This window comes from Cupressus sempervirens, chromosome 7, assembly GCF_028749045.1.
Source record: "Cupressus sempervirens isolate cs-2001-9-10 chromosome 7, ASM2874904v1, whole genome shotgun sequence".
Taxonomy (NCBI): Eukaryota; Viridiplantae; Streptophyta; class Pinopsida; order Cupressales; family Cupressaceae; genus Cupressus; species Cupressus sempervirens.
Window position 1 is genome coordinate 275,823,222 of NC_143124.1, and position 72,089 is coordinate 275,895,310.

At 32.6% G+C, this 72,089-nt stretch overlaps 1 protein-coding gene and 1 pseudogene across 1 annotated transcript; one reads left to right on the top strand and one right to left on the bottom strand.

Annotated features, from left to right (window-relative positions):
* Positions 1-27,965: 27,965 nt before the first annotated feature.
* Positions 27,966-28,901, bottom strand: LOC149546488 (L-type lectin-domain containing receptor kinase IX.2-like). Its single transcript, XM_089793980.1, has one exon. It carries the CDS (start codon positions 28,899-28,901, stop codon positions 27,966-27,968), a length of 936 nt encoding a protein of 311 aa, XP_089650106.1.
* Positions 28,902-45,842: 16,941 nt separating this feature from the next.
* The window catches only part of LOC149546489 (L-type lectin-domain containing receptor kinase IX.1-like), a 72,753-nt pseudogene continuing 46,506 nt past the window's right edge, over positions 45,843-72,089 (top strand).

A 72,089-nucleotide genomic window follows, 5' to 3' on the forward strand; every position in this document is an offset into this window, starting at 1 on the left:
GGGAAAACCACCATGCATTATCTTGCTTCTAAAATTTATAGGATCATCAAGTCCATTCTCCTTCATTTTGACATTGAAGGATGCCTCTAAGACAACCTTCATGTCTCCCTTTCTATTTGTCATGGTTGTATCGAGGCAAGAGTGATTTTCCTTTTAAAGCTTCAACACTTTTTACTTTGCTCATAGGAAACTTGATGATTGGAAGTATCAAACTATTGGGTTAAAAAATAATTTATTTAGTGCATAACCTAAGTTTCATGTTTTTTAGTTTCCCATTTGATGGTTTAATTATTTAATAGCTGTCGAGTGAAGCCTTCCTACATGTTGCTATCAAATCTATTAATGCCCCATCGTGTGACCCAAAAGAAGTTAACCTAAAGTTTTACTAAATTTGTCAAACATTTCTTTTTAAAGATAAAGATAACGTACAACAACAATAATAGAATAGTGGAAGCAATTAACATACATTCATATATCAACAAGACATAAACAGGTTACAACTCTTAAGGGTCCCATGATGTTGAATCACATTTAAGTTTAATCAATAATAAATCTAATATATAATAAATTCACATAAAATTATAATATACCAGTATGAATCCATTTAAATAATATATAGTCATCTTGAATGCCACTTTGCAATAATTGTAATGCACCATCATCCATTGTATAGGTCACAGGGTATGAAAAGCTGGAATACCATACATCATGAAATAGATAACATCATCTCGTAAGATTTATGAAATCAAATACAATACACTAGGTATAACCATCCATCATAGAAATACATGAATATATAGAAAGGAACATCTAAACAAACACATCCAATAGTGGCATCCGATAGTTAGATCTCAATGGTATAAGAAAAAGAACTACTACTTGACCTCGTGAACCCAAAAATGTCCACTCCCACCATGCTGAGGAGATAGTCTCAAGTCCCAAACAAGATAAAAAACTCAACAATAAAATCTAACATCTAAGTCAATGAAAAACTTAAAGCAATCTAACTCAAAGGTACCAAGTGATGCAGAGCCACACCTTGGAAAACTCAGGAGGAATCAGACACTCAACTGAGTTGCATCAAGGGGCATCTACAACCTTCAGGATCACACACTAAAATCCAACATCACAATGTATTAATTGAGTTTCTTCATACACATTAAAAATTCATATACTCTCTAAATCCATTCTATATACTTTTCCATCCACTTAATCCATTAAAAATTTTTTTTAAAACAAATTGCCCAGAAAATACATTCTTGCTGCCTCCTGGATAGACCTGCACTTAGACATGAATAAATTTCGAACCAAACAATATTTACTCAATCCAACCATTGAGATTTGGAATAACTAGGTTTCAAAAAACATATAAAAATTTGAGAGAAATCTAACGGTTCAAACTTGAGATATTAACCACGCATCAGAGTACATTTTTCTGCAAAATATTGCTTCTTGCTGTCTCTAGATAGACCTGCACTCAAACATGAATAACTTTTGAACCAGATCAAAAATCTTCAATCTTTATAGTGAAGATGGGTGTAATTAGGCCTATAAAAACATATCCAAAGCTCATCAAAATCTAACAGTGCATTTGGGAGATATTACAAACGCACTGAGACTGATTTCTGCAAACATACCGAATTCAACCCAAAAAATAAAAACTTGTCTTCTTCCTCTCTCTTGCTCTCTAAAAAATGACTCCCTAAATAAGGAATATGAAACATCCCTATCCAAGAATAAGAGACTGTTTCAAAAATTATGAATATTCCTGCTGCCAACTATCTATCCTTTTTTAGGATATGATTAGATTCTTAAATCATTGCACACTACTAACTCCACTAAAACAAACACACATGGTCCTAAGTGGCTATATTTGGAGAGTTTATCATTTCACTCCTCCATTTATGCCACCACATCATAGGACATTATTTTAAAACATAAAAATCTAAACTCACACACACAAACATTTTAAAATTTAGATTTTAAAATCAAAACTTTCTGATATTTGCTTTGTACCCTGCATTTTAGTCATATTGCAAGTTGTCTTCCTGTCGCCACCAAACTTCCTATCGCAGACGTGCTCCTGCACCATACTCCCAAATTTCAAAAGTTTCCAAGTCCCTTGGAAACACCTACAAAACAAAGCATTAGAAAAACATATGTATCCCTTCATCTTGACTTTTGGTTTGTACTTTTCCTCCATTAGAAAATTTGGCCTTTCTTGAACTTGTATCATTTGAATTTTCTCTTTCTCTTTCATCTTTACCTTTGGTTTGTTTTCCATTGGTAAGATAAAAATTATTTTCTGCTCACTATGCATCCACTTCATCATATTCTGAATTTGTATGGCTGCTACATACACTTGTAACTTCATCACATTCTGAATTTTTATTATTGCTACATACACTTGAATTTTTATTCTGAAATTTATGTCCCAAAAATAATTTGTTGCCCTGTCATAAATATATCCAGCCTCATCTTCTTCGTCCATAACATCATCTGATACCTCTTCTTTGGAAACTTCTTCATGCTGAGTCTCCATACTACCACCATTCCTTTGCCATTCTCCCATGATGGCTGTAAACTGTTCCCATAAATTAGATTCTTCTTCAGAACTTGCTGCTACACAATCTTTATCTCCATCCTCATGCCATTGCTCTTGACATTTCACTACACCATGCATTTTGAAGGCTTCATTATTTTCCTCCAAACTCTCTTTCATAGGAGTACCTTTCAGCATTGTACTCATCTCTATTTTCAAAGGACACATTACTATTCCAACCATAACTTTATCACACTCAAATCCCATAGGACTTTCCTCTTTATTCTTCTCATCAACATTTACTTGCTGCACTACTTCTTGCTGCAATTTATCTTCTTTTTGCTCTTCATGTTCTTTCCCTTCCAAAGGACAACTCACATCTATCATTGTTGAGATTTCTGTACCAACTTCACATACATCTGCACTCTTTATGGCTGCCTTCTCTGTAGTTTCATTTGCCTCTACCAAAACTTCTTTCACTTCCTCTTTCACTTCATCATGCATTGGAAATGCTATCCTATCAATAAGACCTATACTTCTTGATTCTTTCCATGTTTCATTATCCTTCAATGGAAGCAAAACCATCTTCTTCCCATTCTTGTTGATGGTATATGCGTTCTCTTTACAATCATATATGGTTGACCTGTCATATTGCCATGCTCTTCCCAAAATCAAGTGACAATATTTTAAAGGCATAATATCACATTCAATGGTATCAAAATATGGTCCAATGTTAAAAGAAACATATGACTTTTCGAAGACATCAATCCACTATTCATCTCCTAACCCATAAGCTCTGTAAGGTAAATCATGAGGTACTCTTGGAAGATTCAGTTCCTCAACCATTTCTACTGAGATTATATTTTCAAAGGAACCACTGTCAACTATAACTTTGCATACCTTATTCTTGCACTTGCACTTTGTTCAGAATATAGAATGTCTTTGGCTATAGCTTTGTCTTTTTGCTTCTTCTTCTTCCATTATGATGCTAGGCTCTGATACCAGAAATGATGCAGAGCCACACCTTGGAAAACTCAGGAGGAATCAGACACTCAACTGAGTTGCATCAAGGGGCATCTACAACCTTCAAGATCATACACTAAAATCAAACATCACAATGTATTAATTGAGTTTCTTCATACACATGAAAAATGCATATACTCTCTATATCCATTCTATATACTTTTCCATCCACTTAATCCATTAAACAAAAGTTTTAAAACAAATTGCCCAGAAAATACATTCTTGCTGCCTCCTAGATAGACCTGCACTCAGACATGAATAACTTTTGAACAAAAAAAGATTTACTCAATCTAACTGTTGAGATTTGGCATTACTAGATTTTAAACAACATATAAAAATTTGAGAGAAATCTAATGGTTCAAACTTGAGATATTGACCATGCATCAGAGTACATTGTTTTGCAAAATATTGCTTCTTGTTGTCTCTAGATAGACTTGTACTCAGACATGAATAACTTTTGAACCAGATCAAAACTCTTTGATCGCTCTAGTGAAGATGGGCGTAATTAGGCTTATAACAACATATCCAAAGCTCATCAAAATCCAACAGTGCATTTGGGAGATATTACAAACGCACTGAGACTGATTTATGCAAACATACAGAATTCAACCCAAAAATAAAAACTTGTCTTCTTCCTCTCTCTTCCTCTCTAAAAAATGACTCCCTAAATAAGGAATATGAAACGTCCCTATCCAAGAATAGGAGACTATTTCAAAAATTATGAATATTCCTGCTGCGAACTATCTGTCCTTTTTTAGGATATGATTAGATTCTTAAATCATTGCACACTACTAACTCCACTAAAACAAACACCCATGGTCCTAAGTGGCTATATTTGGAGAGTTTATCATTTCACTCCTCCATTTATGCCACCACATCATAGGACATTATTTTAAAACATAAAACTCTAAACTCACACACACAAACATTTCAAAATTTAGATTTTAAAATCAAAACTTTCTGATATTTGCTTTGTACCCTGCATTTTAGTCATATTGCAAGTTGTCTTCCTGTCGCCACCAAACTTCCTATCGCAGACATGCTCCTGCACCACCAAGATACAAATGACATCTAAACCCAAAGGAAACACAAAAATGTAGGAGATCTACTATGCAAGTGGGCAAGTGTCATTGCACAAACCAACTCTAGGGTTACTTGGCTAGTCTTTTAATCCTCAAGCCCCCTAGTGACTCTATGTGGCACTAGTATCCTTTTGTACTAACAAGGCACACTAACGAGTCATCTCTAAGGTTACCTAGCTAGTCTTTTAATCCTTCAGCCCCTTAGTGACTTTTTGTGGTACCAATATCTTATTAATTCATTTTAAATCCATCCAATGAAATTTTATCACTTATTAAATAACCTACAATGGGTTACCGATCAGCCTCTTTAGGGCCTCAGCCTCCATTGCAAGCCACTTCCCAACATGACATATAGATATCCTACCCTAAGCCCAGTAAAATCAAAAGATCACAAAAGACCACATACCATACATCAGTTCTTAAACAAACAATTGACAAGTACCAAAAATCATTGATCATAATCACGGATTTCACCAAAATGATCATCCTAAGAGGACTAATCCCAAAATCAAGCATACATAAACCAATCCTCATAATAACATGACATCACCATGAACAAATCATACAAACACCTTAGTCCTATACAAACAACTAGAGAGCAATCCAAAAATAACTGATCGAAGACTCAAAGGTTATATCATATAGGTCACACCATCCACCTTAGTTTCACACAAGAACATTGGAAAGTAATAAAAATCACTAGATCAAAACAACTCATAGAGCATACAAGACACATTACCATGGTTGAGTATTAAAGATCGTGATTAAAACATCATCATGACATCATAGAACAAAACTCCCAAGCTTCTGTAAACATCTCGATTGGCCAAATCTAAGTAGTTCACATAAAGTCCATCCCAAAATAAAACACCAAATTAAAATTTCCAAAACACATCACAAAAAAAATACCACAAAACCTCAATTAGACACACACCAAACAATACAAGGTTCTATTGAATGATTTATATTGGATTGTTTTCAAAAAATATGTTTGTTTATATAAAGCTTATAAAAGTTTAGATAGATTTAGTTTGTTAATTATCTAATAAGTTTAGAATTAAATATTTTATATGTTGAAAAAAATAATATTTAAAATAAAGATAAGACATTTTCAAAGTTCATAACATTGAGTTTTTATGAATTTTCTCTATGTAAATCAGCTAGTATTTTAAATGTTATAATCTCATATGGAATGGTAAAGATCTGCAACTTATATCAATGGAAAGATAATTTAATTTCACATATTTTTTGTTATTTTCAGTCCTAAGGAAAAGTTCATTTGAACGGTGTAAAATATGAATATTTCTAGCAGCACTATTCAGATTTGAAGGTTACTAATTTAGAAAAAAGAACATAACTTTTGTTTGAACTATTGAATCTTCATGAAAATCAAGAAAAGTATTCATAATAGAATTATTTATAATCACAAAAAATGTATTTTCCTAAGTATGTATTTTAAAAAAATCTATAAGTAATTGTTTATGTGTCTCTAATTGAAAAATCAAGCTCAAATAGACCTTGTTAAAGCATGATAGTCAATCTTTGACTATGTCTATACAAAACAATCATATCTAATTTTTATATATGTTAAATAAAATATAAATGGGTCTCTAAAAGTATCTTTATATTTTGGATAAAATATATTAAATTAAATTTATAGCAAAATCACATGTTTCAAACCCTCAAACTGACACACAATTAACCGCAAACAAATTTACTCATAATCAGTAAAACATAGAGATGACAATATTTTCAATATAAATTGCAAAGATATTTTAAAACCCCTACCTTCAAACACCAAGTTGATTTGTTAAGAATAAGAAGAAAACCCAATTGTAGACTTTACTCCCAAGCTTTGAAAAAAATCCTTTTCCTAAAAATCTGAATGCATAACCTATAACTTGTCTCCTAAAATCTCTATTCTGAATTATCATATTGTTCTCCAAAAAATCTTCTCTACCCCACCCCACTAAAAGAAAAAAAAAAAAAACTAGAATGACCTCTTAATAAATAATAAATAAAACTAATAAAAGTAAGGTTTCTAAAATAAGTAAACTTACACAAGAAGCTAACTCAACTAAAATAAAATAATATATTTTTTTTTTTTCTTATATTTAATTTTTTTAAAAAAATCACTTTTTTTAATAATAAAAGAAATACATAATTTCTACTTTTTCCCTTTCTTTTAATACTAAATAAATACATATTCTTTATTAAATTAATTTTTTTGCACTTTTTAATTAACGTATTATATTTTAATTTTGTGCATAAGCTTTATGCAATTTAATTAAAATAAACTTTATTAAATTATATTTTCTCTCTCTTATTAAATCATGAAAACACTTTTAATATAATATTTATTTATTTGACTAACAATATTATTTAGAGAGGCAAGAGCCTAAAACACAATGGTAAATTGTGAGCCTCTTATCGAAGAGGTCTTGGGTTCAAATCCACTCACATTTAATAAATAATAATAATTAATCTTGGCTTCAGCTTCTTATTGAAAAAAAAGAAAAGAAAAAAAAAAGAGTTTATTAATTAAAATAAAAATCCTATATAAATTATTATTAAATTAAATACATATAAATACTAAAATTAGAACTATAACTTTATCTTTAAAATGAATTCTTTTATTTAAATAAATTCACAAGATTTTTTTTAATAATATATTTATTAACATAATTAATAATATTATTTAGAGTTTATTATTAAAATAAAAGTCCTATATAATTATCGTTAAATTAAATACATATAAATATGTCAAAAATAGAACTTTAATAAAATATTTAAATTTAATTCTTTTATTTAATTAATTTATCAATTAATTAAATATGATTAAATATCAAATTTTTAAATAAAATTTCCATCAAATTAAATCATTAATTTATCTTTTAATTTGATTTAATTATAACAAAAAATCACAATAGACCCAAAAACCAAATAATGACAACTTCACTGAAGACAAAAGATAAAATCAAATTCCAAGGTTAAAATCATGAATTCATGTCACTTGACGAATTCAAAAAGGTTAAACTAACTTAGATACTTGTCCTATTGTCTAGAACAATTGGCTTAGGGTTAGTTATCTCCCCACTTATACCATTGAGATATTGTAATAGGGTACGCTCATCCTAGCAATTCAAAAAAGTCAATACCTAGTACCTATAATTTGCATAAAATCCATGCATGTACAAACACAATATTCTAAACTAAATAGGCAATGTTAGAAAGTGATTCATCATGTAGATACTCACTAGCAAGTGACTACGACTCCCTTCATCAATCACATTAGAAATGTCATATATAAAGAAAAAAAACACACACACACACACTACACATGCAAGTATGGGGTAAGTATCCATAGAAACTGCATAAAAATCATTCGTCTAACTAACATCATTCAATAACTAAAATAACTAGCATTAAGTAACTCAACATACATATATCAATTGAATATGAAAGACAACTAATCTAATCCAATAACCAAGCACTGATAATCATAAAACATAATCAGAAAACTAACCTAAAAGAATCTGTCATTAAAATAAAAAAGTCAAGTATGGGTAGGCATTATAAGATCTTGGACAAAGAACTCCCCTTCAACCCAAAGGAGTTATGCAAAAATATTTTGATGACTGACTGCTAGAATCTTTGCACATTATTACAAACCTATAGATGTAATAAGAAGAGAAAATTAGAGTAACACTTCTTAAAGACTCATTTGCAGGAAAATAATATTTATCAAAGTTAGCTCAAATAAACCAAGTGTCAATCACAATCTACTTTTGATATCAATCATAGAGATGCTAATGAATTATTATGCGTACAAAACTATTAAATCTTTGTCAAAAAGTTAAAAAAAAAAAGCAATATAAAGGTTAGCACACCCAAAAAATCAACCATCGATGTAATAATTATGTATTAAACCTAAAGTCAAAACAATTACATGATTCAAGACTATTTTAAACCTAAAATCATACAACATAGTAAACCAAATAATTATTACACTCTAAAACATAGGTAAATATTACCAAGTGACAAATTATCTTAGAAAAAATATCTTGGGTGTATTGAAAGGGCCTTGAAACACAAACTAACAAATTCTGAATATCAATGCTTGCAACAATTGTTCCATTTTATAAGTAATAAGCATCGAAGTTGAGGAAAGATCAACCCCATAGCTCCCAAGAACCATCTGCATGCAAACACCTACCACAGAAAGAGAAGCAAAAAGCTATGAAGGCAGGAATTGCCAGGTCCATAGATGAGACATTTTTGATGAGCAAAGAAAAAGATTTCTATTATAAAAAAAGAATGAATAAAATTACTAAGAGATCAATCATTATAAAAGGAGATTGAAACCCAAAAAGGCTAACCTAAAGCCTAAAAATGCTAGGTTGCACATTATAATTAATATAAAATATTAATTAAATGCACCTAAGAGATAGCTTAAGAAAACTAGAGTAATAGGAAACTTATTTAATTAAATCAAAGTGATTTAATTAATAAGTGAAAAAAAAAATTACTCTAAAACCCCCCCAAGCAAAGCTCAAGAGGTAAGCTAACCTAGCACAACTATGAAAGTAGAAAAAATGGGTCCCAACAATAATGCCTGATCAGGTACCCAATCACAAAAAAATCTCTATTAAATGGAGAAATAGGGAAAACCACATACGAAAAACCCTACTCCAAAAAGAGATAGCAAAGAATGTTCTAGAAGATAGGAACAAAGAGTGATCATGAAGAGAACCATTGAAGCATGAAGAAGCTGCAAATTTTGTCAAAAAATAATTGTTGATTTGTAGAACCTCCATGGAAATAGAAGGCATGAACTGAGAGTGTCTATATGGTAGATGATCCATCTCACCGGAATGCATAGGTAGCTAGCCACTGCAATCACCTAGTATATAGGATCAAATACGAAATACATAGATCACACTATCAAACCATTAAACCAAGGAAGCATTAGAAACAATAGAATAACCCCCCTAATGTAGATAGGGTGAGGTGACAGGCAACTAAAAAGGTGGGCCAAAATCCTTTGTAGAAAGAACCAAGAACAGTGAGAGAGAAGTAGAGGTAAAAACACCTATAAAGGCATGTATCAGCAACACATCATGGGGAAAAAAAGGAAGAGGGCACAAAAGTGGCATACAACTATCCTCCCCCTGGCACTTTATAAAATAGTGGAAGTACAACTATCTCAAAACAACGTTCATGGACCCGAAATGCAAAAAAGACACTTTATCTCAGTGTGTTTGCATCAATGATATCAACAATGATCAGAAAAGGAAAAAATCTAATACAATAGATAGTACAGCCCAAAACGAATCATTAAAAGCAACAAAATCGATCCCCAAACTTGAAACAGCCAGGATATCCACTAGAATGCAAAAAATTAGAAGATTGAATAGAATGTGCCTAGAGAAGAATCTAGAGCAATAATTAACATCACTGGAAAGAACACAGAAATAGCTTTCCAAGGATATAAAGAAGTCCCAAATTGGAGATCGGATGCTCAAGATACGCCTCTTGGAGTGCAAAAAAGAACAGTTGGATTTGACTATCAAAATAGGCAACTAAATTGCATCAAAACCCAAAAACACCTAACCAATGTCTTTTTTTTGGAACCAACTTTTCGGCACATTTTTTGGATTGAAAAAATACATCCGTATGCTCAAGTTATGGCCAAAAAACCACAGACAGGTTTTTAAGACAAACCAAATCATAGAAAAGATGGTTTGAAGGTTGTCAAATTTTGGCTCTAAAAATGTTGATGTCAGCACCTGCATTTGTTAGACCTACTGTGTCAGTACTTTTCTGATGTCACTACTATGTCAGTACTTTTAATGATGCAGGTATCCTTTTTAAGAAGATTTAAAAAGGTTTTTTTTGAAAAACAAAAAACAAAAGAAAGCAAGTTTTTTTGAATATTTACTTTTTTTGAAAAAAAAAATGCATTTCTTCTTTTTTAGAAAGGATTTCTTCCTTTTTTTTTAATAAAAAAAAATCACTGCCTTGTGAAGTGTGCCCAAATTTTAGAGTAATTTTTTTGCCTCAAATTTCAACTATGTTCAAATTGGACAAATTTTATATGGCAATAGGGGTTTTTGGGTGCTATGAATCCAATGGTGAGATCCATTTGGGCTCAAAAAGTACTAAAAAAATGATCCCCCATAAATCCAATACAAAATAACTCTGAAAACTAAAACCCTCTGAAAAAAAGGCACAGTTCTAAAAGCCAAGAAAAATCTCTTAAAAATTGAACAGGGGCATGATGATCTGGAGCTTTGATAATTCATTTTGGGTTGTACTATCTATTGTATCAATTTTTTTCCTTTTCTAATCATTGGTGATATCATTTGTAAGCATCTTTATGCAAACACACTGAGATAAAGTGCCACTCTTGCATTTCGGGTCCATGAATGTGGTTTTGAGATAGTTGTACTTGCACTATTTTATAAAGTACCATGGGTGGGGGATAGTTGTATGCTGCTTTTGTGCCCTCTTCCTTATCTTTTAGCCTTTTTGGATTTTGATCTCCTTTTATAAGGATTGATTTTATAAAGTGTCATGGTGGGGGGATAGCTCTGATACCATGTTGAAGTTGATGAAAGATCAACCCCACAACTCCCAAGAATAATCTACATGCAAACACCTATCACAGAAAGAGAAGCAAAAAGCTATGGAGGCAGGAATTGCCAGGTCCATAGACGAGACATTCTTGACGAGAAAAAAAAATGATTGCTATTATAAAAAAAGAATGAATTAAATTACAAAGAGATCAATCCTTATAAAAGGAGATTGAAACCCAAAAAGGGTAACCTAAAGCCTAGAAAAGCTAGGTTGCACATTATAATTAAGATAAAATATTAATTATATGCACCTAAGAGATAGCTTAAGAAAACTAGAGTAATAGGAAACTTATTTAATTAAATCAAAGTAATTTAATTAATAAGTGAAAACAAATAATGACTCTAACATTAAGTATATTGAATGGACAATTGATACTTAACACTATAAAATAGACAACTACCAAAATATGGACAGTTAAAATTTTGATTTGAACTTCATTTATATGAATGTCAAATAACTTTTAGCATATATGTTTTCTAAAATTTGTGGTTATTTGAAATATTTGACACTATATTTATAAATAGAAGTTCAACACATAACAACATTTATGCATAGCTTATAGAAAATTTAAAATAACAAAAAATAGATTATTTTTTATTTTATTTATTATTTTAGAGATTTACTAGTCTTATATTATTTATTTTAATTATTTATTTTTATTCAATAAAATAGAAAAATTATGTTGATTATTGTCATTAATAATTTTAATTAAAAAAAAAGTTTTATTACCAAAAATAAAAATAAAAATTTATTTTAAATAAATAAAAAGTCATTTTACTTACTATAGATCTATTTTATTTAGTATTCTAGAGATTTATATATCTTATTATTATTATTATTATTTAAAATATTTTATTTAATAGAAAATATACTTTATTTTGATCATTTTATGTATTTACAAATAGAGAAAAAAATGTATATTGAGAAAATATTTATTGAATTTTTAATATAAAAAATCTTAGATTTAAATTTGTTTAAATAATTTAAATAGATGATAGTTATTTTTCACTGAAAATAGAATCTTGACAAACTATTTATTTAATTATTCATTAAAAAATTAATATATAATTTAGTATATAAAGTTTTTAAAATATTATTAAATATTTTTTTTATAAATAGTAATCTATAATTTAGTATATAAAGTTTTTCAAATATTATTATATTTTTTTAGATGAGATCACATTTAATTTTTCTCTATTTTATTCATTCAAGGATATATTTTTAATTAGAGTGATTTTTTTTTTGCAATTCTAATATGTACAATTATAATATTTTATTTGGTTAATACATATCTTTTATAACCAAACAACACAAAATTGTAAGTTTTATACCCTTTTTTTTTGTATTGAAAAAGTTTAAACAACATTCAATCAAACTTGTCACTTTGAAAATATCCAACCCTCAAAACTATTACAAAATTGGAAGGAGTAACCCAACAAAAAGACTTTACATAGAGTTTCTAATATGAACATCCAAGACCATATAAGATATATCACTATTTCTTATAAGATGATACATGCACTATAAAACTATAAATTCTAAAAAACATGATCTAGTTGATCAGTCTCGTAAATATGTGTTGAAGTAGTTCCAACACATGTAACTGTCTCCTTATTAGCACATAGATGACACTTTTCCATAAGTATGCTCGGATCTTCAATCTTTGCTTGTGTAAGGAAACTCTAATATCTTTCAGTGTAATGAGCAACTTTAACTTCATATTTGTAAATCAATAGCATCACGTCATGCATTAGCTTCATGAATCTAGGCTTTGTAATCTCCGAGCAAAAAAAACTTGTGACATGATGTAAAAATGTGTGAGTTTAAGATTAAACTCAGTAGGGGATCTTCTCATGTTTTGAAATATCTCTTGGTTCCTTTCCTTCCAAAGAAACCATATTACTTCACTAGTAATAGCAAACCAAAATCTGTTAAGAGATAAGTCAAAAGATCTCACATAACCAACCAATATTTCACACCAAATAAAACCATTTTTTTTTCCAATCAATAGGGTACCCAAAGAAAATGGCCCAAACATTAGAAGCAAAAATACATTAAAAAAAGATATGCTCAAAGCTCTAAGGTCTATTACACAAATTGCAAGTCACAGGCTCAACTTTAATGGATGATAAAACTGACCCTACAACAAGCTTTTTAAGGAACAGGAACCATCTAAAATGAATAACCTTAGGCTCACAAGGACCCTTCCAAAAGTAATCAAAGAAAAAATGCCAGTTTGATGAAGGATAGTCAAGACCTCAACAATTAACTATACACTGTAATATAGATTGATCATTTTTAAACACATTCTAAATCTGCTTAATAGAGGTGTTACCAATACTGGTACCATCATACCATTTTATATTTGTAATAAAAGAATTTTTGTCCATAAAATTTCCACCTTTCTCCTTGCATAAAGCTTTATTCATAAGAGTATATCTCTCCCTTTGAGAATTGGGAATGTCAAACTTCTTGGAAATCTCATCCCATGACCCAATCCTATTGTTAACTATTAAGTCACTGATAAGAGAAATACCTTTCTCATTCCATTTTTTATTTGAACAACTCTTAGTAAGAGCAAGAGGCTTATCATTCAAAATACAATCCCCACCAAATTGATCTATCAGCAACAATGTAATTAGGAGGGCCCCTGTGGAATCCCTACAAGATATAAACTCCCTTACTTGTGACAATGCAGACCATAGAGAGGAAAATACTTTAGAAAAAAATATTTTCATCTTAAAATGTCCCATAATAATATCCCAAAAAGGAATGTTGTTCCAATGCTTACCTTTTTTAATAACTGACCTTTCAACATTATTTCTCACAAGCACTTTCCAAGGTTCATTTCCCCAAAATGCTTTGAAGATCCACTTGGTTGGAAGAGCAATGCCTTGAGTTCTAATATCATTTATCTCCAAACTCCCCAATTGTTTAGGTAGACAACACCATTCCCACTTAACATAGTGTCTCTCCTTGGACCCCAACTCATTCAACCATAAGAAATCTCTAAGATTTTTTTCAAGCATCCCAAACTAAGTCTTAGTAAACAACCAAGCCGAAGCAAAATTATATATGATGGGAAGAGAGGACCTTCTATACAACTTGAAATCTCCCAGCCAATAAAAGGAAGTGACTCTACCATCTAATATGCTTGCCATTAATCTTATTAAACATCCACTCCCACATGAATGAAAATGAAGGATCTAGGGAGAAAGGAATGCCCAGATACCTAGTAATAGTTTTAGGTCCAGTCCAATTCCAACCCATCTTTGTCAACCAATTAGGAGAAGGCTCCTTCCAGCCCATAAAAAAATACTTATGGGGAGCCACTTTTGCTCCAAAAATAGGGCATAAAAAGATAAGTCTATGAAGAGCCATAGAAAAATTATCTTTAGATATATCCAAAAAAAAAGATTGTGTCATCTGCAAATTGAGCATTGATCAATTCATCTTCATTAGGGAGGGTGATGACCTTAACAAGATGCCCTAAAGAAGCATCCCTAAGAATAAAAAATAGAGCATCAATAACAATCACAAGTAAGGAGGGTGCAATAGGGCGGCCTTGCTTGATAGACCTCTACAGAATAATAGGTTTTAAAAGTTCCCCATTTATCTGAATAACCATGGAAGCATCTTTAAAAAAAATTCCAATCCATTTGCAAAAATAACAGGGAAAGCTAAAAGCCTTCAACATTCCAAGAACAAAAGGCCACTCCACCCTATCATATGCCTTCTCAAAATAAAGGAGTATCATAGCCACATCTTGCCTACTAGCCTTAGCCCAATTCATAGCTTCCCAACTAGTGATAAGATTCTTCAAAATATCTACCTTTTATAAAACCTACTTGAGTGATTGAAACAATATTCTTAGTAATGTCTGCAATCCTCCTAGCCAACAACTTAGCAATAATTTTATAAGACAGATTAAGCTGGGTGATGGGTCTCCAATTCTTGACTAAAGATACCCTACTTTAGGAAGGAGTTTAATGATTCCTTTGATCACATTGCTACCCAAAGAACCATTATTAAAGACATCATTATAGAATAATAAAAGCTCTTCCCCAATCCAATCTATATTATCCTTATAAAATTCAATAGGAAAGCCATCCATTCCTGGAGATTTGTCATTGGCCATAGCCTTGATAGCTTCTTGGATCTCTTCTAGAGAAATGTTTTCGCTCAACTTATCACTTTCCCTGTCAGAAACCTTCTTCAGGATCATCTTTAGACAATCACTCAATTGTACATGTTGTTCTTGATCAAATTCCAAAGAGAACAATTCAGAATAAAAAATGAAAAAAGCCTCCTTAATAGTCTTTGGATCATTAGTTTTACCACCCCCAATTTGAATATTCTCAATCTTTTCTGCCTTGTGTTTAGCCTTAATAATGTTAAGAAAAAATTTAGACCCTATATCACCATCTCTAAGACAATTCATTCTTGCCCGAATCCTTTGCCCTTGGATCTTGTATGTATGAAGGAAGCCTTATTTATGCTTGATGGAGACCAAATTATTTAACATCACTAGGTCATCAGGATAGTTTTGAAGAGAAAATTCAGCTTTATTGAGCTTGAATTGAAGATAATTCTCTTCATTTTTTAATCTTTGGCTACATTTTTCCCAATAATTTGATAGATTTTTTTCCAAGACTCCACTAAATGGCACCACTATTTAATAGGTCTTATAGACTGATTACATAGCTTGGATAAAAAGGTCAACTTTCTACTAGCTTCTTTATTATATGATTCCTCTAGCAAAGAGGTATTTAACTTAAAACTTCTACTTTTGTTACTTTCTTCATTAACACTATGAACCTTATTAATTAGAATCTTTGCATAAATAGGAGAATGATCTGACATTGCAGCAAGAGACACAATAATAGGAGAATGACCCTCTTTAGATTAGAATGAGAAAAAAGAAGAGTCACAATAAATTCTATCCAATGTATAATAAACTCTATTCTGCTTCCCTTGATTATTACACTAAGTGAACCATATGTCATTAAAGTTCTCCCTATTATTCTCCAAAGGATCAATCAAATTAAAACATCTTTTGAGTTTACACCAAAATAATTGCTCATTACTTTTCAAATGATGCTTTAGACCTCCTTGTTTATCACAAGTGGCTTCTATCATGTTAAAATCTCCTACAAATATCCAATATGCTTTCGGCAAGTTAGAAGAACACCATTCCCACAACACAATTCTATCCATATCATCATTTGGGGCATAAATGTTACAAATCCCAATAATATCCTCCCAGTTTTAAGAGTCACCCAAAGTGCCCTTTGACATCTTGAGCAACCATATTGTAATATGGAGTCAGCCCATTTGGGTCCAACTAACATGACCAATCCACCTTTGCCTTTCTCATGCTCAGAATGAAAACCTAAAGCTTGATCCCATAAAAATTTGTTAATACAATATTCTTGAAAGCCAACAACTTTAATTTCTTGCAAACATACAATATCTTTATCTTTCAACTTATTACACCATTTCCTAACAATATATTTCCTATCGGTCATTTCCAGACCTCTAACATTACAAGTATGAGTGTTTAAAATCACGAAGGGGGTTGTAAAGAAGGAGTCTTAAGAACCTTATTCAATCTATTGAAACAATTCGGGATGGCATTCTTTCCACTAGAACTACCCGAGATTGACCTCTTCTCATATGTTTTCCTTTTCTTTTTAACAACCTCTGTAAATTGCCCCCCAATCTCTACATCAAGAGCTTTTAGGATCGTAAGTGAGGGACGGCATATCTCTTTAAGTATACCACCCCTATTATTAATAGCCTTTGCCCTCTCTTTAATGGATTTGATAACAAGCTACTAAGCATTCAATTTGGTAGGGTTCTCATCAATATTAACCTCAACCAACTCTGATGTTAAAATAGCTCGGGTCATGGGATGAACTTCACCAAGAATCTGACCAACCTAACCAGTCAAAATCACCTCAAAATCTTTATCAGATAAAGGATTTTCTAAAGACACAAACCCACCACATTCCAAAGAATTAGCTCCAGAAGGGCTTTTGATTAGCATGGGCTGGTTAGACATACTACGATCGAATTTTCCATTCGGAGTACATGGTAGACCATCCTTATCTGAAACCTCTACCACATTAACCTTATCCAGGATTTCTTCCTTGGAATTATCAACAATCACCTTGGCTCTCTCAAAATGCAAATTGTGGGTTGGACAATTCTTCTTAATTTGGCCATTAAGTTTACAATGAAAACATGCATGCAAATTACCCAATAGAGAATTTTCCCAAGAGAAAAATTCTTCCTCTAAATTTAGTGATATAATATCAGGAAAGATCACATCTAGATCCAAAGGCACAAGAACACACACATTTAAATGTTGAAGAGTGACCCTAGACTCTTCTATTTGCAAGACCGACCCAAGGGGTTTCAAAATATAAGAGATAAAAGGCCAAAATTTGGCATGAAGATTCTTAATTTCCACCCAATTTGGTGTGGATTTTTTAATAATTTCATTAAAGTTACCATTAGAAGAAGAAGGATAAGCTCTGAATAAAGAATGACCTACATTCCAAAAACCCTTCTTTAATATTCTTTCTTGGATATTATGAGTTCTTTAGAAAATAATGAAAAGCCCTTTTTGAATCATTTTGCAAAAATTAACATGTAGGCCATTTTTTTTCCCCCACACAACATTTAACCAATCATCAAGAAATTTATGTGAAAGCAAAATTAGCATCTTAACAAACAAATAATATGGCAATGTTTCTTAACCTACTTTACTCTGCTCTAATAGCTTTAACCATATCTTCATTGGGAGACAAGGTTAGGGTTTTCAAACCGTCAGAAGTGTTCCTACCATCTCCATGTTCATGTTTTTGTGCAACTCCTCCATCTTTTTCTATATCCCATCTATCTCCATGGGTTGTGGACCTCCCACTTCCATTCGAACACTTAGTAACTGGAGCACTTTTAAACCTACTCTCAAAGCAAGTTGTTTCAGGGAAAAATGGCACTTAAGTCTCTGTAAGGACTGCCTTATATGAAGCCTTCTCACACTTGTTCTTAGAACCACCATTATCCATGATAGCTTTATAATCACCCTCCTTTCCATCATTACCAAAGATCTCTAATTTATCATTACTTGAACCATTATCAACCCTCTACTTCTCATCATTTTCACACACAATGTCTCCCGATGGCTCACTTGGTATGGCCACATGATTGCCTTCCATCAGCCCCTGTCACATACGCAAGCCAACATTGGGGCTGAACACCCAACTCAAACTAGCATAGAAAAAAGCCAAGAAAAACCCACACTAAATCTAGGCTAGGGCACACAAAGAAGGAAAAACATAGGTAAAAGCACATAGAAACACAATATAGCAAAAAAAACCACAAATGAAAGAAAAAATGGACATGAAAGCATTCACTTGAAATAGGGCAAGCCAACAATGCCGTATGAGCTAGATGCGCTGCAAATGTACGAAGCTGTAGACTACTTGCTAGATCCTTTCCGAGTTTTATACAATTTCATCCATTCTTCTATTATTTTATACAATATTTTTAAATTTTAATTTTCAAGATAATTAATAAAAAAAAGAAGTTAAAAGTAACATTCAATTTCTATTAATAAAATTTATAGAGTGGTTTTCAATTATTAAACACATTATATTTGTTTTTTATGATAATAAAACTACTGAAAAATTATATAATTATTTTTTTTGTAAAAAATGTAATCCTAACTTTAGTATACTAAGTTTATTAAAATTAATTAAATAGATGATTGTTATATTTTTATAAAAACAAAAATTTAGAGAAACTATTATTTAATTCTTAATATAAAAAATTATCTTAAAATTTAATTTTTTTTCTATAAATGTTATTATTGCATTTATATATATTATTTTATTCAATAAAGAATATTATTATTTTTAATAATAAAAAATTATAATAATTGTTTTAACTTATTAAATTTTTATTTTTATTTTTATTGCTAAAAGAATAATTAAATTAAAGAAGAAATAAACTTGTTAAGGTATAATTTATTAAAAAACATACATATTTTTTTTACCTCAAAAACATAAATTTTAGGTTTTATAAAATTAATTTTATCCACTCTTCTATTATTTTATACAATGTTATTATTCATTTTAATTTTCAAATTGATTAATTAAAAATATGATTAGTAATAATTATTTTATTTTATTGATAATAATTAATAATAAAAATGAAATAAAATATATATAATGTTTGATATCATTTTCTTAACGTGAATATATTTTTTTGTCTATCATGAAATGATTTTACAGGTTTCTAAAGGTTGTTTTGTGACTTTTAAAGTAGTTAATCAATATGGGACAAATTTTTCATGTAAATAATACAAGGGCAATTGCACATTAAAAGCCTATCGATCAATTAATTTTAAGTAAGTAATAAACATGATTACAAAAAACAAGATTATATATATATATATATATATATATATATATATATATAAAATTTATACAAAATTAAAAAAATATTATCTTGATTTGATAGCAAGTTGCCACATCTTCTCTCTTTTAATTAGACATTGATTATTTATTCATGAATTACAAAATATTTTCACCAAGAATTTCTAAATTCAATTGTTTATTCTCTATGATCTATAATTTTTCCTTGTGATTGAAAATACATATGAAAAAAGAGAATTACATTTAAATTAAAAAATTCTTACTAATTATTATCATCAATTGTGATAAATATTTTATCTCAAAAAATAACAAACTTAGATTAAATAAAAAAAATCTTAATGTCAAATAACTCAAAAATTAATACAAAATTTCGATAAACATAAAAAAAAAGCTAATTATTTTGAACTTTTTAACAAATAAAAGAGCAATTTACTTTTTATCATTATAGTTTGTGTGGTACTTTGTAAATATTGTCCATGTTTCGTACTTCAATGTAAGATCTTTCCTAGTATAACACAAAACAATCATAATATGCTCATAATGGAAGGTATCACCTAGATAATAAATTAAGACATATAGATATATAAGAGAAGTTTTAGAAAAAAAAATGAAGTGTCCTTAGTAAGATATGTATAAATCGAAATTGTGAAATTCTATAGATATGTAGTATTATTTGCATTTTCAAAATTATTGAGCTATAAATTTAACTAGAGTAGAGAAATGCAACAGAGATAGAAAATGAACAAAAATAAGATAAACAAATTTATCCTAGTTAGTCAAATTTGCCTACATTCACATTTGAATAGGGAATCACTTTATTAATGTTAAACCAATATCATGAAATACATGATTGTACACATTCATTTATAAACTCACATACAAGTTAGTGAAGAGTCATGAGAAGTTGAACACTCCTATGACCATTATGTTTCACATTTCCAACAGTTCCACTTGAAACCCAACTGATAGAACCATGCTCTATATTATTTGTTGCATTTCTAGTTCTTTATATTGTAATCAAACCCATTGACTAAACATCAAAAAATTGTGTTCACAAAAGATGCAAATTAATCTTCTCCAATGCCTATTAGAATAAATAAAGTCAAACAAAGAAATATCTTCCCTTACAAAACTTACATGGGTATGCTCATCTATAAATTCACAATAAAAAAATTAGGCTGGAGGTTTCGCTTCCTGGTAGATGATCTCAATTCATTACCTTGTTGTAAGCCATCATTATCACCATTACCTTTACTTTCTCCCAACCCACATATGTCCATGGATACCAATTCTCAATTGCCATGATTTGTCACTATTGAGATTTGTATGGCAAGAAGTTTTTCTCCAAGTTCTTTTGCTTCTTCAAGAAGCTGTGCTTGCCAAAGGCACACACAAGGGCTAGTCATGGGTTTATGAAACACCCCATTTGCACCAACATAGTAGCTACCTACCCCATTGTTGGAAACAAAAACAATGTTTCCAACCTTTTTGTTGCTATTGTTCTTGGGGACACTATGCTCCTTCCCAATTGATTTTGACCTTTCATTTACTAGCGGCTATTTGGTGGAAAATGCCACCTCTCCAACTTCCTTTATTGTTGCAACATTTCTTTTCCCATTGACAACATAGAGTTATTCACCACCACAATTATGCTTTACAACCTTAAACAACATAGGCCTATTCCTTGGCCCAATTTTCTCAGAAGGTTTACCTTCATTTTTGGCTGCTCCATCTTGTATGGACTCTTTGGTTTCACATTTTTCCTCATCAATTCCTAACTCAATAAGAATTATATGGAGTTCAACCAATTCCATCTTAAGCTCTCAATTTCTTCTCTTTTTAGAAAACTCTCTCTTTCACAACTCTCTTTTTTTGTTCTCCATAGAGGAAATCCACTCTTTCAACATCCAAACATCCTCTTTTAGTGTAACAATTTATTTTTAAGAAAATCCTCTCAATTTTTGGCTCTCTATTGTCTTCTACCTATTTTCCAATTGCAATGCCAACTGTATTAAGAACAAAGAAGGAAACAAACCTAGCTTCCTCTCCTTCTCTTCTACTTGTCCACTACAAGTGGACATGACATCTTGGCACCATGTTCAATCCTTCACCATGACTTATACCAAATGTAAATGCCTACACCTACATTAGAGTACAAAATCACTTTATTAATATTTAACCAATACCATGAAATACATGACTACACACATCTATTTATACATTTGGAAGTTTCAAACAAATAGTGGTATACAAATGAACCAATCAACGATCAACAAACTAGTAAAAACTGATTCATTATTACTACATATGTGATGAACTATTAATACACGTAATTTTTCATTTTTAAACTCTATTAAAAATAAAAAATATTTGATAAGAGAAATACCTTTCTCATTCCATTTTTTATTTGAACAACTCTGAGTAAGAGCAAGAGGCTTATCATTCAAAATACAATCCCAACCAAATTGATTTGTTAGCAACAATGTAATTAGGAGGGCCCCCAGTGGAATCCCTACAAGATATAAACTCCCTTACTTGTGACGATGCAGACCATAGAGAGGCAAATACTTTAGACCAAAATATTTCCATCTTAAATGTCCCATAATAATATCCCAAAAAGGAATGTTGTTCCAATGCTTACCTTTTTTAATAACTGACCTTTCAACATTATTTCTCACAAGCACTTTCCAAGGTTCATTTCCCCAAAATGCTTTGAAGATCCACTTGGTTGGAAGAGCAATGCCTTGAGTTCTAATATCATTTATCTCCAAACCCCCCAATTGTTTGGGTAGACAACACCATTCCCACTTAACATAGTGTCTCTCCTTGGACCCCAACTCATTCAACCATAAGAAATCTCTAAGAATTTTTTCAAGCATCCCAAACTAAGTCTTAGTAAACAACCAAGCCGAAGCAAAATTATATATGATGGGAAGAGAGGACCTTCTATACAAATTGAAATCTCCCAGCCAATAAAAGGAAGTGACTCTACCATCTAATATGCTTGCCATTAATCTTATTAAACATCCACTCCCACATGTCTGAAAATGAAGGATCTAGGGAGAAAGGAATGCCCAGATACCTAGTAATAGTTTTAGGTCCAGTCCAATTCCAACCCATCTTTGTCAACCAATTAGGAGGAGGCTCCTTCTAGCCCATAAAAAAATACTTATGGGGAGCCACTTTTGCTCCAAAAATAGGGTATAAAAAGATAAGTCTATGAAGAGCCATAGAAAAATTATCTTTAGATATATCCAAAAAAAAAAGATTGTGTCATCTGCAAATTGAGCATTGATCAATTCATCTTCATTAGGGAGGGTGATGACCTTAACAAGATGCCCTAAAGAAGCATCCCTAAGAATAAAAAATAGAGCATCAATAACAATCACAAGGAGGGTGCAATAGGGCAGCCTTTCTTGATAGACCTCTACAGAATAATAGGTTTTAAAAGTTCCCCATTCATCTGAATAACCATGGAAGCATCTTTAAAAAAAATTCCAATCCATTTGCAAAAATAACAGGGAAAGCTAAAAGCCTTCAACATTCCAAGAACAAAAGGCCACTCCACCCTATCATATGCCTTCTCAAAATCAAGGAGTATCATAGCCACATCTTGCCTACTAGCCTTAGCCCAATTCATAGCTTCCCAACTGGTGATAAGATTCTTCAAAATATCTACCTTTTATAAAACCTACTTGAGTGATTGAAACAATATTCTTAGTAATGTCTGCAATCCTCCTAGCCAACAACTTAGCAATAATTTTATAAGACAGATTAAGCTGGGTGATGGGTCTCCAATTCTTGACTAAAGATACCCTACTTTAGGAAGGAGTTTAATGATTCCTTTGATCACATTGCTATCCAAAGAACCAATATTAAAGACATCATTATAGAATAATAAAAGCTCTTCCCCAATCCAATCTATATTATCCTTATAAAATTCAATAGGCAAGCCATCCATTCCTAGAGATTTGTCATTGGCCATAGCCTTGATAGCTTCTTGGATCTCTTCTAGAGAAATGTTTTCGCTCAACTTATCACTTTCCCTGTCAGAAACCTTCTTCAGGATCATCTTTAGACAATCACTCAATTGTACATGTTGTTCTTGATCAAATTCCAAAGAGAACAATTCAGAATAAAAAATGAAAAAAGCCTCCTTAATAGTCTTTGGATCATTAGTTTTACCACCCCCAATTTGAATATTCTCAATCTTTTCTGCCTTGTGTTTAGCCTTAATAATGTTAAGAAAATATTTAGACCCTATATCACCATCTCTAAGACAATTCATTCTTGCCCGAATCCTTTGCCCTTGGATCTTGTATGTATGAAGGAATCCTTATTTATGCTTGATGGAGACCAAATTATTTAACATCACTGGGTCATCAGGATAGTTTTGAAGAGAAAATTCACCTTTATTGAGCTTGAATTGAAGATAATTCTCTTCATTTTTTATCTTTGGCTACATTTTTCCCAATAATTTGATAGATTTTTTTCCAAGACTCCACTAAATGGCACCACTATTTAATAGGTCTTATAGACTGATTACATAGCTTGGATAAAAAGGTCACCTTTCTATTAGCTTCTTTATTATCAGATTCCTTTAGCAAAGAGGTATTTTACTGAAAACTTCTACTTTTGTTACTTTCTTCATTAAAACTATCAACCTTATTAATTAGAATCTTTGCATAAATAGGAGAATGATCTGACATTGCAGCAAGAGACACAATAATAGGAGAATGACCCTCTTTAGATTAGAATGAGAAAAAAGAAGAGTCACAATAAATTCTATCCAATGTATAATAAATTCTGTTCTGCTTCCCTTGATTATTACACTAAGTGAACCATATGTGATTAACGTTCTCCCTATTATTCTCCGAAGGATCAATCAAATTAAAACATCTTTTTAGTTTACACCAAAAAAATTGCTCATTACTTTTCAAATGATGCTTTAGACCTCCTTGTTTATCACAAGTGGCTTCTATCATGTTAAAATCTCCTACAAATATCCAATATGCTTTCGGCAAGTTAGAAGAACACCATTCCCACAATACAATTCTATCCATATTATCATTTGGGGCATAAATGTTACAAATCCCAATAATATCCTCCCAATTTTAAGAGTCACCCAAAGTGCCCTTTGACATCTTGAGCAACCATATTGTAATATGGAGTCAGCCCATTTGGGTCCAACTAACATGACCAATCCACCTTTGCCTTTCTCATGCTCAGAATGAAAACCTAAAGCTTGATCCCATAAAATTTTTTTAATACAAGATTCTTGAAAACCAACAACTTTAATTTCTTGCAAACATACAATATCTTTATCTTTCAACTTATTACACCATTTCCTAACAATATATTTCCTATCAGTCATTTCCAGACCTCTAACATTCCAAGTATGAATGTTTAAAATCACGAAGGGGGTTGTAAAGAAGGAGTCTTAAGAACCTTATTCAATCTATTGAAACAATTCGGGATGACATTCTTTCCACTAGAACTACCCGAGATTGACCTCTTCTCATATTTTTTCCTTTTCTTTTTAACAACCTTTGTAAATTGCCCCCCAATCTCTACATAAAGAGTTTTTAGGATCACAAGTGAGGGACGACATATCTCTTTAAGTATACCACCCCTACTATTAATAGCCTTTGCCTTCTCTTTAATGGATTTGATAACAAGCTACTAAGCATTCAATTTGGTAGGGTTCTCATCAATATTAACCTCAGCCAACTCTGATGTTAAAATAGCTCGGGTCATGGGATGAACTTCACCAAGAATCTGACCAACCTAAGCAGTCAAAATCACCTCAAAATCTTTATCAGATAAAGGATTTTCTAAAGACACAAACCCACCACATTCCAAAGAATTAGCTCTAGAAGGGCTTTTGGTTAGCATGGGCTGGTTAGACATACTACGATCCAATTTTCCATTCAGAGTACATGGTAGACCATCCTTATCTGAAACCTCTACCACATTAACCTTATCCAAGATTTGTTCCTTGGAATTATCAACAATCACCTTGGCTCTCTCAAAATGCAAATTGTGGGTTGGACAATTCTTCTTAATTTGGCCATTAAGTTTACAATGAAAACATGCATGCAAATTACCCAATAGAAAAACTTCCCAAGAGAAAAATTATTCCTCTAAATTTAGGGATATAATATCAGGAAAGATCACATCTAGATCCAAAGGCACAAGAACACACACATTTAATTGTTGAAGAGTGACCCTAGACTCTTCCATTTGCAAGACCGACCCAAGGGGTTTCAAAATATAAGAGATAAAAGACCAAAATTTGGCATGAAGATTCTTAATTTCTACCCAATTTGGTGTGGATTTTTTAATAATTTCATTAAAGTTACCATTAGAAGACGAAGGATAAGCTCTGAATAAAGAATGACGTACATTCCAAAAACCCTTCTTTAATATTCTTTCTTGGATATTATGAGTTCTTAAGAAAATAATGAAAAGCCCTTTTTCAATCATTTTGCAAAAATTAACATGTAGGCCAATTTTTTTTCCCCACACAACATTTAACCAATCATCAAGAAATTTATGTGAAAGAAAAGCATTAGCATCTTAACAAACAAATAATATGGCAATGTTTCTTAACCTACTTTGCTTTGCTCTAATAACTTTAACCATATCTTCATTGGGAGACAAGGTTAGGGTTTTCAAACCGTCAGAAGTGTTCCTACCATCTCCATGTTTATGTTTCTGTGCAACTCCTCCATCTTTTTCTGTATCCCATCTATCTCCATGGGTTGCAGACCTCCCACTTCCATTCGAACACTTAGTAACTGGAGCAGTTTTAAACCTACTCTCAGAGCAAGCTGTTTCAGGGAAAAATGGCACTAAAGTCTCTGTAAGGACTGCTTTATATGAAGCCTTCTCACACTTGTTCTTAGAACCACCATTATCCATGATAGCTTTATAATCACCCTCCTTTCCATCATTACCAAAGATCTCTAATTTATCATTACTTGAACCATTATCAACCCTCTACTTCTCATCATTTTCACACACAATGTCTCCCGATGGCTCACTTGGTATGGCCACATCATTTCCTTCCATCAGCCCCTATCACATATGCAAGCCAACATTGGGGCTGAACACCCAACTCAAACTAGCATAGAAAAAAGCCAAGAAAAACCCACACAAAATCTAGGCTAGGGCACACACAGAAGGAAAAACATAGGTAAAAGCACATAGAAACACAATATAGCAAAAAAAACCACAAATGAAAGAAAAAATGGACATGACAGCATTCACTTGAAATAGGGCAAGCCAACAATGCCATATGAGCTAGATGTGCTGCAAATGTACGGAGCTGTAGACTACTTGCTAGATCCTTTCCGAGTTTTATACAATTTCATCCATTCTTCTATTATTTTATACAATATTTTTAAATTTTAATTTTCAAGATAATTAATAAAAAGAAGAAGTTAAAAGTAACATTCAATTTCTATTAATAAAATTTATAGAGTGGTTTTCCATTATTAAGCACATGATATTTGTTTTTTTATGATAATAAAACTAATGAAAAATTCTTTAATTATTTTTTTTGTAAAAAATGTAATCCTAACTTTAGTATACTAAGTTTATTAAAATTAATTAAATAGATGATTGTTATATTTTTATAAAAACAAAAATTTAGAGAAACTATTATTTAATTCTTAATATAAAAAATTATCTTAAAATTTAATTTTTTTCTATAAATGTTATTATTGCATTTATATATATTATTTTATTCAATAAAGAATATTTTTTTTTTTATAATAAAAAATTATAATAATTGTTTTAACTTATTAAATTTTTATTTTTATTTTTATTGCTAAAAGAATAATTAAATTAAAGAAGAAATAAACTTGTTAAGGTATAATTTATTAAAAAACATACATATTTTTTTTTTACCTCAAAAACATAAATTTTAGGTTTTATATAATTAATTTTATCCACTCTTCTATTATTTTATACAATGTTATTATTCATTTTAATTTTCAAATTGATTAATTAAAAATATGATTAGTAATCATTATTTTATTTTATTGATAATAATTAATAATAAAAATGAAATAAAATATATATAATGTTTGATATCATTTTCTTAACGTGAATATATTTTTTTGTCTATCATGAAATGATTTTACAGGTTTCTAAAGGTTGTTTTGTGACTTTTAAAGTAGTTAATCAATATGGGACAGATTTTTTATGTAAATAATACAAGGGCAATCACACATCGCCGAATCCTCCTCGCCCAAGTCTTTTCTCCTCGCTGAAATTACTGGTGCTTGAACAGAGCTCAGAGTATATGAATTTCCGAGGAACATGTTCCAGTGCTATATCCATATCGGACTGCTGTTCCATGTCTTTGATCGCCTCTCTGTTTCGTCTGCTGTGTCGACAAATGACAAAGGATACAAAAATCCCTGCAACCGAAATGGCAGAGCAGACTGTTATACCCACTTTCCATGGAATCTTCTTCTTTCCGGATGACAGTATTAGAGATGAACCAGAAATAACACTACTGAATTTCCAAGAGATTAATCGATGACTCTCGCTTGACTTAAGGGCTGCAGCTGAAAACCCCACAACAATATCGGGAGGAAGATATCTTGTCAAATTTATATTATACGACAAGTTCCCTGCTATTTTGCCCTCTGATCCAGCAGACACAGTCAACAGATTTGCTTGGCCGCGGTAGTCTATTTTAGCCTCCCATATCTTCCCATTATTCAATCGTTGAGCCAGAGGAACAGAGACTTGGGAATCTCTACTATTGACATCACCTCCCATGTGATTGTCATCTATATCCGCACGAGACTTCCATGTGTCGAATTCAATAGCTACGATCATGTTGGACGACTTGCCATTATTCTGTGAATTGAAAAGGCCGAGCCATCCTCCATCTCCTCTGTAAGAAACTTGAAAACCAGATCTCTGGGACGTTATGAAGAAAGCAAGCCCATCACCACCAAGATCTGTATCATTCTTGCGAGTCCAATTGATTTGGAATTGAAATTGAGTGCTAAAGTTTGCAAATGATTTAGTAGAAACATTCCATAGCGTATTTGGAGTACTATAAACTATCTCTGCCTGCACTTCCGTCCCATAAACCTTTTGTGCTGTCTGTAAGTTTGAATACGTTTCCACCCATAAAGACGGCATCACCGTCCGGTTGGAATTTGAATTTGTGATAGAACACACTGTAAAACAACATATATAGCAACTAGTACTGTTGACATTCTCAAAGCTAGTACTCGATGGTTTGGATTCAATTGGGATTATTCAAAGATTTCTTCAGCTGACAGTCGAATTGTGATGGAATCTCAGATTCAATTTATACTATTCTTCTGCGATAATTGGAGAGGGACTACTAGTAGCAAAGTAAAACATTTACCGAACGAGGTTTAGGTCAGAAATCCAAGTCGCGGAGGAGGTTGATCAAAGTCGTAAGTCTAATGAGAAAAATGGCTCGATGATAAGGAAAAACAAAAAATAGTCCACGCGCATTCGTACTCTACTGTCATTATAATGGAGGGCACATGCTTGATACTTCTGCGTCATTGAGAGGAAGCATTGCTAGTGTTTTCGATTGTGTAAATACGTTTTACTTGCCAAAATAAGAATACAGGGGAATCACCTTTATCATTACACTTTCAATTTCTAATTCATATGTTGAAATTTGTCCATATTTTTGGTGAGTCTCCATAGTTGATTGAAGAGTTTAAAGCTAACCTTTCAACTTTCCCACATTTATGGAGCTCTCTGTAGAACTTGCTTGCAGAGTGTGAGGTGGTCTAAAAGTGTCATTTTAAAATGTTTGCCCAAAACCTGCCACTAAGACCACCTAATAGCTGCCCACCCAAAAAATAGTACTTTTTGCACAAATGACCAAGAAGCAATCAAGAAAATTAAAAAAAACAAAAACAAATTGTTATTGGTGTTCATGGTGATTTGTTTTGGTATGTTTGTGTGGAGCTATGGAGATTTTTTTGTGATAATTGAAAAGAAAAGGTAATAGTTAATTGTATATGAGCGACAATTGACTCATTTCCCCTACTAATGAAAATAAATATTTAAAATATGAACAAGAGGGGGAAGTGTAAAACTATTATAAAGGAACAAGGGAGACATAGCCATGGATGCATTAAGAAGAAAAGAGAGAATGGAGAGAGGTGCCTGATTTAGAAGAAAGCTATCTAGGGTAAATTAAGAAAAGTTGACAAGTAACATATGAGTTAGAATAAGGGACAATAGAATAAGGGACAATAGATCATGTCTAATAAAAGATATAACAATTAGGAGGGATGCTTTATTAAAAGTAGAGATGAGATAAAGGGAATAAATTCACATAAAATAAATTACTATGTCTTAGAAAAGAAATGGTATAGAGTTTTTTTACTATGAGTTTTTAATTAAAATTTTCAAGTTGAATTGCAGAGTGTTTTTATATTTTATTCAAATTATAATGGTTTGAAGTTTGAGTAGTGGTGTCCTCTTAATGTATGGGATTAGGGCCCGTCCCTAATAAAGTTTAAAATAAAGAATTATGAAATGATAAGTTACAAAAATTAACTTAGTAATTATTTACATTTTTGTTTTTGATAAATAAGATGTAAAAGGAGGCTGACTTGGATAATTAGGGACTTGCATTTGGTCTATAACAATCAATCACTTGCACATTAAAATTGAAAGATAGTTTAAAATCCACTGACAATCACCACAAAAACAAGAACAAACAAAGTTACCACTTACTTATCAGAAAGAAATTCAAGAGCCATAGAGAAAAGAACATGCTAAGATCTATACCTCTATCCATAAAATTAGGAAACCATATATAGTAATTGCAGTTAATAACCAAAATTATCAAGTTGAAATTAACAATATGAATCCAAGTCTTAAACTTCACCATAGTATGTAGTTTGATACTTATGGTAATATAAACCAAAATAATCTTAAATTTATGTTTCCATACATGGCACATCAAACATAATGTATAGAGAGTTTTATAACATCTAATAGAAATCTTGTAATTATACCCCTCTCACCTAAGTGAGTAAGCCCACCCAAAACCATTAAAAGAGAATTCACAACATCATTTTTTATGTTCCTTGGTCATAGACAACACCATGGTTGTCTAATCCTCCATTAGGAAATCCAACAACTCCTTTGTAGCCTCATCTCCATGAACACGGTTATCATCTTTCTCCTATTACAATTTAGGTAGGCATTGTAGCTAAAAAAATCTACCACTTTGGTGAAAAAATGGGCTAGTCTAAAAAAGCTTTTGTCCATCCCTTGCAGATCATAGCTTAGCTCTTTTAGTTCCTTGGTATTATGCATGCAATTCTCACAACCAAACTCCTTGTCTTTGACTTCCATCTCAACCTCTAAACCTATAATGCCTTTACCTTTAAGAGAAGGGGGAGATGACTTTAGGTAGGAGGAGAGGAGGGGAAGGAACTTTGTGGGGAGGGGATTTTTCTTACTTTTGACCTCACAAATATTGATTTTTTTAAATTTAAATCATCTACTTTAACACTGTTAGAGACTTGGTTTTCACTCCTAGTATAATTTATTCCCATTTCACACCCAAATTTACTCTCTATTTCTACAATTTCATTTTCCTCAATCTAATTTTTCATTATTTCTTTTTCTTTCATCCTAGGTATGTTAGCACGATCTACAAAGCATTTCCTTCTCAATCTATAAATCCACTAGATGGACCTTTGATTTACACTTGGGTTGTCTCTTAGAATTTTTGGACATTTTTTAATGTTCTCCTATTTTATCTTAACCCTCTTTTGTTGGCCAAAGATAGGGAAATCCTTTGTTAGTCATTTTTATCCTTTCTTTCTCCCCAAGAGGTTAATAGTGTGAAGGTTAGGAGGAGGGGGAGCTTTTTGTATGGTAATAATGTGAGGAGGGCACATGGCTAAATAGAAGTGATAGATCCATAACATTAAACCAACATGTAAAATAGCTATTTCTTCCTAGTTTTTCTACAGTCTCTAACATCCATAACTACAACTTCCAAAGACTATAAAAGGTAGGATAGAATTGAGATTGTGTTGTGATGATAAAAGTGATTAAAGAAAAAAATGGAAAAATAGTATGTGTCTCATATCTACTGTCAAGTGTAAAAAATATTCAATATAAAGGAACAAACTTGGACCCATGGTTTTGGTAACTCCTCCTAGTTGAAACTCCCACACCCCCCCTCCCCACCTCCCCTCCCCCCCCGCTCCTAGAACTTCATTGGTTCCTCATCTTTGCAAGAGTACCTTCTCAAGATATCTTTGTCTATAACCCTACTCCTATTTTTCTATTTTATCACTTCAGTAAAAATAACCTAGTAGCTTGGGCTAATATCACCTCTTCATTGATTTCAAAGGTGATAATCCTAACCATCATTTTCCATTCCTTCTAGCTAGTGACCAATTACAAAGAGACTTTGGGGTCAAATCTAGTCATGGATTCTATGTATGCCACTAACCCACCTTCATAAAGAACCATCTATTGCCTATAGTTATTACAGGTTGATTCTTCAATTATGTTTGGTTCCACTCACATAGGATCTCCACCCACATTCTCTTCTACAACTTCTCCTAAGTTTTAACTTTCTATCATTGTTGTAGTTTCTTAAAATTCAAATCCACACTTTACAATATTTATGTGATTTCTAAAGAACCCAAATTACCTTTAAAAATAACCCACACTAATGGAAAGTAAAATGTTTACTTTGGTATGAGAGAGAAAAATAGCTCTATCATAATTATCACCCTTCCATGGCTAAATATTTATTGAATTATATCTTTACAGGATGAAAAGACAAGGGTTTTATGATCTAGAGACACAACAAAATATCACAAGGTCATAAAAATAACCCAATTTTGAATATGATAATGTTGGGCCATTCAAAATCACAATTACCTTTGAAGTGACCCTTCTCAAAAGTGAAATTACAGGTGTTTTCCACTTGGTCTTTGTCAACCTTATTATAGTCCACAACAAAAAATATTTTCAAACTCTTTTCCTTTCCTACCCACATCTTCTAGGCCTTATTCCCCTTCTCCCTACAGTTCATGATTATTTCCTTCATTATCAATGACTAGTCTATTTTCCTTGGCTATAAGAGATATTATATTTTTAGGAAGATTAGATATATTTCTCCAATAACATATGCTTTTGAAACCAGGCCATATTTTCGTCATCACATCCGCCACCACATTAAATAATTCCCATTAGATGAGTTGTACATGGTTATATACTCAAATCCCCTCAAGATTTCTATGCAATTATTAATGATAGTAGAAAACACTGACCTCCCTTTATATTACTTTCATAATATTGAAAATTAACTTAGAGTTCCCTTCAACACGTATCATGATAGTAGTAATGGAGGTAGAAAAATGTAGGCCTCATAAAAGTGCCATGGTTTCTTCGTTGTTATTGGTTGCCATATCTAATCTACCCACATAATCCAATATCACAGTGTCCTTGTGATCAGTAAGAATTTCTCCTTCTATAACATACTATCCCCTATCCACTCTATCAAAATTAAGTTTAAACTATGGAAATCTAGGTCATTTCCATCAATTTTTCTTTGTTAGTTTCCTTTTTGTATTATCAAACTTATGAAAGGTATCAAGTACCCCCAAGCTTGAGCAATTTGGCAATATCTCATATATGGGGAATCCTCTAGTGGTTTCCATTTGCATCATCTCATATTTTTTAGCAGTAACAATGGCAACCCAATGGTGATAGAATTCAACATTAGTTAGAGGGGTGGGATTTTGCACCTTTTTTCAGCTAGAATTTGGAATAAGTTGTAAGGGGTTTTGCACCTTTCTCCAACTATAATATGTTAGAATGATTAGAATAACTAAGAGTGGGGTTGAATCAATCATCCTCAGGTCGAGATGCACTAATTCAACTTTTGATAACTTCAAACAACTTAATCACACTCATAAATCTACTCGACCAATATAGATAATCATTAATAATCCAACTTATTAATATCAACACTTAGCTTTGTATCTAGTGTATGATGAATAACAAAAACATATAACAATAAATAACATGAAACATGAAAACAACATCCACACAAGTATGACACCGGTATTTAATGTGGAAACTAAATTTGGGAAAACCCACCAAGTAACATGCTACCACTTTTTCACTCTTTTAATGTGAGCTTGGTTAAGAGCCAACCATGTTAAAGGTTACAAAATACACTATTAGGTGTGACCCTATTAAAGGATTTAATCAATCTGTTAGGAGTGACCTTGTTAGAGGTCTTTAAAACATCGCATCAGAATGTCAAGTCATGATTAAATGATTTGTGATATGATTGTTAAGTCCCCCTTGATTTTAAGGATTTTACTACCACAATGGTTAGAAAGTAATGGCAAGATTGATCTAATAAAATACAACTCACTTTACATGTTTAGATTTCTATTCAACTCATTATTGGTTCATTGATTGGTCTTCATTACATTCTCCATCTTTGATCTTCTTGGCAACTCTTCAAGCAATCTCTCTTTCACCAACTTCTCACTTTTGCTCTGCAATTCTTGTTCTTCCACTTACATCAAAATTTTTTCATCCTACAATAACTGTAAAACATCTCATATGCCTCCTTAAATAGACAGGTTTAATATTTTGTTGCTTAAACATAATTGTAGATCTTAGGGTTTGAGTAGATTCATTGAATATGTTCATCAAATCCTTATACTTCTTCCTTCAAACTTCTCATTGAATATTCACCTTAGATCATTTAACAAACTCAATTTGTGCATTAAATATGCTAACCCATCAATCCTCATCTTTTACACACTTTGACCAATCCATAAATTAAACTATGTTAGCCTCAAATCTTGATTCTTTCTCAAATTGTTAATTTTCTAACTCTTGGTTGTCACTATGTTCTTCATCTTAGTCATGCTATGTTCTTTAGCTTAGTCATTACTAGGCAGCTCAATCACTATTGATCTGTCTCACTCAACTTACATTAGCTTTCTTGGCCATCTTTGTGCTTGGTTTGGAGCAGAGTCCCCAAACTATATCAAAGTTTTCACTTTGTAGTGCACAAAGCTACTTCACCAATACAATCTAGGGCTCTAACAATTGTTCCCAAAAGCAACAATATCTAGACTAGATCTACTTCAAAGTCTAGAACACCTTTAAGGCCTAACAAGACACAATCTTAAGACCAAATGTTTTAGGGATGGAATATGATCTCTATCAACACTAAGACTCAAACCTTACTTCTTTGAAACATAAAAGCCTCAAGATTTTCTTTTGAAATTCAATCTAGACACCTAAACCTATAAATAGGGCTATAAGGAGAAATCATGGAGTTATGAAGGAAACCTTCTTGGAAATCCACCACAAAAAGCTATGACCACCTTCAAAGTCTTCAATCCACTAAACTACAACCCCTACCAAGTTAGGACTTGTGATCAATTCCCTAACTCCAGTTGTTAACAATTCTCTCCTAGGCCTAATAGGGCTATTAAGTCACTTTTACAAAGAAAGTACTAGAATTTCAAAACATCTTCTAAAATAACTAATTGGAATACATTAGGAATAATGCAAAACATCTAAATACAAGGGTTTAGGCTTCTACTCCACCCTTGGGCCAAGTTGTGTCTTAAAAATCCAAATCTAGACAGTCCCATTAAGATGCTTGTCCAGAGGGTTGAAAGTTTTCTCTCAAAATCCTCTGCCCCTTGATTTGAGACCCCAAAAATATTAAAATAAATTCTCCCCACTTTCTTTCCACCAAGGGTCAGAGTTTTCGCATGGTGGAATCTCTAGGAAAGAGAGATTTTCTCTTGAAACCCTAGTTAGGGCCTTCCTGCGACCAACAAACACACAAAATTGAATAACTCTCATTCCACCCAGCTTAAAGACTTCAAATAACTTTCAATAGACTCATAAGAAATTAGGTCAAATTTTTTAATCCTTTAATGGCACATTTACATCCATACAACTGAATTTTTAGACAGTTTCTATACGAAAGCAACAAGATTTTATTGAAATTTGTAAAAAGGTTACATTAGATTCTTTTCCTATGTTGGTTAAAGGTTTCTCAACCTTATTTAACCATTCAAAAGTAGTTCCAACTGAAAAATATGGCCATGAATGTTGGGATTCAAATCTTGCACTTTTTGCACAAAAGTTGCATTATGCAACAATGACAACATTGACAACTTTTTGAAAAAGTTGTCCAACGTTAACAAACTTTATAATAATATAATCCTATATGCTACTTAGGGTATTAGGAAGGTTATGACCATATTTTAACTTTTATTAAACCTCCTAGACTATTTTTTCCCATTTCTAACTTAGAAATTGCCCATAAATGGCTAAGGTAGACAACTAGGTTTATAACACACCTAATGTCACCTTGCCTTACAAATAGGAAATTATTTCTAACATTGGATTCAAGATTCAATTACTAACCTAACCCTTTTTCTTTGATCCATCTGATGTTTTTGCAATGGATGAATTTGAGGGTGCTCCTACACCATACTATTGTGATAGAACACCAGGGGATAATCTTGAGATTATTCAATTACAAAGTAATGTTATTTCTAGAGGATTAGTCACCCTTGAAAGTCTTTTTGATAAAGAAGATAAAAGGAAAGAGAAATTTGAAGATACTAAATCTTCTAATTCTTTGGGTTATGGGAAGATAAACATTGGTTTTGAAGAAATTCCCAAGACGGTCCTAATAGGGAGAAATTTGTCGTTAGAAGAAAAAGAGAAATTCATGAATTTTCTAAAGGCTTACCAAGATGTTTTTGCATGGGGTTATGAAGATTTGAAGGAATTCATGAATGGAAAATTTAAATATCAGATTCTATTGAAACCTACTTCAACTTCCTTCTAGCAAAAATAGAGGCAATTCAATCCCAAGGTAGCTGATGCTATATTGAATGAAGTTGATAAAATTATTAAAGTGAGGATTATCTATCCTATACACCATTCAACATGGGTAGCCAATATTGTCCTAGTAAGGAAGAAGAATGGTGAGATAAGAATATGTGTCAACTTTTGAAATTTGAATTAGGCATCACTCAAGGATAACTACGGGCTCCTTGTCATGGATCATATTTTGCAATTGGTATTTGGTTCTAAGCTCATGTCAATGCTAGATGGTTTCTCTAGTTATAATCAAATCAGTGTTGCACCAAAAGATCAACATAAAAATAGCTTTTACCACTCCATGGGGTACATTTTCCTACAATTGTATGCCTTTTGGTTTGATAAATGTCAGAGCTACCTTTTAGTGGGCAATGGATTATTCATTTGTAGATATCAAGAACAAGATCATTGTCGTGTACCTTGATGATCTTACAGTGTTTTTGAAACATAGAAGAGACCATGTACATCATCTAGAAGCTATCTTGCATAGGTGTCAAACCCATGGCATCTCATTGAATCCTAAGAAGTCTATATTTGGAGTGACAAAAGGAAAACTACTTGGACACTTAGTTTCCAAGGAGGGTATTCGAGAAGACCTTGAAAGGGTGAAAGCTATCCAACAATTATCACTTCCCATGAGTAAAACAAGGGTCAGGTCTTTCTTTGGGCAGATAAACTTCATAAGGAGATTTGTATCAGACTTCTCTGAGAAAGTCAATTGTGGATGTGATGAAAGGGAATACAAATTTTAAATGGACGAAGGAAGGTAAAGCTTCTTTTGAAAAAATCAGGGATGTGATTTGTGATGCCCTTACCCCTTATTATCCAAAATTTTCTAAGGATTTTCATATATATATTATTGTGCATTTGAGAAAACTTTATCTACTATACTTACTCAACCTGACAAAGACAATGCTGAGGCTCCAATAGGGCTCATGAGTATCCCTCTTAGGAAACATGAACTGAAATATTATTTGATCGAGAAGAATGCATATGCTCTAGTTAGAGCAATGAAACAATTCAGGTTTTACATCCTGAACTCTCACTCCAAGGTGTTTGTTCCTGATTCGGCAGTGAAGACTATTCTGACACAACAAGAGATCGATGTGAACAAAAGGGCCTCCTAGATAGCTAAAGTACAATAATATGATCTTGATATCAAACCTACAAAGCTTGTTAGAGGAAAAGGTTTGTGTAAAGCTATTGCAGAAGGATCTTTTAGAGATAAAGAAGAGACAAAGAAAGAAATGCCATTAGTTTTATTCATTGGTATGTTGATGATTGGTTTTCCAATATTGCCTATTTTTTGACATATGGAGAATGCCCAACTCATTTATCACCCAAAGAAAAGAGGACCTTAAAACTAAAATCTGCAAAGTAAATTATTTGGGGTGACACTTTGTACAAGAAGAGAATAGATGGTACCTTCCTAAGATGTGTAGATTCTGAACAAAGAAAGGAGCTACTTCAATTGTTTCATAATCAAGCATGTGGAGGTCATTACTCAACATCGATAATAGCTTATTAAATTTTGAGAAACTATTTTTACTAGCTTGGTACGTTCAAAGATGCAGAAGGATGGGTCAAGAAATGTGACTCTTGTCAATATTTCAAAGGAAGAGTCCAATCAGCATCATTGCCCTTGATACTAGTAGTGATCGAAGAACCCTTTCAAAAATGGTGTTTGGACTTCATCAGTCCTATCAATCCTTCATCCACTGTCTAACATACTCACATTTTAATGGCAACTTATTATTTTACCAAGTGGGTAGAAGCCATTTCGCTTAAGCAAACAACTTTAGAAGTGGTGTACAATTTCATCAAGAAAGAAATTTTGGTTAGGTTCGGGGTTCCTACCAAGATTGTTACTGAAAATGCTACAAATTTCTCTTCCTAGGAGATATCAACCTTCTACTATCAATATGGAATCATTCTCTTTCACTCCTTTGATTATTTTGTACAAGGAAATAGTTAGGAAGAATCGAGCAATAAAAATATTATGACCATTGTGCAGAAATTCATAGATGTTAATCAGAGGTTGTGGCATAAACACTTGTATGATGCACTTTGGGAAGATCATACTACTAAGAAGAGAGCAATAGGGTTATCTCCCTTTGAAATCCTATATGGTACTGAAGCAGTTTTCCCTCTTCGTCTAGAATTATCTATTTTGAAGTTACAAAATGCTATTGAAAACCATGAATTTAGAGATGCTGTTGAAAAGAGAATATTATATTTGATCAAGTTTGAAGAGGAAAGAGAAGTGGTTGTGGACATGATACAAGAACATTAGTCTTGAGTTAAAAAGTTGTTTGATAAGAAAGCTAAACAAAGGGTCTTCTAGGAAAGTGATCTTGTCTAACATTGGGACAAGCTTAGTGATCATATCTCAGTGGTACTCAGTTGCCCTTTCCTTACGATGGGCAACATTTGAAGCATTATCATCAGTAAGTCATGCAGTCTACAACATTGTACATATCTTAGTTAAGAGTTTTTGTTGTGCCTTCTTTTCTTTTCTATTTGGTTGTGTTCCCATTTTGTTGTGCTTAGTCCCTTTCATTTTGTTCTAGATTTATCTCCTTTTGGGGTGACTCTATAGCCCTTGTGATAAAGCATTGCTCTTTCTTAGCTCTGGGTTCATTCAACATCCTGCATAGTCCTTTTCCTCAGATAGAGCCAACTGTTTCTTGGATAGTTTTATGAGGGAGCGAGAGAGTTAATTGGGTTAACTAATAGAGAGACAGAGAGAAAATAAAATAAACTAATTATTTTCCACTATTTTCTCTCTCCCTATACTCCAACTTCTAGAGAGAAGTTCAGGGTTTGAGTTTGAGTCTCATTCCCTCCTCAACATTATTTCTCTCCTTGTACTACCTCTCTATGTACTCAAACTTTTAGAGAGAAGTTTAGGGTTTGAGTTTGAGTTTTCCTTCTTTCATTCACAATCTTCTCTCTCCACATACTAAAGTACTCTCTCTCTCTCTCTCTCCATGTACTCCAACTTTTTAACCTAATCGTAACCCAAAGTTTCCATCTCAAACTCCAACTTGAAAACAACTACTGGCTGGAAATAAAATTCATCGAAAGACTGGTTTTATTTTCTAAAAGCATACAAAATGAGGGACAAAGGAAAAGTCTGAAATACACAATCTCATGTGTCCATCCAAAGTTAGGAGATTGAAAGTGAAGATTATGTTATTGAAAGCACGGTCGAGTTAGAGCAACATGAACTATGGTTTCAAAGCTGCCAAACTATTTGACATGCTACCTCAAAAACATATATTGCTTAGCCATCCCATGCAAGTCAAGGCATATGATATTTTTTATTAAAATTTCTCAAGTTCATAAAAATCGTAGGCATGAACCAAGGCACATGAACATTTGATAGAAATCCTCAAGCTAGCGCATACACTGGAAAATGTGGGAACATGAAATCATATGTGAATTAGTTGTCATTTCTCCAACCACAATAGCTAATGGGAGCACGTGAGTTGTTGGGAATAATACCATATGCAAGACAATGCATATACATTTTTTAATTAAATCTTCTCAAAGTCAATCAAAACCATAGATCAATGAGAAGAAAATTTGGAGCAGATTTTGTATTTCAAATGATTGACACAATACATTGACACATTAGAAGGGAGAAAACAAAGCTTTATTAATATTCTATCATGCACAAAATTGAAGATAATGTAGGCATCAGGTGCACAATAGGATTTCCAACAAGTCTCAATATAAATAGGCACATGACTTCACTCATTTCTCAAACCTATAGTATCTAATTGAAACATAGTCAAGGCATCTATAATGTTGCTCTTGTGTGACCTGTGGCCTGGAGGGAAAAACAACAGTACCATCTATAGAAACCATTTTCCAAATGTTTGATATAATGCATTAATGCATTGGAAATTATGTGAGCATTTACCAAAGGCAGTTAAACATTTTTAAAGTTGGTCTAGTGTTGAATATTATCAGGAGGAATTAACTCTTTTGTGTCAAGAATTCAGAGAGATTTGGGAAGAGTGCAGGTTTTAATTCTCATTACTTCTAAAATATTTAGAAGAACCATTGGAGAGTCAATGCTCTTAAAGGGAGAATGTGAAGTAATCTACAACCTGCAATAGTTCAATGAAAATATCAAAGTGCATGGAAAATATTTGACAGAATTCCAAATGTAAGTGTACCCACATTCATCTAGTAGAGCTACTGAATTGTTTGACAAAATGCTTGTGTTGCATATGAGATGTGTGCATTGTTTAGAAGAATTAAATGGACCAAATGGTATTGATAAGGGATTGAAAACATCTTGTGAATGCTCCAAATAAATGTTCAATCCTTCAAGTGAAATAGAGCTTTTGATAAAGTTTCACAATTGCTTGAAGAAAATAGAACATGGAGTTTGATACAAAGAAAAGTGATTATTGACTTCACATTTGATATTACACCAGGATAGAGATTTGGTAAGCGATACTATGAGGTACAAGTTTCAAGGTAAAGAATCTCCTGTGATATTAAAAAGTATGCTTCCCAAAATGCTAGACACAAAGATGGGACATATGGAAGTTGCAAACTTCTAGAAAATGATGACCAGAGAAGATAAATCACCCCTGGCACATCAAACATTGTGAAGTGGTCTAGCCCATGCAGGAGGACACCCACTTGTAGTTCAATGTGAGGAATTGGTTTTAGAATGTATCAAGGTATATGATCAAAATTCTAGGGACATCAAGAATATAGGAGGTAATTTTATGGCGAGGCTAGATCCAGTATCTATATCCATCACATTCAGATTGCCAGTAAGAGATAAATTCACAAAAATCTCTAAAGAAGGTTTCCAAGGATACGTCCATCAGAATAAGAAAACATGTCTAAATGTCATTGCTAGGAGTTGGCTTGATCAACCTAGATGAGGACAATCACAGTTGCCAAGAGTGTTATGCAGGAATATCTTTAATGAAGACATTTCTAATATGATAATTCTTCTCAATAGAGTGGTGGAAAATCAAACAGTTGAGGATTTTCAGGATTGGATGTTTTTGTACATCAGTACCATCACCACTGGAAAACAATTTATAGATTAGGGAGAAATGATTAGTGATGCCCTTCATCATTAGTTAATAGGCTTCAATGTGAGTCAACGGTTTTACATGTCCTCATACTGAATGTATGCAATTTCTAGTATGAAATCATGGCCCGGTCTAAATCCTTATGGGGTGTATAGCTTGACCACACAAATTTATAATTATTACCCACAATTGCAATTAAAACAGAGCAATGCACACTTTTGTAGGGTGAATGATGCTTTTTCTGTGCTCATAGCCAAGGAGCTACAAGGAGATATAGGACTCTAAATTTCTCCTGAAGCAACCAATCTCATCAGCACCTATGGTAGCTTCTTCATACAGTACCCTTGATTAACTTACATCCACATTGGAGGTTTTCAAGATTTTCCTCTCATGTTGCCTCACTTCGTAGATGAAAGGTCGGTACTTTCAGAAGTTTGCTGGCAAATTGGTCAGGTAAACAAAAAGTGCAGGAACAAAAGATCAATTACTTTCCCAATTGGCATTGGACATTATAGCTATCTTTCTTCTTTGCATGCTCAAAATATTGAGAGATCCATGGTGAACATTACTTTACACTCTTTCCAAAGTTGCTTCCCATTTGATGGCAGCAGGTATGTTAAAAATAACTTGGCACTTGGACCTGGCTATCTTCATTTCCCTACAATGGAAGATTATTGGGAAAACTGTGAAAATGATTTCAATGTAAGAAGAAGGGACTAGATGTGATTTACAATAGAACAAATTATTGATTACAAAATGGGATGGGATGTAACAGGAATAATTGAGCATGGGTCAAACTTGATTGATCCTTTCTTCTTTGAGCAAATACAATTATTAGAATTGCCATATATTAATTGGTCTCTACCAGAATTGAAAGACTTCAAGGAAAGGAGTTTCTTTGTGATTCAATGAATTGAAAACTAGCTAAATAATAAAGTCAAAGAAGTCATCACTACTAAATCAATAGGAAGAAGTAGTTCAAAGAATAATAATAATTATTAGGAAAATACATCAATTTCAGCCATTCCATCTTCTATCTCTACTTCCTTAGGCTCTTTACATAGCACACAAGGGGGAGATAATGGTGAAGATCCGGATAAAGGAGTTGATCTAGTTTCAACATGTGAACTCAATGCAGTCACCAAGAAGAAGATATCAAAACCCAAGAAGAAGATTTTATAACCAATTTAACAAATGATAGATGAAGCTCCTAAGATGAATACTTTACCATCATTTGTAGATGGGATGATTCAATCCATAGAATCTCCTGCACGCTCGTTGTCTCCTGAAAGTGCAGAAGCAACTCAAGAGGTAGTAGTTTTAGAAAATGTGCATAACTTGGATTTATCATCTATAGTTCTATAGGTTCCTTTAGTAATGAGCCCATCTACTAGTATTTCAACATCCTAGTTACAAAAAAGTTTGGAGAGAAAGAAGAAAATGATGATTCAATTGGAAGCACCAAATCTAGATGCCGTAGCTAATTTGATGCATAAAGGTACAAAGATAAAGAATATTAGAATGGATTCCAAACTAGCAGTGAATCCTACTTTAGGTAATTTATTTGTTGAAATTACACAACCAGTCATAGAAAAAGACATGAATGAGGCAAATGAATTTGATTTTAGCATCACTAAAGTGGATCTATGCCAGACTACCTATGAGGGAAGAGAACACAATTTTCAAGTGTCAATTGCCATCCTAATGGAACAGTCAAGGAGAGATAAGCAAGCTAAGAATCAACTCAAGTGTCAAGTTCGAGCACTTTCTTCAGGCATCTGATTGATGGTCGATGATTCCTTTCTAGATCCTAGCTCATCTACGGAAATCACAAGAGATCTCAAGAAGATATTTGATGAAGAAACAATTCAAGACATAGGAGAATGTCAAACTTATGGCAAGATGGTGAAAGCATGGGTAAAAAGCATGAAGAACAAGCATCAAGTTTATTTCAGGAGGTTAAAGTTGCATTTGCCAAAGTGGATCATATACAAAAAACATTCAAAAGGAGTTAACAATGCTCATGGAACAACAAACATTATGGAGAGAAATTGATGATTCAATTGGAAGCACCAAATCTAGATGCCATAGCTGATTTGATGCATAAAGGTACACAGATAAAGAAGACTAGAATGGATTCCAAACTAGCAATGAATCCTACTTCAGGTAATTTATTTGTTGAAATTGCACAACCAGTCATAGAGAAAGACATGAATGAGGCAAATGAATCTGATTTTAGCATAACTAAAGTGGATCTAGTCTGGACTACCCATGAGGGAAGAGAACACAATTTCCAAGTGTCAGTAGCTATCCTAATGGAATAGTCAAGGAGAGATAAGCAAGCTAAGAATCAACTCAAGTGTCAAGTTTGAGCACTTTCTTCATGCATCCGATTGATGGTTGATGATTCCTTTCTGGATCTTAGCTCATCTACAAAAATCACAGGAGATCTCAAGAAGATATTTGATGAAGAAACAATTCGAAACATAGGAGAATGTCAAACTTATGGGAAGATGGTGAAAGCATGGGTAAAAAGTAGGAAAGAATGAGCATCAAGTTTATTTCAAGATGTTAAAGTTGCATTTGCCAAAGTGAATCATATACAAAAAAACATTCAAAAGGAGTTAACAATGCTCAAGGAACAACAAACATTCTAGAGAGAAATTGATGCTAATTTAGTAGAGATTAAAGGAATGGACAATGATATAGTAAAATTGCTGAAGTTAATCACCAGTGGAGAAGAAGAGAAAATTGACATATGGCTGGAAAACATCAGATGGAAGAATGATAGCATGAATCAACAATTGGGTGAAGGAGAGCAATTCTCAAACTCATGCAAGTTATTGAAAAAGAAGGCCTTGGGGTATATACTAGTGATTGTAGAAGGTATTCCTATTAGTGAAAACACTCAAAACCTAGACATATCTTCCATTTTGGAATGCATAGAGGCAAAAATCAGTACCTAACTTGGTAGTAAACAAAGTTCAGATGCTAGTATTATGACAAGATTGAGTAGTCTTTTAGTGGCATTGGACTCCTGTACTCAAAACTTACTAAGTTATGTCATAGATTTAGATGAAATTAGAAAGAGACATGAGCTATGCAAGCTAAAGATGTAGAGTTTAATCATCATTAAAAAAAAAAGACTTTGGCTCAAGTCATCAAATCATTTAGAGTGTACAAGGAAAACTTGACTCAGCTACTCACAACATCTACAGATCAAAGAGAAAGCTTAGGAAATATTAGTGATTGTAGTTAAAAGTTAGAAGTGGATTTGTCTAAGTTGTCTTAGGATTTTATTTATGTATTTTTTAAAAAGGTCAACTTTAGAATTAACTTTGGTTTTGGTCAATGTCTTAACTTTTTCTAACTATATTTAAGCATTGAAAGTCAAAGTTGGTTATGAACTATCTTCAAAGTAGTCCAAACTCTAACTTTTTGAGTAGTTACAAACTCGAAAGGTTAGTTATTCTAGAATAGCTATAAATTCTTGAAAATCAATGTAATAAGGGGCTTTTTGGACTTCGAGATAGGGAACACTTATGCTCTGATAACAACGCAATTTTTGGAAAGTGTGTACAATTGTTGTTCTTATAATCAATCATTTTTAACTTTCTTGGAGCAAAGAAATAAAGGAAGTACATTTGGCATTCTCTTTCTAATGAATATGAATCATTGAAGTGTTGATTCATCATATGAGTATTTTCATGGTATGATGTGAGTATTTGTGAATCATTGAATTAGCATTGTGTTAGTGATAGTTCTCAAGTGTAGTTCTCGATTGCTTTCATTAACAGTTTACATTGCTTTTATGGAAACATTGAAGTTGTATGGTGCATGCGCTCTCAATGGTTTCCTTTTTATTTTCTAAGTTTGATCCATCTTTATTGAAAAATAAAAAATTTCATCTCATGAGGGAGCCACCCCTCTAAACGTAGAGGAAGGCCAGATATCAAAGGCCTATCCAATTGTTGTGAATGGTTTACCACATATACTTAGTTGGGAAAATTTCTACAGTGACAAATCTGTTTATGAACACCCCTCAAAAGAAAGGAGGAATACCACATGATCACAAATCTACTGGTGGCTAAAGAATTTTCTAATGGCTTCAAGTATCTCAATAGTCCTGATTACTATTTGCGTAATATCACACTATTGTATGCTACAAATATCAATTATAAATGCAGAAAATGTGTTATCTCTAATAGTTTAAAAATAGATGGTGGAAACCATGTTCTATTGGATGGTGATGCCTTTTTTACTAATCAAAATGTAATCCAACTTACAGATGACATAGATGGTCTAAGCGGTGAGAGCACAGGAAAATTTGTCTATGAGAATACAATTCCCCTCGACAATTCCAACTTCACCACTCAGTTTCAATTCCAAATAATCTGGATTCACAAGGACAAGAATGATAATGGTGGTGATGGACTTGCTTTCTTCATGGCATCTCTAGATTACGGGTTTCATGTCTCCTATAAAGGAGATGACGGATGGCTCAACCTTTACAGCCCTAGGAGCAATGGTAATTCATCAACCTACTAGCTTGTAGCTATTGAACTTGAAGAGTCTATGCCTCACTTATGAAGGATATAATACCTAATGCTCCTTCCACTTAGAGGTTTACCAATATTTTCATATAGTAAGGAGTACCGATATTTCAGGTTTAAGTGTCAAAAATAAAACAAAATAATTGTTCTGACCATATGTTTGAATATTTATGATTTGGTTGTTGGGAAATTTTGGTAAACATACATAAGAAATTGTGTATTATATAAATCAAGAATTCTTCACTAGTGTTTTCCTTAAAGCTCAAAACTTCTACTTCAAAATATTTCTATGTTCATAGGTTTCTAATAGTCGTAGTTAGTTAGGTGTGTTTTCTAGTTCTTAATTTCAAGTTTTCTTACCTTTATAGTCCTCCTATCTTATCTTTTCATGATTTGATGCTTATAAGCATGCCTATGCTCTGTGGCTTTTACTATGATGCTTGTCTCTCTTATCGGAAAACTCCATCTAAGAAATGCATCAAAGTCATTATTTACTAGCAATTGCATCTAAATAAGATACAATTGTTATGGTAATAGGAAAATATGTTTGGGTATTATATTAAAGGAAGGAAGAAATTTGGATCATAGAGTGTGATCTGAAAGGTTGATAAAAAATAATTAGACAATCGAATCCAAAATCATAATAGTCTCATATGGATTGTGGAAGTCTTATGATTCATAATTATGTATATTTCAATGCAATGTGTACATTTTTTTTTATGAATAGTCCTTTTCTATTAATTAATAATATACTTAGTTACAATTGACAAAAAAGGGGCCAAGGGATACAAGATCACCCCATAAAAGTTCACATGATAGAATTTGGAATCAGCAACTATTCATAAAAAAAAACTATAAGAAACAACCCTTAGGCTGCCAAAGCAGTGCCAGTTGAGGGTGTTGGTTCATCCTGATCATGAAATCCCTAGTCATCCGTGGGATTAGCAGGCGGGTTGGAAACAATCCAGCCATCAATAGCATCATCAGGGGCCTGAGCTTCATCTTTGTTATTAGTCCACGAAGGTGAGATAGCCAACTCTAGGTGAATGAGCCAATTACCAGGAACAACATGCCAAGCACTAGGAAGGGAAGCCACCAGGCCCAAGGACCATCCTGTGCCACCATAGGGTGGAGAAGCTAAGCGGTGACACCAACCACCACCGCCACCATTGGGAGAGTGGTGGTAGGAAGCCTGTGAGTGTGGCACGTGTGAGTGGCAAAAAGAAGAGCTATGCCCCCAACTGTGGCCCCTGGGTAGAGTAGTATCAGCTAAGACATCAGAAGACACTCTAATAACCATATAGAGAGCATTACCCCAATGATTGAGTAGCTCCTGGAGGTGGGCCACCTCTAGAGCCACCTTGTTGGCTTGTACTTGAATTTGCATCCTTACATTATTATAAATGCATGCTTAAGTGTACATAGCAACATTTATGTCAAGAAAATTATGTGTGAAAATAACAACATTCCTATCTTTCCATAAAGTAACCAAAATCTCCATCTTGAAGGTATGCTAGATCTGGGTAAACTTCTTAGGAAACTTGGGGTAGTCACCCAAAATAACTATATGCCATGAAAAGGGTTCTGGCCAAAAGGGTTTAAAAAAATCATGAATCCAATGTCAATATTGTTGAACACATCTATAGTACCAAAAAATATGCAAGAAAGTCTCTAGTTGCCTGCAGAAAGGACACTGTGGATTTGGAACCCCAATATGCTTGAGCTGAGGCCTAAGGCAAAGACCTTGAAAAACTAGGCATCAAGTAAAGTGAGAAATCTTGGGCTCTATAATGGCATTCAAAATAGTGTCAAAATGCTTTCTCCATTAAGAATGATAAGACTATAAATGCCAACATTGGTTGAAGGTATCCACCATAGGCAGATGGGGAGAAAGCCATTGATACCCCAATCGTGGCTTATATCTAGTGAAGGGAGTGGCAAGACACCACTTCCAATCAGTCCACCAAGGACGAATAGACTAAGTACCCATCTTATGAACTAAATAATTTGGAATTGCAAAAAGCAACATATCAAAAGTTTGTTGATTTGAACGGGCAAGATGGAATTGGACTTACATGTCTTCCTAGGATTTAAGACTCATAGAGACCCTAGAAAAGAGGTCCTTAGGGTTCTTGATGCCATGTTTAAAAAAAACATAGAGCACAAGCACCCTGAGTCTTGGTGAGAGGGACACCTTGGATGACAAAGAAAGGAGACCACCAAATGTTTTGTTCATTCAAATAGAGTACATCCTGGAACCCATCACAAGACTAGTGAAGCCAAGGCTTGATAGCTTTCCAAGCTTTCCAGGTGCTCTTGATAACAAAAGAGCACTATATGTGCACTACTTCTCACATGATATGAAGGGTTTGAAAGCCAATCCCCTTCTATTCAAGCCTATTAATAGGAAACTTAGAAGAAATGCAATGCCGAACCAAAAATTTCCAAAATTCATCTCCAATAATGGCATTAATGATCCATTTGGCACAAAGAGAAAACCCTTGATTCTATGTGGAAAGAAGGCCAAGGCCTCCAGACTCTTTGGGGAGACAACAAAAATCCCAAGCCACTCTATGAAAACCATGATGGTTAGAACCATAAGCCCAAAGAAAGTCACATAGTAATCACTCTAATTTTAGATAAGAGGCTTTGGAAGGAGCCCAATAGGAAGGATAACACACATGCATTGCGATGAGAACCTCTGAGAAAATCTTGAATTTCCCCTCAAGAGACAGGGGTTTAGTAAGCCAATAGTCAAGCTTCTATTCAATCTTGATAAGCACAATGTTTTAAAAATCAATTGGCAAAGTTTGAAAGGCAAAAGGGATGCCCAAAAAGTGAAATATCTCCCTATGAGTGACCAATTTCCATTAGAACTGGTCAAGCAATGGCGGAGCTAGAAGAAAAGATTGCCAAAAATAGAGCATTTTGTGCCATTGAAAATTAGAGCCAAAAGATTGGAAAAAGGTATCTAGACATTGCAAAGCATTAGTAATGTTTTCCTCATCTTCCAAAAGAGTGAGAAAGGAATCATTAGCAAAGTGTCCATTGAACAACTAGGAAGAGGAATCTAGCAAAGAAATGCCATGAACCAAACCAGAAGAGATGAAGTGGGCTAGCAAGTATCCAAGACCTTCACCAATGAGAACATATAAAGTCGGAGCTAGAAGGAAACCTTCCTGAATGGAACAAAAGAGCCCAAAGGCTTCAGATTGAGAGCTATTAATAATAATACAAGCATTAGCATCTTCAAAAAGCATTTCCATAGATTGAAAAAAAAATTGGGGCTGAAACCAAGAGATTGAATCATAGCCAAGATGAAAGGCCATTCGATCTAGTCATAAGCTCTAGCAAAGTCAATTTTCAAAAACATAAAAAATTGATTGGATTTGTCAGCCCACTCCATGGCTTCCTAGACAACAATGATGTTGTCAAGAATATACCTAGACTTAATAAAGCAAGTTTTCTCTGGCCACACAATTAAAGGTAAGAGATGGAAAATTTTGAGAGAAATTGCCTTGGCAATAATCTTATAGGACACATTAAGCAAGGTAATGGGTTGCCAATTTTAGATATCTTTAGGATCTCCAAATTGAGGTATGAATTTGATGTTTCCTTTGTTAATAATAGCCCCTAGACTCTTAGAATGATAGGCTTCAAGATAGACTTTGTGCAGGTCTAGACCAATAGACTTGCAAAGGTGTTTCTAAAATTCACAGGGGAACCTATCACACCTAGGGGATTTGTCATTAGCCATGGAAAAAACTTCCTCGTTGAGGTCTCAGATGGTGAGAAGCTACTCACAAAAAGCTCATTGCTTGACCGCTAGGTAGTTTGGAGTAATAGCAATACACTTTCTAAGGGCTTCCTCCTAAGCAATTGGATTTCCTTGCAGAGTAAACACATTTTTTGTAGTGGTGAACAAAAGCTTGCAGAATGTTAGGGAGACTGGAGAGAACATAATTTCCTTGTTTAATCTTTTTAATCCCAAAATTTGTATGAAGGGCTCTAAGAGCCTAAAAGAATTCTTTAGAAGCTTTATTGCCAACCTCCAACCAATGGAGGTGAGCTTTGATTTGGTCCCTCGAGCAAAATAGTTATCAGCAACCTTCTTATCATGATGAACCTTGGCAAGCTAAATTTGTAAATCAAAATCAAAATAATTAAGGGTGAGAGCTTTAGAAGCTTTTTTGAGAGCCATGGTAGTGGATTCATAAGACCATCGTCTGAAAACTACCAACTCTCACCCATAGATGTGTAGAAATCTAGCTATTCTGGTGACAACATCATTCCACCATTGGGTCCAACCTATCTGAGAATGCAGACGTGGCTCCAAATTTGAGACATGTAGGATATGAGAAATAGTGGAAGCATGTGTTAGCATTGACGTATTGATGAATAACTAAGTCCTGACCACACATTAGAAAACTGTATGCAAAGAGAAGGAAAAATAAATGGGATAGTAGTCTAATAATGTCACATATGGAAAAGGAATGACAGGTATATCTTGATCCTTAGAAAAGGAGAAATAAGATTGTGCAGTAACCATAGCATGATCAAGACATTTTAAAATGCAGCTAGAGCTAGCTCGAAAGTTGGACCAAGTATGCCACACCCCACTATGCTGGCAGCAGTTAGTATTGGGATCATAAAGGCCTAATTTATTATGCATGTAGTACTAGGCTTCCCTTTCCCTAGTTGTCCAGTGAAAAGAAAAAATGTCATATTTTTCAAAGGCCAAATCAACCATATTGAAGTCACTACACATAACCCAAGTAGTTGGAGGCAAGTTGTTAGCCATCCAGCCCCACAATTGAGATCTTTCAACAACATCATTGGAAGCATAGACACTAACTACTCCAAAGGAATGATTATCGATAGAAATCACAAGCCAAATTATTCTATGTGTGGGGTCAAAACCATGTGAAATAATAGTAGAATGGAGATGAGGTGAGAGAAGAGTAACTACACCACCTCTACCAGTTTTGTGCTAAGAAGAAAACATAATGTCATCAACCCAAATGATGTGACATGTAGAGGAAAGAATGAAACCAAAAATTTTAACCTCTTGCATGTAGAGAAAATCTAAATTACCAAGTCTATGATGGGTATCCCTGACATATTACTTTTTGGAGAGGTCTGTAAGACCTCCCACATTCCATGATAAAAAATTCATGAAAACTCTTTCATATCTTCCTTGTCCTCAAGAGAGGAGTAACTATTTTGCAGGAAAGTGGAAGCTTGGTTGAAGCTAGTAGGAAACTCCTCTGGATTGATAGCCCATCTTTTTTTTGGTGTCTCAGCATGTGCAAGAGGACTGCAAGAATGTTGCACATTTCGGGTCACAATGGAAGAGGCAGCAAGAGGAGTGTGAATCACAACAGAAGTGCTAGCCCTTGTGGCCACCTTGATCCCCTATGAACTTCCAAGGTTTGAAACCTAAGAAACACCATGGTCTAATTTTATAAAATTTTGCTTCAGCCCTATAATGACTAGGGTTTCTGCTCCTATTGAAATAGGAGTAACCAAAATGACAACCGAATATGACTTGTTTAGAGCCGAGGAATTTTTTCCCTTACACCCAACTATAGTCAATTAGTCTTTTTTTCCCCCCTTCTACAGCTTTAATAGGGGCCTCCTTAGGTGGGGGTTTAATCCTAGGAATAGCCAAAGGGAAATCCCTAATCTTGTGTTTCACTAACTTGTACCTATAATAGGTTTTGGGCAGGTTCAAATAGAGCACTTTCTAGGAGAAGGTTTGAGAACCAATCTGTATTTCCATAGAATTTTTGAGATCCTTGGAGAGATCAACCTCAAGAAAAAACCATTTCTAAGGATGAGCATTGAAAAAAAATTCATGTTCCTTACTAATAAATTTGCCAAGAGTATTGGCAATATACTTGATAAAAGGCCAACATAGCAAGGGTAAATTTGGGAACTCAAACCACATAGAAAACCCAAATATTTTTATCATCAGAGATGGTGAAGTCTATTGACCATCTTTGAAAAACAAGAAGGGATGAACACATAAACCAAGGGCCATTATTAAACATCACGTCTACTTGAGAGGGGTTGGCAAAATGAAATAAAAAAAACCTTTGGTAAGGTTTTGCACAAATGTCAAGGTAGACTCCATGAGGAGTCCAGCTCTTGTTAACCCATTCTTAGAGCATAGCTTCAGGAGGATTCCTACCCACAAAATACCCTATAGTATGTTGTTATAACCAATCACAAGTAGCATCAAATTCTTGCAAAGGAAGGATAATATCAAGATTACCTCGTTAAAATCCTTCAGGATGAATTTGCAAGGATGTTTATTCAATGGAGGCACCATAATTTTCTGAAGCAATAGTGTCAACACTAGTATCAAAAAATGGGTCATTTCTAGCTGGGACCATTATAAACTAGCCAAAAAACTCCCACACTAAATGTGGTTTGACAGGTGGAAAATAGAGAAGGAAAGCTTAGATAGAGCCATATGCAAGGAAACTCAAAGAATGCATGAAACCCTAGCAAAGTGATTTCTCTCCCGCTCGATCCCCTCTAAGTATTTTTATTATTGTAGCATGGTTATCATGTGTACATTTTGATGCCATCTAGAATAGATGATTAAGAAATTTGCAATGATGTCTTTGCTTTCAAATATAGTACTTTCTCTTAATTGAGCATTTTACATAAGTGATTATTTTTCCTTCAAAATAACCTTCAACTTTTTAATAATGAAAGAGTAGTCATGTTCTCTAACACTTTAAAATGCTTAAAGCTAGATTAATATTACAATTTTGAGCATGTTTAATTTTCAATAAAAAAAACAAGTCTAAGGTTTGTCTTTTCAAAAATTCAATTATCTTGAATAATTGTTTAATTTTATTTAAAAAATCTAATACTTGCACATTATACTTTTTAGCATATTACTTAAATCATTGATTATAGCCATAATATTGTAAACATATATTTACACGTGTTATCCACCTTATCCTATTTATGTACTACAATTAAAGTAGTACTAAAACACCTAGTCCTAAGTCAAAATTCAAAAGGGTGCCTAGCCTCAATTTTATGCAAGTAAATCTATAAATTTGTAGATATCTCATTATATCCAATAAGATAATATTTAAAGCAATTACCTACAAGATAATGGTAATTTGTGAACCTTTCATGTGGGAGGTCTTGGGTTCGAGTCTACTTGAGCTTTATACATAATAATAACATTAATAATAAATTTCAATAAATAATAACAAATAATAGTATGAGAAGTTTGATGAATAGAGACAAGAAGTAACTTTGTGTATAATTTAACAAAGATTAGTGATTGTATGAACACTTGGAATGTTATTGTCAACACACATGACCTACCTAGCCCTTGGTTATGGGTTTATTTTTTCAAATATACTATATAAACATAAACATATGAGTTTTTTTAATATAAAGTAGAATAAAAAAGATAATATCATAAAATAATTGCAACCCTTGTAAAAATTATAAAAAATGTAAAACAAGAATAGACTTTAAAAATTCAATTAGAAAAGTTAAATAATATTTAGACCTTACAAGCCATGACTTAAAAACCCCACAAAAATCTTATAGGCATTGTAAAAATAATTTTAAAAATGTGACACACAAACCATATAAAAATGATAAGATAACAACTAGAAAAGTTAATATAGATTCTTCACATTTAAATTTAATTGTAATTAAATCTTAAGAGACTCTAAAATCATTGTAGATGCATAATTAAAAGTTATGAATTATAATGGAAAATATCTAATTCAACATCAATGACAATTCTATTGGTGTAGAAGACTTTAGCATCTTCCTTTAAAATAGGAAATATATTTATAAATATCTGAAATGATCGACAACACTAAATAAAATCTCTTCAAACATGTTTATTGTTGAAATGTATATATTCCTTTAAAATAATGACTACAATGAACTTCAATATTAAAGACAAAGCATAAATAGATTTTAACACTATTCTCGAAAATAGGCCCTTCAAATGTCAATTTCTCAAGGAAGGTGCAGATAAACTAAATCAATATGACAAAACTCATTTCAAAAATTGTACGAGTACAAATTTATAATAGTTATCTTGTATTGCATGAAGAATTCAATAACTTAGATGACAAAATATGTACACACTTTCAAGATAAATTACAAACTAAAGAAAACTAGGCCAATCTTCTTTAAACTGTTCTACTAATATTTTTCAAAATTTAAGTCATCTATTATGGAAATAGTTGGGTAGGCCAACTACTCTTTAGATGGGAGATTAGGCTAAAATATGTGAAAACTTTGTCTATATAAGGTAAAACTAGAAATTGGCCACAACATATATAATCTTATCTCCCATAGATATATTGACATATACAAAGGAGATCCACTTACACATGCAAAGGAGATCCACCATAGTGAAATGGAAATTCATAAACAAATCAAATGTTATGATTCTAATAAGAGATATAGAATATGCAAAACTCCTATTCTTTTCCTAGTATCTTACTTGGGAAATCTCAATGCTTGTTATCTTTGTAGAAGTGAGGAGCATAAGATGAAAGAATGTCCATCGTTAACCAAAAATAATTATCAACAAGTTTTGATTAAAAAATAAAGGAAGAGCATCCTAAACCCAAATAACAATAGAAAGAAAAGTCTATCTCTATCCTAGGCCATTATAGCCAAGCAAAAATGTAACAAACTTTAACCCTAGTGGTTAGAGTATCACCCAAAACTTACATAAAAACAAAATAATCAAAACACATCATGTTCTTCAAAAAAAATTAAACCATCCATACTTAAAACTAACACAATTCTAAACTTTAAACCACTAGACTTACTAACCAAAATAAAGGTCTTACTACACAACCAATGGTGAGGTTTAACATAGTTCTTAATGTTAGATAATGGAGTATTTTATTATTAATTAAATCATATTGATTTAATTATAAAATCACTTATTATCTCTAGTTTACTTATGTTGATGTTAGATTGGTTTTGACAAGTGAGTGTCAACACACTTAAGCCATTTACTTAGTTCATGTCAAACTAGTAATGCATGCCAAGTACAACATATAAATATTAGACCATGCCAAGTCACAATGAGTGTCGAGGCACTCATTTGCCAAGTCAATCAAGTGATGAGCACATAAACCATGTCAAATGACTCAGGAGCCAAGTAAATAGTGGATACCAAGCAGTGCAGCTACTGAGTTAGAACAGAAATATAGTGCATGCCGAGCATCAGTGACTTCATATGCCAAGTGACATAGATTGGACATATTTGTTTGTAATGGCACAAACAACTATGCAAACCATTTTTTAGCTGACCTAAGGATAGATTACGATCTTTTGAAGATAAGGATGAATCTATATACAGATTCCTTATGCAATTATATGTAACCAATTAGAAAATGGGAGGGTTTAAGTGGTAATATGGATGAATCTCAATCGTAGATTCATACCTAATTCTAAGTCTCCTAGTCTTCTTGAGGATAAAACCCTAAACTTCATATGAGTGTATAAGAGATTGAAGGAGGAGAATAGAGAAGTTTTCATGTGCAAATAGACCATTCATGGAGACTTAGAAGTTATGAAGAAGGAATGAATTGCAAAATCAATTAGAGAAGAATAGAGGATAGAGAGAAGGATATAGCAATGAGACATCTGATCAAGAAGGATCAAGTAGATAAGTGTTTAGAGGTGTTCTGTTATCAGGCAAGCAAGTACCAATTGCAGGATCTATGTTGAGACATTTTAGCAAGTGATTTTAGTCAAATCTCTTAACAGAGTAGTCCTAACATCCTATATGAAATCTTTTAATAGAGCGCTTACTTAGTTTTAAGTTGAAGTCCTTTAAGAAGACACACTTCTAATAGGTTGTTGAAATCCTCTAACAAGGTGAGACCTAATAGTCTTTGTAAGTCTTTAATAGGGTAGGCCTTTCATAGGGAAGACCATGATTCATGTTCATAACATTGTAACCTTAATTGGATATAGTTTACAACTATAGTACTAAAGATTTGTGGGAGTCATCCCCACCCCAATTTTACCTTCTCACTTGTTGGGTTTTTAAGTAATCATATCTGGTGTTATGTGTGTGATTGCTTACATATTTCTATGATTTAGATGTATGTGCTTTACATGTCATTTCAAATTATCTATTGAATTCATGAGATAGATGTGTGGTGAAATTTTTATGGGTTCATGTTTCAACTATTGATTCACACCCCTCCACCCCTCCATCTCAAAATTTTACCTTTCCTATTGCAATTCCAACTATTGGTATTAGAGCTTTTTTCTTTGAAAGACAAGCTTTGCAACTTTGAGGAAAGATCTTGAAACAAAAGACTACAAGTTGGGAAAGACTATTGAGAACCAAGAGATTGAAATACATCTTATACTACATCAACTAAATGAAGCTAGAGATGCTTTGAAGAGTTCCTTGAAGACAAGGAAATAAATTACTATTGTGGAGAATGACACACAATACAAAGAGATAGATACCACTAAGCTATTTGCAGATGGAGACTCAAATAAATTTGATGCAATAGCTGTAGATCTAATGGAAAAAAACAAAATTCAAGCTAAGGAAATTAGAAATCTCAAGTTAGAGAAAGAATCACAAGCCATACTAGTATGTGAGGTGGTTGAACAAAAGAAGAAAGCCATTGAAGAAGACAAAAGAGTTTTGGCCAATAGATTGAAAGAGAAGTCAATAGAACTAACTAGGATTTCCAACATGCAATTGGATACTTTAAGTCAAATGATGAATGCCAACTATGAACTGAATATCAAGGACATTGAGATAAATACATTGAAGTTATAGAATGAACAATTACAGAATTTCCTAAAGAGAGAAAATATTTTTTTTGAAAGTTTCAACAAAACAAATGAACCTATCAGATACTTTGAGCAACTACTAGAATCCCCTAGATCTATCAGTGATATATTTGGACTAGGATACACAAGCACTGAAGAAGGAGAGTCCTCTAAAAGTGCTAAAGAAAGGAACAAAAAAGGTAAGAAATCCAAACCTACTTGTCATAATTGTGGTAAGAAAGGACATATTGATAATGTGTGCAGAAGCAAGAATACAAATCAAAATTCTAAGCCCAAGAGCATGCTTCATTATCATAAGTGCAACAAGATAGGTCATCAGACACATGAATGCAGAACCAGGACCATGAACACTCAAAGATTTGAAGGTTTTTTCTACAACTGTTAGAAGTATGGACATAGAGCTTCTAAATGTAGATCCAAATCCATGTGGTCATCAAACAAGTAAGCAAAGGTAAGGAACAATGACAACTCCTATTATTGGAATTATAATACAAGATATAGATGTCATTATTGTCAAGAATATGGACATGTTCCCAAGAATTATATTCAAACACACTTTAGTAGTAACTTAAAAAGGTGGTTGAGTCAAACCACATGCTTTAGTTGTTTGAAGACTGGTCACATCAATAAGTATTCTCCAACTAGGTCAAAGGCATGAAGTTGTGAATTTAATAAAGGCAAAGGCAAGGCAGATGTTGAACACATCAAAGATGAGATGAACAAGACTTGAAAAAAGAAAGATGATTGCAACACATCAAATGGAGAAGGGATCACTTCACTCAAAGGGTTAGGTGATCACACCTTATTAAACTAGACAATCAAGAGGTATATAGGATTGATATTCAAGTGTTATATCATACATCAATTCTAAAGGAGTTAATACTAAAAAGACTACATTAGCATGAATAAAGATGCAAGTTGTTGTTGAAAAGTCAAGTTAAATCTTTAAGTTTTTCGTGTTGTTGCCAAGCATGAAATGTTTTCAATGGATGCCGAGTGGAATGCTAGTTGATGTCAAGCTAGCAACCTAGCTAGTTGATGTTGAACTTGTAGTAGCTGCTGAGTGATGGAAATATCTATAGATGCTAAGTAATTCTAAAAATGGTTGATGCCAAGCTTACAGTTGTGTAAGCACTCAGCATTAAATGCAAAGTTTTTGAAGGGTATATGATCATTTTTTGCTCATTTTTCATCATTTTGAATTCAAGAAAGAGAAAGCAGAGTAGAAGGCGATTCAAAAAATTGTTCAAAGTGTTTATAAAGATTTTAGTGATGATCTCACACCAGCACATAGATTTTACAAAGTACTTATTGTAAGTCAAGCTAGACAGCTTTACTTTGCAAAAACCTTAGATTGACAAATGGCATCTAGCTCAAAAAATGTAGAAGGGAAAGAGGTTTTGAATGTCTAGCTTGTTAGTAATGAAGTGAAACAACCTATATTTAAGGCCATTCCTGAGATTGCCTACAAACAAGATCCTTCTGGTGCTTTGTCAATGATCTTGCCCAATGTCATTACAGTTCAAGGCATTAGGAAATGTTATAGTGGAAAGATTGGTAGCATTAGAGACTTAGAAATCAGAGAAGCATATGATAGATTATGTGAAAATGGTATTTTGAAGGAAGAGTATAAAATTGTTGAGAGAATAACCTGTGCCCTAGATTTTCCTAGTGTTTTTAAGACTGAATGGATTAGAATTGTGTTAAGCCAAATACATGATGGATGTTTATGGATAGAAGGTGGACTGATTAAGATATAAAAGAGGATAATTCATAGGGTTACTAGCTACCCAACCCTAGATCAGCCCAAGACTTTGAGGAGTGATTCCAAGGAAGTGATAGAGAAAAGCATTAGAGCAAACTGGAACAAGAGAGGGATGACAATTGATACTATCATTGATCCACTACTAGATTTTTCTATTAGGGTAATCTCACCCAAATTCTATCAATCTAGTAGATTGAATAGTGTACCCTACATAGCTGTGGATGTTGGCTACAAAACTATGAAGAAAGATCATACTTATGATCTGGCTAAGCTACAGTTACAACAACTGATGGAAAATCTTGGAGCTATTAGAAAGATGAAGAGTGCTCAATGTAAATTTGATTCAATTCTAGTTTGCATATTCTTTTATGTGTAGAATACATTTCCATCTTTTGGCACTATAGGATGGAAGACCAATAGGTCAGCTATAGTGTAGATCAAAGAGTTTATTGAGCAGATGGGTAAAATTTTTCAAACATTGATTACTAGCTATTTTGAAGATTTTAAGAAATCTATGAAAGAAAGAATGAGGATGCTTGTTTCATTGGTTGAGAAACATTACAATGATATATGTTTTCTTTTTTATTTTGATTACACCTTTGTGCAAGTTGCCACACCAAGGGTTAGATGGTTAAGACCACTTGGGAATGAAATTAATGTTGATGAAGCATCAGTAGCCATAACTACACTCCTACTAGAGGAAATTGACAAAAGTGGAAAGATATTTGGCAACTATGAAATGATAAAGTCAAAGATTACCATAGAGTTGAAAACTGGCTCCACACTCAAGAAGAAAGATAACTTGGTCAAGAAGCTTAAAGCTAAATTTGGTGAGGGTGTAGATGAGGAAGATGAAGAGGATGAAGAGGAAGAACAAGAACAAATTCAAGGACCTCTTGCATTGACTCAAGGCTTGGGAGAGGATAAAGAAGATGAGGAAATAGAAGGTACCGAGGGAGAAGAAGCTGAGGAACCACCTACTCATGCTAAGCCAAAGAAAAGGAAGGCTAAGGCACAGCTTGTGGCTAAGGCAAAGAAAGTTGTCAAACCTAGCTCAGCTAAGCCTACTACTCCTACCACTAGAGCAAGCACACGTGTGAACACATAGAAGGCCAAGGAGAAGACTAATGCTACAGATTAAGGAGGTCAAGTGGAGAAGAAGCAAAGAAGAAAATATTTTTCACAACTTGATTTAGATGAAGATAGGACAAAATTAGATGATATAAGCCAATTCAAAGAGGTAAGTCAAAAACCACTCTCTAATCTTGAAAACTTGTGTGAAAATGTCAAGAATAATGCAGATTTATTTGGTTTAAAGAATATTGATTTTGATAAATTGGGAAGAGATGAAAAGACTCAAGTGGAAGAGACATTATATTGCATGATGTCAAAGTTTAAAAACACTCCATTGGAGTTTGCCAACACAATGCCAAAAGCTTTATATGATATTGTTGAGCAAAAGTGGCATTATTGTTTAAATTTAGAGAAACAAATCAAAGAATCAACATTAGCTCAAGTGACGCCAGAGCTAACAAAGGGATAGATTGCTAAGGAAGTTAAGAGATATGTTGTTAGGTTTACACCTAAGTATGACATTCAAGATGTGGTTAAGAAATCAACCCAAATATGGAAACTAATCTATGGGTTAACCACTATGAAGCAAGGAAAAGTTGATCCCACTAGAAACAAACAAGATGAAAAGGATGAGCATAAACAAGATTGTAAAGATGATGACAAGGATGATGATGACATGTAATAAGATGATAAGATAGATAATACTATTGGGGAAGAAACATAATAACAAACTAATGACAAGGCAATAACCGAACAACAACAAGATGAACAGAGTGTGTAGGACACATAAGTGTCAAGTGTTAGTCCCCCACATGACACAGTCAAGTTAACTAAAACTATTATTGTTAAGGATTTTCTTGATGCTTTAGCTTAGAACATAAATCCATTGACTGCAGATGACTTGAAAAAGATATTGGACCAATCTACACTACAAGAAAAGCTATGTGAAAATCTAGTTTTGGTTAGTGTATATGAGCTCCAAAAGGTAGTAATTGATATCATAATAGACAAGGTGAATCCACAAAAACCACCTTCTTCCATCCCTTTAGTTACTCGAGTGCAACCTTTGATTCAAAGAACAACAGATACATCTACTAAGGTTGACACAAGTGATAAATTTGTTACTCTTGAGAAGAAGCAAGCAGAAGAGAAAGTCAAAACAAGATAGATAGATGCATCTGTACCTAAAGTACAAGAACAAGGTGCTGCTTAAATCACTGTGATAGAGAAGAAAAGATGTGAAGAGAGTGAGGACATACCTAAAGTGAAGGAACAAGAGGCCATCCAAGCACTAGTAACTCTACCAACATATGGCATTCCTTCCAAATAGGCTCTTTAGAAGTTGAGCATTGAAGTCAAACCATTGCAAATCTTAGTGCCTGGCTCCAACTCTTCTAAAGTTGAAAAGGTAACTCACTATGGAGATATCACTCTTGATTAAGAGATAATTATACCTAATTTTGATTATGATACAATGGCATCAGATCAAATAGGTATTTTACAACAAGCCTTAGAGAAGAAGAAGCATCAAGAAATGCTGAGGAGATAATTCAGGTAGAAACAAGCTCTTCAAGATATTAAAGACATCTTTTTAGATGCATTTAGCCTGCAAAATCCTAAAGAGACCAAGCCACTAATTGAAAAACTTATAGATATGGTGGAAAAGGTCAACAATGAAGACATTGATACTACTACAAAACTTTTAGAATGGTCTAAGAAGAAGTTCCAAGGAAAAGTGAATGAGAAGATATCTGGTGAGATAGCACTGACTCAAGTTGCATTGGAAAAAGAAGGTACTTGAGAATATATTCTCATTGTACACCAAATTGTGTGACCCTATGCCCTTCACCCAAGAGACCTGACATTATATTCTGAGCCCAAAGAAAAATATCAACATATCAGGTACAAGGTTACCTCATAACCCAACTTAGAGTGAGATGCATTTTAATACATTGCTTCAGTTACAAAGTCAATTAGCTGTATTAACAGTAGAAGAGGCTAGTGTAAGAGCCAAATTGACATGTATACAAGCATCCCTCACCTCTCATATGGAGATACTGCACAAGGAGCTAGGTTATGTAGAAACTTTGCTAAAGAAAGATCCTAATCTTTCTACTTTAGATGGCCTAGTATACCTTGTTGCCGAGCTTGCCATCCAACTCAAATCATTGGATGTTGCATGTGAGAACTAGGATGTAGCTCTCAAGATAATACTAGAGGTCAATAAATCATTTTTAGACAAACACACTATACATGTATAGCCCATTTGACATAAGTGTCAAAAAGGGGGAGATAGAGAAAAAAACAAGGGGAGAAATAAAGAAAGGGGGAGAAATACAATGCAGAGCTATTAGCTAACATAGCAACATGAAAGAGTACAAGTTCATTGAAATCAAAGAGTATTAGTAGAAACAAATCTACTTAGAATGGAGCATAGATTTTGGATATAGAGTAGACATATCAACTCAGGGAGAGTTATAAATTTTGAAGTACATAGGTTATTGCAAAATTTTGAAATTTTTAAGTTTTGTATATAAGCCAGGTCATGGATATGTTATACTCAAGAAGATTCTAGATTGATTGTGTATATTCAAGTGTTTTTGACACTCATGTCAAAGGGGGAGATTGTTGATCTCAAATTGGTTTTGACAAGTGAGTGTCAACACATTTAAGCTATTTACTTAGTTTATTCCAAACTAGTAATGCATGCTAAGTACAACATATAAATATTAGACCATGTCGAGTTGCAATGAGTGTCGAGTCATTGAAGTGCTAAGTAGATAGACCATGTGGGGTGATTCAGGAGCTGAGTAAATAGTGGATACCGAGTAGTGCAGGTGGTGAGTTAGTATAGAAATACAGTGCATGCTGAGCATTAATGACTTCATATGTTGAGTGATATAGATTGGACATACTTGTTTGCAATGGCACAAATAACTATGTAAACCATTTTTCAACTGACCTAAGGATAGATTATGATCTTTTGAAGATTCCTTGTGCAATTACATGCAGCCAATTAGAAAATGGGAAGGTTTAAGTAGAAATATGGACAAATCTCAGCCATAGATTCATACCTAATCCTAAGTCTCCTAGTCTTCTTACAGAGGATGAAACCCTAAACTTCATATGAGTGTGTAAGGGATTGAAGGAGGAGAATAGAAAAGTTTGCATGCACAAATAGAGAATTCATGGAGACTTAGAAGTTATGAAGAAGAAATGAATTAAAGAATTATTTAGTGAAGAATAGAGGATAGAGAGAAGGATACAACAATGAGACATCTGATCGAGAAGGATCAAGTAGATAAGTGTTTAGAGGTTATCTATTATTAGGGAAGCAAGTGCCAATCACAGGATCTATGCTGAGACATTTTAGTAGGTGATTTTAGTCAAATCTCTTAACATAGTAGTCCTAGTAGGTTGTATGACATCGTTTAATAGGGTGCTTACTTAGTTGTAAGTTTAAGTTCTTTAACAATGCACAGTTCTAACAGGGTATTGAAATCCTCTAACAAGGTGAGACCTAACAGTTAGGGTAGACCATGATTCATGGTCAAAACATTGTAACCTTAATTGGATATACTTTACAACTGTAGTAGTGAAGATTTGTGGGTCTCATCCCCACCCCAGTTTTACCTTTTCACTTAAAGGGTTTCTAGGTAATCATATCTAGTGTTATGTGTGTGATTGCCTACATTTTTACATGATTTAGATGTATGTGCTTTACATATCATTTCAATTTATCTATTGAATTCATGAGATGAATGTGTGATGAAAGTTTTATGGGTTCATATTTTAACTGCTGATTCACCCCCCCCCCTCAAAGTTTACCTTTCCTATTGTAATTCCAACAACTTAAGCTAAACTTTGGGCATATAATAATTAATTCTTTTATTCATTATTATCATGCAACCTAGATTTTATCTATTATGGCTTTGATCTCCTTTTATAAGGATTGATCTCTTTGAAATTTATTCTTTCACTTTTGATTATAGAAATATCTATTTTTTCTCATCAAGAATGTCCCATCTATGGATCTAGGAATTCTAGCCTTCATAGCTTTTGCTTCTCTTAGTGTGTAATAGGTGTTTGCATGTAGGTGATTCTTAGGAGTTGTGAGGTTGATCTATCATCAACTTCAACATGGTATTCAGAGCTCTATATCTTCATGTCCCTATTCTATTTATGAGTGGTTTGTCTTGGCTTTCAAACCTATGTTTCTTCTTTCTGAGGGTTTCATTTTTTGAAGTTTTTTTGTATTAGATCTGGGGGTTCACCTTTCTACACTATAGTTTGAGGCCAAGGAGAGCTTACCATTGAGCTTAGAGTGCCCAAAAACCCCTATTTTCATATAAACAATTTGGAAACAATTGGAATTGGAGACAAAAAAATATTGCTCCCAGATTATGTGCATTTTTCGAGGGGACAATTTCATGATTTTTGTTGCAAAGATCAAGATCTTTTGGCATAGAAATTGAGTTTTTTCAATACAAAAATCAAGATTTTTTATTGTAAAAATTAGGATTTTTGACATGCAAATTGATTATTTTGGCACAAAAATTGAGACAAGTTTCTACAAAATTGGTTGTGGATAAAAGTACAAATTTGTGTCACCTTTTAGGTTGACTTATCAAAATGAATAAATTTGAGCATTTCTATCTTTTTTTTTTTCTTTTTTTCTTTTTCAGAAATATGATCTAGATAAATTCATTTTAGCTAAGTTATATATAGTCTCAAACTTTCCAACTAGAAATGTTTATTAAATGCATGTTTTATACTAGTTTATACCCAATTACTAAAGAAATAAAATTATTTCAAAAAATTGACGTTTCAATAACTCTTACTATTTTTTTTTAATAACATATAAACACCATTTTATAGATCTCAAAGTCAACAATATTATCATATATAGTTTATAGTACTTTAATTAGATATAGTATATTATAATTAAAAAAATTCTATAGGCACATATTTTAACACTCGAAAACATGTCAATTTTGAGAAAGAAAGAAATATTAAATGATATAAAAAAAAAAATTAAAAATTATAATACATTCTAGAGGAGAGAGTCCTCTTCTAGAATGCATAATTTTTTTTCTAGTTAGAATAGATTTATTTTTTAAAATGTGGTGGGAGATGAAAACTATCAAATTCAGTTGAGTTGAAATTTGAATCATTATAAAAGAGAAAATATATGTCTAAAGCCAATTTTTATTTTTGATTATTCTAACTATATATGTTATATATAACATAGTTTGAGATCAAAGACAAATAAGTTTATTTCCATATAATTCTGTGGTGGGAACTAGATTCCTACTTTTCAACATTTTTCGATGACTAAAACATTATCTATAAAAATTAAGATAATAGATCAATTATTTTTCCAAATAATTATTAAAAATTACAATCCTAAACTTCATTCATTTCTACACAGTTCATTAGTTTACTTTATTCTCAAATTCTAAATAATAATACCCATTTAATGTCATTGAAGGAGAACAACTATACTTTTGTTAGCCTTTTCCTTTACCAAAGGGTGACACAGGTTTGTGCTTTTATCTTGGTACACTTCTTGATGTAATTTTTGTATTGGTGGATGTGTTTCTTGAGACATTTGGCATGGATCTTGAGGTGGTAAATGTTTTTAGTTTGCCCTTCTAGCTGTGTTTTTACCTATATGAGGTTTTTTTGTCGTAACTTTCTCATCCAAACTCTATTTTTCGCAAACAAGATATACTCGAAAATATGGTTCTGAGCCTGTCATGATGGTGCTCTTTATTTTGACTTTTGATGTTATTTGGTTTTTCGTTTATGAAATCATGTTCTATTTTGCACTCTAGGAGACATATTTTGAGACATTTTATTTTCTAGATTTAGCTCCAGGGACATCCCATTCATTTTTTTTTCCTTTTTACATTCTAGCAGATATCTTATTTTTTTCAAGTCTGGGGGTCGATTATGTTTCTTTAGATGATTCTTCATGGGTTATACTATCTCTTGTATCATCCTTATGTCTCTTTTGATCTTTGCTAACATCCTTTTTGTAATATTTTTGCAAACACACTAAGATAAAGTGCCATTGTATTGCATTTCGGGATCTTGCACATCTTTGGGTTTTGTTTTACTTGCACTACATTATAAAGTGCCTTGGGGGTTTTCATGTTGGCTATATTCACCATCTTCCTTTGTTAAGTGAGTGTTCCTTCTATGACATTAACCTCATGATGTGTCAATGACTCAGACCATTTTAGGTGTTGGTACTTCTTTTTCACTCTTGATGTTCCTTGTTCTTCTTTCTATAGAAGCTATTGCATTTAGTTTCAATGTTCATTTATTACCTCTCAACATTATAGTGGGGTTATGTTGGCTCTATTACTTTTTGGTTCATTGGAGTGAGCTATGTATTTAGTATTTGATCCCATGTACTAGGTGATTGCAATGGTTGGATACCTATGCATTTTAGTGAGATGGAATAGAATATTTCGTGTGAAGCCCCTTGGGTGGCCAAGAAGGCAGCCAAGGGGCACCCTAGGGGGCTTTGCACGAAGCCCCCATCAAAAGGTGGTAAAGCACCTTAATGGCTTTGTGTGAAGCCTCTTCAGTTCAAGAAACAAAAAAAGGCTTCTCCTAAAGAGGACTTCCCTCAAAGCCTCTAAAAATGGAAATTTCCAAATTTGTTCATAATTTCTATCAATTTTTGCCCTTTGGAGGGCTGAAACAAGAGCTAAATAAGTTTAAATTCTAAACCTAAATTTTGAAAAGTGTTGTCCATTCAATAAGATTTCTAATGAATACATTTTTAGCATATATTGTCTTTATTGTGATGTTTTATTTTTAGTTTTATATATAGGTATTTTTTGTCATTTGAGAAATCTCTATTTGCACCTTCACGAAAATTATAAAAGTAAAGAATATTTTTTTTAAAATATGATCATCAAAGCTATGTGTTATCTCTCTAGCAAGTCAAGAAAAAAATCATTTTTTATAAATAGAAATCAAGTTATATTGATAAAAAAAATTGAATGTCTAAATTATCAATAGTGGCACTTTGTCACTAAATAAAAGGGTCAATGCAAGAAGTTGGGTCTCACTTTTGGCCAAAAAGTGGAAGTGTTTTTCCTATTTTTGAAATATTTTGTCAATTGATGCTGAAATTTGAGCCATTTAGAGATTAAATATAAACAAATTTTAGAAATAAAAATTGTAGTACATGGGATCTTCTTTTTGAATATGTAATTTATTTATATACCCATATGATATATATTTTTTTTTGTATGAATTTTTAAAAATCACTTTTTCAAAATGCCTGTTTCAAGACGATACCACACTCGAGTACAAACAACATTATTTGACAAAACTAAATGAATCTTTGCAAATCCTTTTAAACAAAGTTACCTAACACACCAAAGATTGATGAGAATTTTTTTTTGAAATTTTAAATATATATTTTTTAAAATTAATTTTTAATTGATGATTAAGCTAATTTCTAAAACGTCTCATGTACGAACAACACAATTTAATCAATATTTGATTTAAAATAAAAAATTCAAAACTTAAAAAGAATTGTGTGAGGATTGATGACATGTAAATTAATTTAAAAAATATGAAAAATTAAAAAAGTTATTGAAGTTTTATTGAATGTCACTTTTTAATGTTTAAGAGATACTTTTGATTAATAAATAATGAAAAAATAGCAAATGAACTAATAACACTATAAAATTTACATTTTTGAAATCAGAATAGTAAGACCTATAATAGGTTTTTTTTTAATCAAACAATTCAATGGGGATGACCATATAAAAATTAGGACAATCCCAGAAATTATCAACTGAATGCCTTAGATAAAAAATGGTTCATAAAAGAATGGCTTGGTGGGACCAAGCCTATGCCATGCCTTTCTCCAAGGAAAAACCCCATGCAAAAATTTTGGCCATTCCAAATTCCCACCTATGTCACTGGAAGTGGGCACCCAATTTGTAATTCAAAAATTGGGTGCCCGATTGCATTTCAACTGTGGAATGAATCGGGTACCCGATTGTTTAAAAATTGGACACCCAATTCTAATGTACTTGTTGGGCCCCAAAAGATGCCCCACATTCCAATTTTCAATGATTAGAATGAATGAATAGTAATTTCAATTTGCAACAAAAAATTCTATCATAGTTATTCTATTTTCTTGTCTTCTTCTACAATTTGGAAGCTGTTGATTCAAATTCAAAACTGGTGCAAACATGGGATCAAAACAATGAATAAAGAAGAAAATAAAATTTTTGAAAGATGAGGAGATTGCAACAAATGAAGAGAACAATGCATAACATCAACGAGAGAGAAGACAAAGAATTAGAGAATTGAACAATGTTTCAAAGAAAAAAGACATTGAGGATACCATGATGGATGAAGAGGTTGAAGAAGAGAACCCAATACAAGGAGATTCAAGTGCACATTCTAATCAAACATTCAATACATGTGTGTCTCCAAAGCCTCGAATTTTTCCTTATGATGAAATTGGTATTTTTTAAAAGTAGGTTACTATTTAAATGATTTAGATTTTCTTCATGAGAATAGATTGTCAAATGATTATACACAACAAACTTCAATGAAATGCATGCCCCAAAAGAAATACCAAGAAAAATTGAAAATGAGATTCAAATCCCGAATAATAGTGAAAATGAAATGTCAATTGAAAATGAAAATTGTATGAATGTAGGCATAGAAACACCAACTATTGAACAAACATGTCAAAATGATAGTAACATGTCTGAAATTAATTTTCATTTTCCTAATGATGTGCTACATAATCTTGAGGGATTGATTTCATGGAGACAAATTAGGACACATGCTAATAGATTATATAGATTTTTTTTTATAATAATAAATTTGGGTGTCAATGTCAGTTGATGTTGCAACTAATTAAAATGTCTAAAATTTGAAAAGTAATGAAAAGGTTAGGAATGTATGCAAAACCCAAGAATAAAAATGAGTCTTTAAAAAAAGTTGTATCCATTGTTGCTAGTCCCTTTGATGTTATCAAAAAGAGAACTCACTCTAAAGATAAGAATGCAACATGACGAGCAATAAAAACAACTTTAGTTAAAAAATCAACAACTGACAAAAGATTGATTAGCAACATAAGTGGATATCTTAATGTGAATTGTAAGACTTTAGAAAGAGTTGTAAAGAGAATGGTTAACTTTGAATGTGATCCAACAAATATTTTGTGGACTTCTAGTGGTAGACTCCTGAGATGTGATATGAAACTTACTACTGAAGTCAAAAGTTTGATTGAAATTTTTTGACATGATAATACAAGAGTATCACCTAATTCAAGAGATGTTTTTAAATTAAGAGTTGGGTCAAAAATATGTGATTCACATCCTAAACACCTTTTGAATATGACTCAAATTGAATTTTTTAGAAAATTTGTAGATGGTAAGGTATTAACTATTACCATTAGTCAAAGATCTTTTGAAATGTAGAAACCAAGGTATGTAAGTATTAACAAGGAAAGAATCACATGTTGTTGTAAAACTCATGTTCAATTTCATTACCATTATGATGTATTTTGATTCATACATGGTAATATGCATAGTAAACAAATGTTGTAGGAATGTGGTATAAATATACCACCTCAAACTATAAAGGATTCCATATTAAGTTTGTTTTGTAAGCCACCTAATAATCAATACTTTCTTTTCAATGCATGTCTTTCTGGTACATGTGATATGTGTGGCAATATTTCTTTGTTAGATGAATGTTTGCATGAAAATGCTTTGACTACTTTTGGACAACAATTAGTTGATGTAAAAACATTCAAAACTATTGAATATCTATTGAAGGATGAGAAAATTGGAAGGAGGTGTGATCTTGTTATAAATAAAGTTAGTTTTCATGCATTTATGGATGAGTTTAAGAGTGAGATCATATCAAAATATGTTAAACACTCTCAATACGCTAGATGGCTTGATGGAAATTTTTGCATATGTAAGAATACATTTCCAATTGGTACTATATTTTTAGTTGTTGAATTTCTAGAGAACTACACACTTGCACCACAAGATGAGGTACAACCAGAATATTACAATTTAGTGCAAGTAACAATCTATTTTCATATAGTTTATAGGCATGAACCTGATAGTACAGAGGAGGATTGAAAAATATTGAGAGAGTACCATTTCTATATGAGTGATAATAAAATTCATTCATCTGAGTTTGTCTACTATTGTTTCAAGGTCTTTTACAATAATTTAAAAGAGAGAAAAATTCAAATGACACAACATTGGATATGGTTAGATAATTGTATAGGACAATTCAAGAATGCTAGAATGTTCTATTGGTTGTGTAGGAAACATAGGCAAACTAATATCCAAGATGTGTGGATTTTTTTTGAGGCTGAACATGGTAAAGGATAACATGATGGTGTTGGTGCATGTGTGAAGAGAGCCCTTAGTAGAGAGCAATTAAAATTTGAGGAAAAAGCCAAATTCAAAAATGCACATGAGATTGTCAAATGGTGTAGCAAATATTTATACACAAGATCAAGTGAGAACTCTACAATCAAATGTTTCTTCTACCTAGTTGAAGAGAAGAATATCATTTCAAGATATGACTGTGATACAATTAGTGGGTCAGCTAAATGGCATTCATTTAGGGGTTTAGATTCTAACACTTGGACTATATGGACTAGAGAGCTTTCTTGATTTTGTCAATTTTGTCTTGTAGGTGAATGGGAAGAATGCAAGAATATAGAATGGGTTGAAGATTGGAAAAAAAAATTATTAGCACCTACTAACACACATTTTCAAGATGATATAGTAAATGAAGGCCAGAATGTTACTTTTGCATCAGAAGATTATGGTTGTATTTCAGACCTCATACAACCTGGTATGCACAATTTAATTAGATTTTGTTGTGATCATGCTTCAATTTATATAATTTATATATGTATTCATGTGATTAAAGTGTTTATGTACTTTATCTTATCTTGTAGGACATGTTTATGATGTTATTGCACCTAAAGATAATGATGAATAGACTGAGTATTGGCTAGCTAGATGTGTGGAACCTAAGAAAAAATTGATATATCATCAAGTAGACGATGATGGTTTTGGGTATCCAATTGGGTCTGTCATTGTAGCTAGCACTTGGCTACGTAGATACCTAACAAGAAGAAATGCTTTACCAACATTTGAAGACTACCAATCTGAAAAGAAGATTTTACACTATTTTCATTTGGTTGTGGCAACAAATATCAAATTAGAAAGATGCAAGACCTACCAATAAGGTATTATGAACAATTTCAATGGACGAGCATGAGACAATCATAGATGCATTGCAAAAGAAAGAGGATGTAGATGGTACAATGGGATGACTACATTTAAATCAAACATATGTAAGTTTTTTCTTTATTGTGTTATTTTTATATATGTACTTATATAATTTAATTACATGTATGTATGTGTTATCAATGCCAAATTAGAGAACTTATATATATACCTCTTATTCAGGTCTCAATTACAATTTATGCAAATTTAAATGTTAAGGTGGATCGAACATCAACATCTTGTGTAATTACACATAGTAAGTACATACAAATTACACATATATTTACATAGTTCAAATAGCTCATATTAATTTATGCTTTTATTAACATGTGTTTTTGTTTTACAATTTTATTTTACAAGACCTCATTTGAAGAAATGTGTTGAACCAATTTTATATTTTGAGTTCACTTCTATAAATATATCATTGACATTATCTTACATATATTGTGAAATATATGTTGTAAACAAATTTAAAAATAGGAGTTTACTTCTATTTGAAAGTTAAAGGTGTGCTTGAAGTTTGATATTATAAATTAATTGTCAATTCAAGTAATGACCTACTATTTTTTTCCATTACTTTTACATTCAAACATGTTTAAATTAATGTTCATAAATAAATAGTTAAAATTATTGTTAATGAACCATATATACTTACAAAATGTGTCATAACATGAATAAAATATGTTGCAATAAGGAAAATGGTTTGAATACTTACAACATGATAACATAATAATATATACTACATACACTAGCATGATAAAAAGTTGTAAAAAAATAGTACATGGTCTAACATGTCATAA

Bases quoted from the DNA above. Each gene is read 5' to 3' on its own strand.
- LOC149546488 (XM_089793980.1), bottom strand. From the start codon at position 28,901: ATGCCGTCTTTATGGGTGGAAACGTATTCAAACTTACAGACAGCACAA.